We start from the raw sequence: 62381 nt of genomic DNA, 5'->3' as shown, positions 1-62381 counted from the left end.
TGCTTCTGGGAAAGTCTCTATTTAAATGCACTAACTTTGCTTTTTGGCTTCTGTAGTTCTGCCTCTGGCTTCTTGTTAACTGAAGTGTGTCAATCCAGAACATGGCTTTTGTGCTTAAAAGCCCATCCCGAGAAAGACACAGGCTACCCTGGAATCCTGAACCCCCAGTGTAGTCATCAGGTTATTGGCTTAAACCATCTTCAAGCAGTCTTCCCGGGTGGATACACCACGACATTTCCTGAGGTCCCACAGAGATTCCCAGGGACCAGACCAAGAAACATTGGGGGTCTCAGATCCCCTCAGAGCCGAAAAGAGTGCAGTGACCAAGGAGCTCCTACAGGATGGGAAACCTGAGATGTCCCAGGTCCCTGGGACTCCCTTTGATCAGTCCCTGCCTAACGCTGTCACTGGTCTGTCACCTCTGGGGTAAGACTGGTTAAGAAGCTTCTGTTTGGACATATAGGAAAGGTCGGACATGGCTGTACCCAGGATGCATGTGAGACATCACTGGATTCCTCCTGGCTGTTCAAGCGTATGAATGTGTGGTGGCCACTCCTGGTTGTCTTTACTGTGTGTCTGTGTGTGTGTGTGTTTGTCTGCCTTTCCATTGCTTCTGACAGTTCTGTTTCCCCACGTTGACCAGTGGCTTTCTCTGGTGTAAGACACACACACACACCTTAAGAACTGTGCCTCTTGTCGGGGACCCAATCCTTTTGGTTCTGCCAGGTTGCCCAGAGAAACCAAAACAAAACAAGAAAACAAAAACCAAACCCTCCGTCTGTCCCACTTCCAGAGCACTGGCTGGTTTGTTTCATCCTTGAGTCCTGCTCAGGATATCCCTGCAGAGGTAGGGAGCCTCCCGCCCCCCCCCCATCCAGGGCCCCCTGCCGTCAAAGCAGCAAGCACATAGGGAGGGGGAGATAGTTTCCCTGAGATACTTTCCCTCTGCTCCCCAACCTCTTCTTCTTGGGTTTTTTTTTTTTTTTTTGATTTTGAGACAGGGTTTCTCCATAGCTTTTTGGTTCCTGTCCTGGAACTAGCTCTTGTAGACCAGGCTGGCCTCAAACTCACAGAGATCCGTCCGCCTCTGCCTCCCGAGTGCTGGGATTAAAGGCATGCGCCACCATGCCCGGTTTCCCCAAACTCTTCTAAGCAGCCCACAGAAAAGGTAAAAAACGAAGCTCCACTCCTTCCTCTTTCATGATTTAAGTCTCCATTTCAACCAAAAATCATCATTCTCTGGAGAAAAAAAAAAAAGACTGTTTCCAGGCTGGGAGCAATGGTTGGGGGCCAGTGACTGCTGGACAATGCAGCCTGGTAAAGCAGATTTTTCCCTTCTGTTCAACACTGATCAAGGAGATTTTAAACACTGTTCACCAGGTCCTTTTGTTTTGGTTTTTGTTTTGTTTTTCGCAAGAGGCTTTCTCTGTGTAACAATCCTGGCTGTCCTGGAACTTGCTTTGTGGACTAGGCTGGCCTCGAACTCACAGAGATTTCCTGCCTTTGCCTCCTGAGTTCTGGGATTAAAGGTGTGCACCACCACCACTAGGCATCCAGGTCCTCTTTAGGAGGAGTAAAAACAGTTGCTGAAAATATTTCCTTTGTCATCTAGTCAGCCCCAGATATTAGATAATATAGTATTATATATTAGTTAATATATAAGTTGAGAAATTTAGCCATGGGTGGTGGCCTATGCCTTTAATCCCAGCACTCAGGAGGCAGAGGTAGGTAGATCTCTGTGAGTTCGAGGCCAGCCTGGTCTACAGAGTGAGTTCCAGGACAGGCTCCATTGCTACTGAGAAACCCTGTCTCGAAACAACCCCCCCCACACACAAACAATTTAAAAATTTAAAGGTATAAATAGGTCCCAATTGTTGGAGGAAGCTCAAAGGTGTTTAACAACAGAGAACTGATTGAGAGACGAGACCTTTGTGTGAACTGAAAGCCACTGTCACCTTCTCGGATGATGAGACACAGACTTACAGATTCTGCCAGAAGAATATCTCCTAGCGGAAAGTCCTATCCCCAGACAAAGGATACAGCTCTCAGATTTACAATTCCTGGGGATATGGGCAGAAACCAACCCACCAGGACTGGCCCAACACCAAGTTCCTTATAATTGCTCAATTAATCAGTTTAGCTACTCTCTGCAATACCCCATGACCCTGGAAACAAAAAGGGAAGCTGTGGTCCACATTGCCAGGCTTAGAGGCAGGCCCTGCCAGTCACCCTGAAATACACCTCTCATGTCTGTCAAGAAACCTGGGACCTCTGGTTCTCACGAGTCTGATTCTTCCAGAGACAGGTCTTGGATCTAAAAGATGATGCATTTTTCAGTCTCCCATGGGCATAGGTGAGTCAACCTGTTTTTGCTCTTACATAGTCAGATCCAGAGAGAGATTGTAGTGGGCAACTTCCCTGGACCAGGTTGTCCCGAAGATCTGAAAATTCTCTAGCCAGCCCTGTTTGATGAGACACTAAATGCTGATCTCCTGCCCTTCATCAGAGCTTTCCTGGGACCACACTCTAACAACGTATGCTCTAACCAAACCTCCTCCTAGCCTCTAAAACTGAAATAAATTCTAAAAGCGCCACTGAGGGACTGCAGCAAGAGTGACCTTGGTCTCCAGAGCACTGGCTAAGAAGGACCGACTTTGTACATCAGAGGTTACATCTTGGCTACCAGCTGAGGGGAGGCAAAAGGAGCCAGTCTCAGAGTAGGATTGCTGCCATCCTTCAGATCCCAGCTCCAAAGCATAAGAGGCAGGTTCAAGAGTCCCTACATGTGGCTGGGTATGGCTGCCTCTGGGTACCAGAGTTTGCTGAAATAGCAAGGCCTCTAAACAGCAGCACAAAAGGTGGGGGCACTGAGCCCCTAATCTGGACTGAGACTAAACAAAACAGCATTCGAGGCCTTAAAAGTAGCTCTGACTGACTCCTGCCCAGCATTTCCAGATGTCTCAAAACCTTTTCATGTGTTTGTCCATGAAACAAAGACATTACAAAGAGGGGTTTTAACCCAAAATCTGGGATCATGGGAGTGCCCTGTGGCATACCTGTCCAAAGGATTAGACCCTGTAACCATAGGATGGCCTACCTGTCTAAGTGCGGTGGTGACTACCGCTGGTCTAAGGAAACAAGTGAACTCTGGTCAGGATCTTATACACACAGCGCCCCACACTGTTGAGGCTCAGGTGTCTGAGGAACACCAGAACACTGGCTGTCTAATACCTATGTGGCCAGGTCCCAGGCTGTACTTCTGGTTCACCCTTGTCTTAATTAGACCAAGGCGATTTTTATAAAGGAAAACATTTAATTAGGGCTGGCTTGCAATTTCAGAGATTTAGTCCATTACTGTCTTGGTGGGAAACATGGACATATGCCGGTAGACATGGTGCTGGAGCCCCGCAGGCAGGAGAAGCAACTGTATGCCACACTGAGCTTAGCTTGAACATAGGAGAGCTCAGAGCCCGCTCCAGAGTGAAGCACTTGATGTAGGTGGGTCTTCTGTTTTGTATTGATTTCATTGGTTAAATAAAGAAACTGCCTTGTCTCTTTGATAGGACAGAAAATTAGGTAGGCGGAGTAAACAGAACTGAATGCTGGTAGGAAGAAGGCCATGATTCTCCAACCCAAGACGGACATAGGCTAGAATCCTTCCTGGTGAGCCACCACCTCATGGTGCTACAAAGATTATTAGAAATGGGTTAAGCAAGATATGAGAGTTAGCCAAGAAGAGGCTAGATATAATGGGCCAAGCAGTGTTTAAAAGAATACAATTTGTGTATTGTTATTTCGGGTGTAAAGCTAACCATGCAGGAGCTGGGCAGGATGAAAAGCAGGCCCTCCTGCGCCTGCCTGCCCCATCACGACAAGCACTCCTTCCAACAAGGCCACACCTGCTCTAACAAGGTCACACCTCCTAATAGTGCTGCTCCCTGTGGGGGCCATTTTCTTTCAGACCACCACAACCCTCAAGTCCGGCTTGAGAAGCCCACTGCCATCCTGCCTGCTAGTGACCCACGGGTGCTCATCCATGAATGTCTCAGAGAGGAGAAAGATGAAACCAGGTACGTGGGGGCTGCCATAGTACTTTAACTGAAACGATTTTGTCACAAGCCAGGCACTTCAACCTGGAGAGCAGAATGGATCGATCAGACCCAGGCTCTCAGACTGGGAGAAGGAAAGTCCACCACCGTACACACAGGCAGTCGTTACGCTTTTACTACTGCGCATGTCCATAGTGCGATCTATAGAAAGAGGGGGCTTCTCACCACTTGGGAGAAGGACATTAAAAACAGGGATTCTCTGTAGCATAGTCGTCTGTCCTGGAACTCCCTCTGTAGATCAGGCTGGCCTTGAACTCACAGAGATCCACCTGCCTCTGCCTCCCAAGTGCTGGGATTAAAGCTGTGTGCCAGCACAACCCAGCTAGATTTTTAAAAATCTAATTATTATATATACAGTGTCCTATCTGCATCCATGCCTGTGTTGTGCCCTTATTGCGAGATCCCAAATAAGACCACCACAGAGCAGGTATCCAATGCAAACACATAGGGGTTTATTGAAACAAATCTTGATTTGGGCAGCAACTCAGTACTCGAGAGACTGAGAGCAGCCTTGAGCATTTACAGGCTAGGATTTATAAAGGGAAAACCACAAGTGGGTCACAAGCCCTGTAGGAAGGTCTTGGAGTAGTTGACTTTTAACCTGATTGGTTGTGGTAAGGGGAAGTACAGAACTGAAGAGTAAAGTAGTTAAAAATACATCAGGCGTGGTTGTGGCATGTGGTTAGTGGCTGCCATCAACCATACCCTCATCATTCAAACCCAGGGTGGAGTTCTTCTCCTTTAGGGAACTTGGAAGAACTTGGGATCATGGAGAGGGCATAAGAGGGGTGGTCTTAGTTTCGTTCAAATTTAACCTTCACACCTGCAGGCCAGAAAAGGCAACAAATCACATTACAGATGGTTGTGAGCTCCCATGTGGGTGCTGGGAATTGAACTCATACCTCTGGAAGAACAGCCAGTGCTCTTAACTTCTGAGCCATCTCTTCAGTCCGTTTTTACAGTTTTTTTAAAACCATATCCAGTAAACTTACAAATTTCAAGGCACAGAAAGTTTATATAATAGTCTTTTAAATTGAGATAAATTTATATTTTAGCAGAAGTTTGAGAGTTAAATAAGACCAAGAAAAGGAGCGTGAGAGAAGCAGCAGTCATTCCTATTGCAGCAGTCTCTCTTCAGCTGTTTTAAAGCACCCAGTGTACTACTCCTCCTGGGCTGCTGGCTTTCCTTTCCTTGTCAGAGGCAGGAGACCTGTCTGCTCCAAGATAGAGATTTAGGAGAAAACTTTTAAACAGGTATGCTTGGGTCAGGAGAGAAGGGCCATAACCCAACTCCAGAGCCAGCTTTTAATAAAGCAGAACGGCATAAAACAATACTTCAATATTATCCATTCCCAAGATGCCTTGTTGTGAGATATTTGTTTACACTATTCAAAGGTGTGTATTCGTGATTGGTTTAACAAAGAGCTGAATGGCCAATAGCTATGCAGGAGAGAATAGGCGGGACTTCCTGGGAAAGAGAAGAACTCAGGAAGAATCTAGGTGCGTGAGAGATGCCAGCAAGATGTGGAGTCAGACATACAGAACGGAAGAGAGGTAAAAAGTCAAGTGGCAGAATATAGATTAATAGAAACAGGTAAATTTAAGTTAGAAAAGTTAGTTGGAAAAAAGTTAGTTAGAGTTGACCTCAGGTAAAGGTCAAACTTTCATAATAATAAATCTCTGTGCATATTGTTTGGGAGCTGGCAGCCTGACAAAGTCTAATTACACACCCGAATCCCTGAAAACTGAATCCACTGACCAGAGTAAGCAGAAAATAAAGCTCAGAGATAACAATTCATGGGAAGCCCACAGGACTTAACAGCAGGCTCAGAGATAACAATTTGTGGAAAGCCCACAGGACTTAACAGCAGGTTCAATGAACCAGTGACAGGGGCAGAGACAGAACTGAACAAGACGGCAGTGGTGTTGGTAGAGGGGCAGTGGGAGGCACCAGGAGCAGTCAGCCTTGTGGGAATCCTGAAAAAACAGTGCTGCATGCAATCCATAAGGGTCTTAGCCATGCTTGGTCCAGCTCCCATGTCTGAAACAAAACTTAAGCACACCAGAAAACATAAATCCATCAGACAAAAGCAAACAATGTTCACACGGAGACTAGACAGACATGTGGTGGCCACCTTCACTCATCTGTACCAGAACCAGGGAAACAGGAAGGCGTCTCCCATTCTGTCCCTGCAGACTGGGTCTATGATCACATCTCATCTCCTGTGTTTCCCCACATGTCAGGACTTTCAGACCACAACTCACGAATTGGCCTGCGTTTTAAAACACATTGACCAGCAAGTTTTACTTTTTTGTTTGTTTCCAAGACAGGGTTTCTCTATGTAGCCCAGGCTGGCCTCAAACTCACAAAGATCCACCTGCCTCTGCCTCCAGAGTGCTGGGAATTCAAATTTGCAGTAGTCACAGTCTGGGAGTCCTGGGGCCTCCAGGTCCACAATGTGCTTGCCCCCATTTAGGGCTTGTTCACCCTAGGGTCTCCGCATGGCGGTTCTTTCCCGATTAGGGTTTGTCTCCGAGTAGTGACTCCTTAATTTGGGGCAGCCACCATCTTGGGCTTCCCCAAGCTTCCAAGTCCACCTTGGACTTGCCCCCACTTAGGGACTATCCCAAGACTCCTATCCCTGAGTCTGGGGTATCCCAGGGAGCCTGGATGAGTTCCCAAAATGTCATGGAGCTTGAGACCTTCAGGAAAAGACCACGGACTCAATCTGGATCATAATTCAATTTATTGATACTGCTAGCAGGACAGCAGTCTCTGAGCCAGACTAGAGACTGCTGGGTGAAAGGGGTGAGGGGAGGATTCTTTTGTTTTTTTAATATTTATTTATTTATTATGTATACAATATTCTGTCTGTATGCCTGAAGGCCAGAAGAGGGTGCCAGACCTCTTTACAGATGGTTGTGAGCCACCATGTGGTTGCTGGGAATTGAACTCAGGACCTTTGGAAGAGCAGGCAATGCTCTTAACTACTGAGCCATCTCTCCAGCCCCAAGGGGAGGATTCTTAAGGCAAAACCCACAAGACAACCTTGAGTATCTGCACACGCACTCCAGGAGCCGTTCTGCTCTGCCAAAATTAGGTAGCCAAGGAGAACTCAAATAGTCCTCGCATGTCTGCATAAGCAGGTCACAGAAGCCAAAGAGCAGTTAGTCATATCATGACGCGTAGATGTCACAGCTGTGCACTTTTGGGTGGAGGTCACTGCGTCAGGGTTACTGGGAACTTATCTTCAGGGACCGGAGTCAGAGACAGATGGCTGGTGGGTACCAAGATGGATGCCTAGCATAAAAAGGAGTTTTTTTAGCCATCAAACTATCAGTGCCGCCTGGGCCTTTAATTCTCGTTCTGATTGGATTAATGGTGGACTCCTGTACCTTAAACTGGCCAATTATGTATAATTAGGTAAAATTAATGGTCCTTAGGACCAACTATACTTCTTACAGCGGGATAAGTCCATGATTTGACTCATTCACTAAGACCAGTGGGGAATGTAACATGACTCCAGACCTTAGTGGGCCCCCAAACCTTAGCACAGCTGACTCCATGATGGAAGTACCACTCAGGCCGCACAACTCAGCACATAGACATCACTGGTTGACAAAAACAAAAACAAAGACATAATCCATCAAAGGCTATAGTTCTGGGAAAGCTTCTAAATGCACTCACCGTGTTTTTTTACTTCTGTGGGTCCGCTTCTAGGTAACCATTCTTGTTAACTGAAGCATGTCCACTCAGGATATGGTTTTTGTGCTGAAAAGCTCACCCTGAGAAATTCTTGGTGCTAAACCGGGATCCTGAACACACGATGTAGGTGCCAGCCAGCTAACAAAGACTTTCTTTTGGCTTAAACTCATGTCCTAGTCTTCTCTGGTGGACACCCCACAAGTGGAGGCCTGATGTCCAAGATAACCTAAGGAGGTGCTATCAAAGGAGGGAGAGGTGATAGGTTCAAAAGAAGTAGTGGGTGCCAAGGTCTTGAGATATGGGAAGAGTGTTGCCAGTTACCTGGACCTGAGAAAGCAGGCAGGCAGGAGTGTGGTAAGCAAGGGTCAGACAGTCCTAAAGCCACTCCAGAACTCGGATTCATTCTAACTGTACTGGGAGGCACTGAAACTCTTGAAGGGGAGGGATATATTTTAATTTACACACACACACACACACACACACACACACACACACACACACACACACACACACACTGTTTTGCCTGTTTGTATACCACTTGCATGCCTGGGCCTACGGAATGCAGGAAAGGGGGACAGATGCTCTGGAACTGGAGGTACAGTTGGTTGTGAGCTGCCATGTAGGTGCTGAGAATCAAACCATCTCTCCAGCCTGCCTTCCTTTTTTTGAAAATGCTGGGGATGGGACCTGAAACCTGGGTCTCAAGTCTGCTGTGTGTGTTTCATTATTGGGCTAAACCTCCAGATCCATTCCCACCCCATCCCATTTTTGAAATGGGGGTCTCACTATTCTTAGCTATTCTAGATCTTGAAAGCTCAAATGACCCTTTATCCTTCATTTTAAGGTTAGTCTTGGGGCTGCAGGAAAACTCATCAGAAAAGGGAAGGGTTCCTCCTGTGTTTTTCTTGACTGTGAGCCCAGCTCGGTCCCTAGCTTCTTGAGTGACAACATGGCCCCAGTGCTGCCTGCTGCTGTGGTGGGGTTCACCTGTGTATTATGAGGCCTCTACCCATTAGATCCTCCACACAAACTGTCCCAGGCACTGTTACGTGTCCCTTGTTGAGAACAACTGCCATGAATGGAGAATGCACGGACGATTCCCAGGGTCCCTACTACAGACACTCAACAACTAACCAAACCCTAACCTGGCATCCTAGTAGCTGGGTCAAAAAGGAAGGCGATGTCATGCTGCTGTAGAGGCTCTACCCTCACCCCACCGTACAGCAGGGACGACTTTTCTCAATTACATATTGTACTCTCATGAGCTTGGTCACTGGAGCTTCCTAGGCACTCCCGAGAAACAGTGACCAGCCAGAACCCTGGTCTCATAGCTCTGTCCCCAGTGGAGGAAGATGGCAGCTTCTTGGAGGGCATCCCTCCACTGTGGGAACCTGACAGAGCACAGTAAGCAGGTTGGAAACACATTTACTTTTATGAGAAAATAGACATCCAGTAGCAGCAGCAACAGCATCTGCTCACAAAACCATGGCAGCTCCTGCAAGGCAATGTGGAGATCAGTGCAGGTGTCCATGGAGCAGGGGGGTCACTCATGAAGGAAGCCACCGAGTGCACAGCAAAATGAAACGTCTAGTCCAATGTGCACAACACAGACACAGCACCAAGTATGGTTTACATGAAAAGAGTTAACAACTGCGACACAAACACCAGACTGGGAAGAGCATCTGCTACAACACAACGGGCTGTGGCTGCAGCCCTCAGAGAGGATTCCACACTCACTGCAGTTTAGCAGAGCAGGGCGGGATATACCCCGCAGGGAGTGTATAGGGCATGAGGACACACAGGTGTCTCTGCACCAGCCAGATAGAAGATGAGGCTCCAGCAGATCGCTGATGTGGCCAAGGTGAGGTGTGGACAGGCCAGCTGGGTGCTAACAGTGCCAAGAATCCTCTGCAGGTCCAGAGCCAAATGACTGCAGGCCCAGCTGCAGAGCAATGCCTCACCTAGGTGTTGGCTGGGAGCTGCCCCATGAAAGCATCAGTCCTAGGGGATTTGAGTCAGGAGAGAGCAATCTACTTGTCTTCCTTGAGAAGGAACCAGGAAAAAGCAAACATTCAACTCCACTGGCACCATGTTCAGAAGGGGTAAGCTGACAGGGAGAGCCATCTCTTAGCCTAAGGGGAAATGTGGCACACAGGCTAGTCTCCTTGTCTGCACTGTGCCTGAGGTCCACACAAGAGGGGACCCCCGCCCAAATCTTCCCTAGAAGCCACAGCGCATCTGTCCCTTGAGTCAGGGTACACAGCCTTTCTTCCTTGGCCCCAGTCCTTCCTTCCTCCTCTTCAGGGCATCTTGGTGTCCTAACTCATTGGCACAGGAAATGCTTCTGTCTTGATGTCAAACTGGAATGGATCCAAAGGTGAAGGAGTGGAGCCCAAGTGTGCCCTGGAGCTACAGACTTCCAGGAGCTGAAGTTGCCAGCTAGAGTCAAGGCTGACCAATGGTCCTGGGCCCAGTCCAGGGCTACTTCTGACTTACAGGGTGGCTCCTAAATTCTCACCGGGTTGGGAGGGACTGAGGGAACGGATGCCAGTGGAGCTCAGAGCTCTTGGTTTGTTTGTTGTCAGACCCTGGCAGTGCTTCTGCTCCAAGAGAGGCTGAGCAGCAGCCACACTGTCAGAATCTTCCCGCAGGACAAGGCCCACGGCGTGTGGCTGCCTTGCATGTCTCAGAAGTTTCTGGCTGCGGTTGAGGATGCTTCTGTAATTAGAATACCAATACAATGCCGGAGTGCTCATCATTGCCCAGGACACAGCTCAGGACATCTAGAAGGTTCTGAACATTTAGTCTGACCCAGGTGAAGGAAAGAGCTGGTGCTGGGGACTCTCCAGCAGGCTGACAGTGGGCCAGAGCTAATGGTTGCTCGTGAACGATGTGATGTGGCCATCTTAACTTCAGGGTAGGAACAAGTCCAAGTGTCCTGGAGTCACCCCATGGCATCCAAAAGGCCTCCCTGAGCTCATCTTCCTACAGATTTCCAGTTGCCAGTGGATTCTGTGATGACAGCCTCCGGTGCCTGACCCCAGTGGGCATCTGCAGAGCCCTGTGGTGGAGGTAACACTGACTCTCTTGACTTCTCTAAGCTTCTAGCACTAGCAGCCTGGAAAAAAAAAAAAAAGAACAGTCTGGGTAAATAAGAAGAGGGCAGTTCCTCATTCACTAGGAGATAGCTAACTGACAGAAATGGGGGGGGGGTGCAAGCTGGTTCTGCCAGCTACCCAAAGAAAGCAAAGGGTGCTGAGGGATGTGGGGCTCCAGCCGTGGACCAATACCTAGAGACACACAAGTGCACTCAGCACAAGCAGCAGGTCTGACACCTTCCCACTTCGGCTGGGGCTGCACCCTGACCTCCTCCTGATGGTTTGGTTGTGTGACTTTTCTCATAATTGCATTTGGGAAAAAAAGAAAAGAATGCCAACAAGGGTTGGAGAGATGGCTCAGCAGTTAAGTGGTGTGGGAGGTCCTTCTGTCTGTGTGTTGATTTTATTGGTTAATGAATAAAGAAACTGCCTTGGCCTGTTGATAGGGCAGAACTTAGGAAGGTGGGGAAAATGGGACTGAATGCTGGAAGAAGGAAGGCGGAGGGAGAGAGAGACGCCATGGATCTGACATCAGAGACAGATGTGCTGAAACCTGGTAGGCTACAACCTCGTGGTGATGCATAGATTAATAGAGATGGGTTAAATTAAGATGTAAGAGTCAGCCAATAAGAAGCTAGAGCTAAAGGGCCAGGCAGTGATTTAATTAATATAGTTTCTGTGTGATTATTTCAGTTTTGGGTGTCCAGGACAAACAAGTAGCCTTCTCCTAAAGTTAAGAGCACTGGCTGCTCTTCCAGAGGTCCTGAGTTCAATTCCCAGCACCTACAAGGTGACTAACTATAACTCCAGTTCCAGAGGATCCAACACCCTCTTCTGGCCTCTGTGAATACTGCATGCATGTGGTACACAGGCAAACATGCCTGGAAACACCCAAACACAAAGATAAAGGAAATGATAAAACAATGTAAAAGTATGCCAATACACAGGAAGACGTGTGCAATAAAACCACAGGCACGAGCCAACGCCACACCTACGCTGTCTGTCTTTTTTCACTGAGACAGGGTCTCACTATGTAGCCCTGGCTATCCTGGAACTCTTTCTGTACACCAAGCTGGCCTTGAACTCACAGAGATCTGCCTGCCTCTTCCTTCAGAGTGTTGAAATTAAAGGCATGTGTTAAATGTGGGTTTCTCTGTGTAACAAGCCTGGATGTCCTGGATCTAGCTGTTGTAGATCAGGCTGGCCTCAAACTCAGAGATCCGCCTGCCTCTGCCTCCTGAGTGTTGGGGTTAAACTCATGTGCCACCACTGCCTGGCTTTAGCTGATTCTTTAGAGTTGAGCACTGTCAGTCCCATTGCATGGGAGAAACTGAGGCACAAGGTTCAGCAATATATCCAACATCGCAACATCGAGGCAAGGAGACTTCAGCTGAAGGACTCTACCACCTGTTTCCCCTCGGAGATCAAGACACTGGCTTTTAACATGGTTCTTTGGCTATGTTTGGACTTGGCAGCTGAGGCTGGCCTACTCTACCAAAAAACAAAAATAAAACAAAAAGCATATAAACAACTTGATTCTTCCCAAGAACCCTGGGCTGAGGTACAGCTAAGTGGCAGAGCACTGGCCTAGCACTCTGGACTCTGTGCTCCATCCCCAGGACCACAAAAGCAAAACAATGATGGTGAACCCACCTGTCTGCTGGAGGGATGGCTGGACTCTGCCACCTAGACACTGCTGCAGGTGTCTTCCAGGGCCAATCTGGGGCGAATATGTGACTACATGGCATTCTGTGTCTGGGCCCTGTTCTATGCATCCTAAAATGTGGGAAAGACATTAAAGAATTATTTGTAACCTGATCCAGAAGCAGTCCATGTGGCCAGGCTAGGGAGCAGCTCCGTTGGAGTCAGCTCTGTTTCTCTAAGTCAATGGCTCCTTAAGCGTCCACTCAAAGCAACACTTCACACTGCCAATGACAGGGTTATCAGAGTTCTGCACAATCAAATTGAATCGACTCAGACAAGTCAGGCACCCCTTGGGCTGTGTTCGACTGATCTGGGCTATTGTAGATTCTGTGTCCACACCGTCGCTCTCCTGGAACATCAAACTGCAGAAGGCACATTGACTAGCTCCCTGCCACTCATGGTTCCAGACCAGTTCCTGCACCCGGGGATCCCAACATTCTTAGCTGGTCTTTCCTTAGCTCTGAAGGACTAAGCCTATATATGGAAAGCGCGAAGGCACCGCCTGCAAGTTCCCTGTGGCTCAAACTCTTCATTTTGCTCATTAAGAATATGGATCAGAAACCAGGTATGGGGTGCAAGCCTACAAATCCCAGAGTTTTGAAGGCTGAAAGAGGAGGTTCATGGTGAGTTCAAGGTCAGCCTGGGCTATAGTTAGTTCTCAGCAGCCTGAGCAACGTATCAAGACACTGTCACAAACAAAAAGTACAAACAAACCCCAAGGGAGCACTGTGCCAGCTACCTTAACCAATGTTTGATGGCTTACACCTGTCACTCCAGCATTCCAGAGGCGTATAGGCAGGGGCATCAAGAGTTTGAGGTCAGTCCAGGCTACACAGTGAGAGCCAAGACAACCTGGGTTAGAGTGAGATCCTGTCTCAACCAAACAAAACAAACGGTTGGCAAACAAACCATAGCGGCATGTCACTGTCAAGTTTGGCTAGCACATGGCCACCACCTCATTCTGTGCCATCTATGTAAGGGCTGTGGCAATATGTGGCATAGTTACTATGTGGCTGCAAAGACAAGAACAAGCTGGATAGTGGTGGCACACGCCTTTAATCCCAGCACTCAGTAGTCAGAGGAAGGCAGATCTCTGTGAGTTTGAGGCCAGCCTGGTCTACAGAGTGAGTTCCAGGATAAGAACAAAATTTGGCCTTTACATAAACTGTTACTAACCCCTGACCTGGACTCATGAGGAACGACACTATGTCACCTGCCTGGTGGCCCTCTCGGTGTGGATGAACACACACTATTTTTGGTTCCCCGTCAATACTGAGGAAACTGTGACTCTGCACCCTCAAACCTTCACACACATCCTTAAGGACAGAGTTAGAAGCTGTGACAAGGAAGCTGTCTTACCACCTGCTAACACCCCAGGTTTCCAATGTCCCAGCAGCATGCGGGAAACTCCTCTAACCCAGAACATGCTGCCTGGGTGTGCTATGTATACGTCTATGTATATATCTATATCTGATACCCATTTTCTCAGTTTTGCCTTACTGGATTTCCATATTAGATTAAGGCATCCTCTCCCATGGGGATCAAGTCTGGTACAATACTCCTGGGGTTGCCTGCACGAGGAGAGTGCAGTGTGGGAAGACTCTGCTTCAGCTTGCACTTCCAGACAGTGTGCACATCATCAGCAAACCCGGCTAGGCCAGGACAGGAGGCACCAGAGACGCTAGTTTCAGCTTGCAGAAGGACAGTTAACCTGGTATAGTTGTTATTTTTCTCATCGTTGTGGCAACTGTCTGAAAAAAGCAACCTGAGGGTTTCCTTGGCTCCTGGTGTGAAGGGATACAGGCCACGGTGGTGCGGAGTACGACATGGTTGGTCACAGGGCCTGTAACTGGGAAGCACACAGATGAACCCTCAAGTTTTTAAGTCTCTTAAAGTTAGTTTCTTAAGGCTCTGTGTGTATCTCTATTGCTGCTGTGTGCATGCGGGTCAGAGGACAATTCTGAGGAGTTGGCCCTCTGCTGCCACTTTTACATGGGTTCCAGGATTGAACTCAAACCGTCAGGCTTCTGAAGCAAGTGCCTTTACCTGCTGAGCCGTCTCTCTTCAGTTAACTATCCTAGACACACGTCTCCTGAGTGATTCTCTATCCAGTCAGGCTAGTAGTCAGATTAAATACAACACCTGGGAAAATATTCCTACCAGGGACCACAACTACCCTGCACCGTTTATCTTCATGGTTTCTTTATCTGTTGACAAACCTATCTCTAGTTTTTGGCTGGGGACCCTTCTTTCAGGACAGAGTCCTCAAAGACTACAGCTATTATTATTATTTTTTAAATGTCTGAATCCCTGCTAGCTTTCCCCCAACTTACCTTCTGGTCAGCAGTCACTTTGCTGTCCTCAAAACACAGACTTCATAAAGCACCTGGGACAGAGGGCAGGCACAACCACATCACCTTGTCCTGGTGACAGGCAGGACATGGAACTGACCTGAATGGCAGGCTGCCATGGGGCAGGGTCAGTTGTTTCTGAGGGTACAGTGGTGAGGAGCCACAAGACCTAATCTACACAATCTGCCACCACGGTAGGGTGCAGGGGTCCACTGCAGCCACTCTGGGTGGGCCCAGGCTCCTTGTCTACGATGGTGGCTGGGACAAGGGTACACGGTGCAGTACAGGATCAGGCACTGGGGCTGAGCTCAGAGACTGTTGGCTCAGCCAGAAGAGAGCAATTTCAGGACCACTTCAGTCAGCTGCACAGAGATGAGCAAGCTCTGGTGTAGTCCAAGGGGACCTGGGTCCTCAGAGCTAGTCAGAGTGCTGCCTGCCATCCACTTTAGCGTCCCTCGCCCCCAGCAGACTGCATGGGCCGGGCATCCAGAGCCAGGCTCCTTCAAGTGGACTGACAGGTGTAGTGGATGGAGCCAGCAGAGGCCGCAGAGGGAGGCAGTGGCCCTAGCCAATACGAGTGTCACTTTAGCTATAAGTTCTCCGTGACCCAAAGCTGTTCCAAAGATGCCCCTGAGTAGGATGAAGTAGTCTGGAAAATGGCTGGAGCTGCAGTAAGCCCCCAGGGAGCACCGTGTTACCACCAAGTGCAGACTCACAGGGCGGAAAGCCTCTGTGGGTTCTCACGTCTGACAGGTGAAATTTCCTCCTGATGACAGAGACACGGCAGCCAGACGAGCCATCAGTAGCATACTGCATGAGAAACCTAGACCAACATCTGATGTTTGACAAAGATCCACAGTTGCAGGCTGCCCTGCTCAGTGCTTCTTCCTCAGATGACGCTTCCGATGCCGGATGAGGCAGGAGCTGTAGGCGAAGGTTTTTCCACATTCCTCGCAGCCATAAGGCTTCTCTCCAGTGTGTGTTTTCTGGTGTTTCAGAAGATTGGAGCCACAGTTGAAGGCCTTCCCACACTCCCCACATTTAAAGGGCTTCTCACCAGTATGGATTCTCAGATGTTTGGTGACGTCTGAGCTGTGTCTGAAGGTCTTCCCACACTGGTCACACTTAAAGGGCTTCTCTCCAGTGTGAACTCTCTGGTGGCGGATGTGATCTGTCTTGTGTTTGAAGATTCGTCCGCATTCACCACACTCGTAGGGTTTCTTCCTCTGAAAAGGAATAAACACGGGGACGCCCTCAAAGTCATCTTTAAATGAGGCATCAAAGGCATCAAAGATATGCGCCTCATCTTCGGGACTCAGGACAGGCTGTTTGCGGGGCTTCCGGGGCCTCGCTGACCTCTTGGTTGGTTTTTTTGCCTTGGATGCTTTCTCTCCTTTGACAGTGGCCTTTGGAACCCCTGCTTCCTCCTTTGGGGCCTGGGTCTTCTTTTTCCTGCCTGCAGGCTTTTCCATTGCTGCTCCAGGAAGTGGGAAACACCCTGGAAGCCAGGGAAGGCCGAGGGCTCCCAGACAGCAGCTGCTCTTTCTTTGTGACTTCACTCGGTCAGGGGCAGCTCACCACATCTTGCTTATGAAGCTGCATTTTGGCATCCAGCAGATGGAACCAGAACCGCCGTCCTTTTGCTTCTGGGGACAAAGGCATTGACAACAGGTCAAAGGCAGCTCTCGGGGCTGCAGTCCCTCCACTGGCCTTCCAAATGCTCACTTGATGAGCTGCTCAGACTAACGTGGACTTCCCAGAACCCCAGTCTACTTCACTGGTCCATAGCACGCTCATCTCTTGGAGTGGTGTTCTCACTGACTCAGCCACTGACCAGGAGACACTCCCTGGCCTGAGGACAAGGCTTTCACTCATCCTGCAGAACTCCGATCCACCATGGACCAATGGCCACTACCCACCTCCAAAATGGAACCTTCCCTTCCCTTCCTCATCCTCTCCACCTGCCCACTTTGAGACTGTGCATATACCTTGCAAGAGAAGGAAACTCCACTGCACACAGCCTGCTTCTGTGCCTGAAATCTCAGGGCTGTTCTCATAAACCTCAGCAGCCAGCAAACCCCATCAACACCCCCAAAGGCTGCCCCTTGTCCTGCTGAGTCTTTCTTTATGTGAGAAAGGCTTTTCATTATCTCTAAACCTGTGCCATCTCTTTTACCCCTGGAGGCCTGAAGGGGTGGGCTATGCTGGGAGTCCCATTGAGCCTCCACGCCTGTCCAAAGACACAGCTGCCACTTTGGGAGCACACTGTGTTTTGTTATAAGTATTCGACCGACGCCTGCATATATAACCCAGCAGATAAAGGTCTTATCTGGATTCAGAGTCTAAGCTCAGCTAGGCATTTGCCTGCAATGTCTGATCGTTAGCATCTGAAAGTGTTCTGTCTTCTGTGGGACAGCTCAGGAGGAGACATCTGAGAGTCCCTGTCGGACAGCCCCCAGACTCAGTACCAATTCAAACACCATCCCTCCGGTGAGAGGAATCACAAGCGGGGCCTAGGTGTCTTGTGTTTGCTCACCAAGGCACATCCTCAATGAAAACTGAAAACAGACATTAAAACCAACTGCCCCCTCCCCTCACAGGCCCGTGCACAGGGGTGGGTGCGAGTGATTCAGGCAACTTAGTTCAATGCAGCGGACCTAACGGCTCAGGTCTATCACAGGGCTGCAAGACCTGGCGGGACTCGGAGCCCAAGTCACCCAGCAGCAAGGGGCTTCGCTAGGAAACCCGCCCCATTTTCCCCGCCTCCGGGACCTCCGCAACAACACCGAGTGGCTAGCGGCCCACGGAGAGACGACCCAGAAGCCAATCTTCGCCGGGCCCGGAACACCGAGCGTGCATGCAAAAGGTACCTTGGTGGGTGTCGCGTGCAGACGCCGTGGGCAAGGAGGCGGGTAGGTGGGCAGGCGGGCGGGCGACGGTTACAATCCCCACTTGAGCCCGCCACTCCCGCCTCTCCCGCGCCTGAAGGCGCCCGCCCCTCTGGTGCCGCTCTACCTTCCCCGGCCTCTCGGTGGTGCTGCGGCGCGCTCCACAGCCCCGCCCACCGTTCTCCGCGGTCTCCGGTGCCTCTCTAGGAGTCCTTGCAGGGCTCTCAGTGGTACCGCTGCAGGCCCCTAGCTCCGCCCTCTCATTCACGCCCTCCTGGCGCCGCTCTAGGAGCCGTCGCCCGGCTTCTCTGTGGTGCTGCGCTCGGCTTCGTAGACCCGCCCACCTCCCCCAGCCCCTTCGGGGCCGCTCTAGGAAACAGGGCCGGACCTCTCGGTGGTGCTGCGGCTGCGGCCTTGCGCAGAGCTTGAGGGGCTGCCAAGGAGATGTCTGCGTCTATGCAGGCTTCTGGACAGCGGGCGGCGCTTTTCTCCCGGCGTTCACCCGTGCGAGCCGCCTCCTCATCTCAGGCTCCAAGCCATCCATGTCTTCGGGTTGTTTCTTAGTCTTCGGGCTTGTCACTTGTTCGGCCCACTGTCCATCCACACCGGGAAGGCGGATCCCCCGTGTGCACGGCATGTGGCCGCCCTGGACCCGACTGGCTCTCCAGTCAAAGCCTGGTTCAGGCCTCCTCCGCTCTGTCCCTGATCCCTAGCTCCTGGCCTTTATCGCCAGATACTAAAATCTAGTCCCTTCCTGCGTTGTTCCCACTTTCTGGATACATTCTCCCTCACTATATTTTGTCAGGTTGGCTTAGAGCTAGCCATCTGCCTCGGCCTTTCTCGAGCCCCAGGATTATAGGTGTGCCCTATGGCGGCGTTTGGAGATGGTTGCAATTCAAATCAGATACAAGAACCGATTGAGAGCAGCTGTGTGCTTGGCTGAGTCTCCCTGGGGACGCCATTTTGCATGATTGCTATACAATGTTAGGGCCTTCTGTCCTGGAGAAGCCGCCCTTTCAGACCTCAAGCGAACCACTGATCTGTCGTCTTCCCCCACCCCTTTCAGATTCAATTGTCAGCATGCTAGACAAATGTGATTGTCCATTGGGAGTTTGCCTATTATCGCTAGGGAGTTGCTGTCTAGATTCACGGGGGTGGCTGTGTATCGAAAGGTGATCCATTGTGCGCCACAGCTTGTTGGATCCTTTGCCCCATGAAGGCTGTGTCACAAAGTTGCTGTGAAGACCCCGTTCTGGTCCCCCTGGGACCAAGCTTAGGAATGCAGTTGCTAGGTCCTAGACCAACTGCGTTTTTCCTTTAGTGAGGATCAGCCCGGCTGCTTTCCGGAGAGCCTGTGCCATTTCTCATTCATTCCTACCAGCAGCACGGGGTTTCCTGCCTCATCAGCATTTGGTGAGGGGGCGGGTAGTAGGCATCTCCTTGTTTGTATTTCCCAGAGGGCTAGTGGTCTGTATGCCTCCTGCCATCTGCATATAGCCCCCAGTGACAAGTCTCTTAGCTATCTTTAATGAGGTGGGTTGAGCTGGTTGTGGGCGGACTGTAGACACAGTCCTTTGGTCCTGCTTTATCTGGTTCTCAAGCAGGTTCCCCCAGTCCCCCACCCCCACTATGCTCTAAGTTCACTCGTGGAACAGTTTCGTTGTGGAGTGGCTACCCTCTGGAGAATTATCCTCTTCTCTTGTTGGTGGGACTCAATTGCTAGGACCATGGCCTGGGCTCGCTCACGTGGTCCAAGCTTTTCTCTAAGACGGCAGTGAGGTGTCTGCAATGAAGTCCTGGTGTCTGGCCACTGCCTTTGAGGCATCTGTACACATGTCCCCTTTGTTTAGTGACCTGAGGAGGTGCCATCTTCGGTGACACAGGACTGGAATGTGTCTGTGATCTGGAGAAGTCCTGATAGTGGCCGTTCCCATGGGAACCTGGATACAGAGGATGTGGGTCACGTTGGCCCTCTCTACAGCATCTGCCTCCCCCATCCCCTGGGTTTTCCAGCCCAGTAAGGAGCAATAAGGCCACCTTAAATGACCACCTTCGGTCCTGAGAGGCAAGGAGGCTCCAGGGAACCCAGAGGAATCAATTCCCTGGGCTCTGTCCCTGTCAGTGGATCTCAACTCTTGTCCAGCACCAGACAAGGGCAGGAGCAAGTCACCCCAGAGTGGGTATTTGTCACAACGTCAGAAACATTTGTGTCTTTTTTGCAATTCTAGAATTTATTGAATAGCAAATTCACAGGCTACAATGGTTTCTTTGTTAATTGTCAAGGGGTCCTGATTTGCCTTGATAGCGACTGCAACAATCACAGCTTCTTTTGTTCCCATTGTAACTACTGACATTCATACCTTATTCTCTGTGAGCATACCTTAAACAGCACACAGTAGTTCTGTCTGGAACTGTAGCCATCATCCCTATCAACTCTTCATTTGTCTATAGGGTAGGTTTCAAAAAGGCTGTAACAGAGTTAAAGAGGCTGCTGCAGACTCCAAAAGGGCCTTAGTGGAGGTGGAGGCAGGAAGCTGCCGGAGATGCAGCATCCCTGATGCATGCAATAACAAGTCCTGTCGGCCAGCTGCTGCTAGAGATCCCAGCAGAGCCAGGTTCCAGAGTTAGAGTTCAGCTGAGCTGCAGGCTGGAATGGATCTGAGGAAGTGAGATGAGACCAAGACGATGGAGACAGTAGAGGCAAAGTGCAGAAGTGTGTCCAGATGGGCAAATGGATGGACAGATGGATTTGACAGTCTCAGCAGTGAGGACCACACTGAGTCAAGGTCCTTGGGGGCAGTTGGGTGTTCTTTGCTTGTTGGTTTCTCAACTCAAGTCTATATACAGGGTGGTAAAGCGACAGGTTTGTGAGGGCTGTCTCCATCATATTATTGGATATCCTATCTTTCCTTTCTTTGTGTTTGTGTGAGTATGGGCACATGTGCACCTTGGCATACACACGGAGGTCAAAGGATCACTTTGAGTGTTGGACTCCCCTTCTATCTTGTTTGAGACAGGCTTTCTTTATTGTTTGTTGCTACATATGTAAGACTAGTTGGCTCATAAGCCTTTTGGGGGGGGGTCTCCTGTCATTTCTCCAATCTTGCCATAGAAACAATGGTATTATAGATATTTGGCTGGCCACAGCTCCGGCCCTCATGCGTGTACAACAAAAGCTGTACCCACTAAACCATCTCCCCAGCCCTGGTTTTGTTTTTTATTTTATTGTTTTCATTTTCCGGGATGGTTTCTCTGTGTATCCCTGGCTGTCCTGGAACTCACTCCGTAGACCAGGCTGGCCTTGAACTCAGAGATCCACCTGCCTCTGCCTCCCTGAGTGCTGGATGAAAGGTGTGTGCCACCAAGCCCAGCTTTGTTTCTTAACTTAAAAAAAAAAGGTGTGTGTGCATGCGTGTGTGGTATATGAGCATGCGTGTATGCCCTGTGCACATGTGCAGGTCAGAGGAAGATGACATCAGGCACCCTATCCTGCCATGTTCTACCTATGCCCTCGAGACGGGGTTTCTCACTGAACCTGGAGCTAGCTGGCAGGAAGCTCGAGTGATTCCCTTGTCCTCCTCTTCATACAGTTCTGGGGTTATGTGCAGCCTTGCCTGGCTTTTTGCTTTTGTCCTGTGGGTTTGAGCTCAGATCCTCATGTTTGCATAGCAAGCAAGCACTTTAACCCTGGACTGTGTCCGCAATCCCAAGAGGGGCTAATTTTGTAGAATTATTTACATATTTTTATTTAATTCTTTTATACCTGGGTTATTAATAAGAATTTTAGTCAAAAGAATAGAGGCTCTGAATCATTTATTCTGCCCCTGGTGGAGATGTGACATTCTATACAGCTCCAAAGAGCACAGCATCGCTCTCTAGCAGGGGCTTTGTGGTAAGAGCTATTGTCCTCTCCCTTCAGCGTTAATCCAAATGGCTCTGCCACTCACCTGGGCAGAAAAATGCTCTCAAGAAAGCCAGCTGTTTCAGAAATGTTAAGAAAATCATCTAGACCCAGCAAGAGGGCTCAGCAAGTGAAGGTGCTTGCCACGGAGCCTGGTGCTCTGAGTCCAGCCATAGGATCTACATGGCAACGGGTCATGCTGAAACAGCACAGGTTTTATTGGAAAGAGCCCTGTGGAGGGCAGAGCTTCAGTGCAGGAAAGCAGAGAGCCCAGCTTCTGCTCCCAAGCTGAGGTAACTACAGGGTAGGAAAGGGAAAGGAGGAAGAAGAATAAAATGTTCCTTTTTAAGCCCACGGTGGGCTGTTGCTAGGGGTTGCTAAGGAAATAAGGCACGTGGTGAGTAACAGAAGATCAGGTGATTAATAAACGTCCCTCATGGCCACCGTCACCCTGGTTGATAGGCTGGGGGCACCACGAATCAAGAGAAACAAGTCAGTGGGAAGAAAATTACTTTAATTTCAGGAATTGCTGCTGTTTAACCAAAATGGAGGAGCTTTACAAAATGACATGGCCGTGGCTGGCAGGTCCCACTATCAGAGTCTCTGCTGTGGAAGAAATCTCTGGGGTGGGAGCCACCAAGGGCTCTGAGGGGGGTGACTAAGAGTTCCTACAAGTGAGGTGCTTAGGGTGACTGGGGGCTCCATGTTGAAGTTGAATCCTAATAGCAAACATTCGAGCTCTAATGGGTGCTGGGTCTGAATGTGCTTTGATTTGTGGGAACCTCCCTGAACACTGAGAGGCAATGGCAGTTAGATAAGGAGGTAGGACAACATGTGAAAGACATCGAGCTTGTCCCAGGGTTAGGCAGCCAACCCCTCCAGAGTATATTTTCATACACTAGGAGCAGACATGTTGCTGGAGTCCACTTGCTGTAGCTTAGCTATTTGCTGTGGATAGCTATTTCCTCTGAATTGGAACTTCCCTTCCCAAAAAGGGGAGGAAGGCTTTTAAGACTCAGGCAGGAAACAAAATATGTAAGATTTACAAGGCCCTGCTCGAGGTTACAAAAGCAGTAAATAATTGCCGTGAGAGGAGACTTTTCACCAGGCCAAGCTACCTGCCAGTTGGGCAGAGAGCTCTAGAGACGCAGTGTTTGTTTGTGACCCGTCTCTATGCAGTGTTCGTGACCCATCTCTATGCAGTGTTCGTGAGCCTGCGCTGTCTCTATGCAGCGTTTGTGAGCCTGAGCCGTCTCTATGCAGTGTTCGTGACCCATCTCTATGCAGTGTTCGTGAGCCATCTCTTGTGTCAGAGTGGAATTTTTGGTGACGCAACTCCCTTTGAATTACCCATGTGTTTCCACAAGTAACCCCAGACAGCTGACTGGTTCACTAATTAGATGTGGAGGGCTTCTTTCTTTGGTCTGTCATTGGTGTCCTGTCTGGAGGGAAGATGTGTGTCCCTATCTCCCCAGGGGAGTCACACAATACTGGGGGGAAGGTTCTCCCGATAGTGTGAACTGCAAAGTCAAAGTGGAGCCTGAATCACAGCTGCCATCAGGGAACTGGGAAAGTGGAGCCTGAATCACAGCTGCCATCAGGGAACTGGGAATGGTATTTGCTCCTCCAAAGTTCTTACGGCAGTAACAAAGCCAGACAGGACTCTGGAGAGATGGCTCGGTGGTTAGGAGCCTTGGCTGCTCTCTCAGAGGACCTGTGCTCAGTTTCCAGCACCCACATGACAGCTCACAATCGGCTGTACGTCCACTTTCAAGGAACCTAACGTCCTCTTCCAACCGCCGCAGGCACAAGCATGTATGTGGTGCATGTACAGGCAAATATTCGTACATGCAAGAAAAACTAAGAAAATAAGCAAGCGAACAAGCAAGGAAGAAGAGGCCAGAGAGTTGATGGCGAAGATTAGATAATAGAGATTCAAGTAAGACAGTGACCCCATCCCTGCCATTGTACTCACCATTGCTCTTTGACAGGACAACTGATACAACTGACTGGATCTTTCTCCGTTGTATTGCACCATCCTTGCTAACACTTTTGTTTGTTTGTTTGTTTGTTTGAGACAGGGCTTCTCTGTGTAGCTGTGACTGACCTGGAACTCTCTCTGTCTAGACTAGGCTGGCCTCGAACTCAGAGATCCTCTTGCCTCTGCCTCCCGAGTGCTAGGATTAAAGGTGTGTGCCAATGTCATCCGGACCTCCTGGCCTTGCTGACAAGGTCTAGGGTCTGGAGATGGCTCAAGAAGGGAGTACTGCTCTTGTAGAGGATCTCAGTTCGGCTCCTAGCACCCGTGTAGGGTGGCTCCCAACCTCCTATAACTCCAGCTCTAGGGGATCTGATGTCCTTTTCTGGTGTCTTTGGGCACCAACTATGTAAGTGGTGCACAGACATGCATATCGACAAAACACCCATGCACATTAAATTAAGAAAAGGCATTTTAAAAGTCTTTTTAAAAAAGATTTATTATATAAAAATATACTGTGTTCTGTCTGCATATATGCCTATAGACCAGAAGAGGGCGCCAGATTTCATTACAGATGGTTGTGAATCACCATGTGGCTGCTGGAAATTGAACTCAGGACCTCTGGAAGAGCAGTCAGTGCTCTTAAACCACTGAGCCATCTCTCCAGCCCACATTTTTAATGCTCTTTAAAAGAAGGTTTCACTATATAGATGATAGAGTGAAGATCTGAACACCATGAAGTCATAGTAAATACATTCAAATTTAAGACCAAGAATGGGAAACCAGTCCACTCCAGGTGCCAGGCCCAGGCCCAGGCCCAGGTGTGAGATTTTGGGGTGTCTTATGGTAGGGTAAGGTGTGAATGGTACTTAGCATAGTTATTCAGAGCTATTATCATATTATCCCTGAGCAGACTGTACCTGCAGGTATGCAGCTATACACAGCTGCAGGTATCAGACTGTACCTGCGGGTATGCAGCTATACACAGCTGCAGGTGTCAGGCTGTACCTGCGGGTATGCAGCTATACACAGCTGCAGGTGTCAGGCTGTACCTGCGGGTATGCAGCTATACACAGCTGCAGGTGTCAGGCTGTACCTGCAGATATGCAGTTATTCATGGCTGCAGATGTCAGACTGTACCTGCGGGTATGCAGCTATACATAGCTGCAGGTGTCAGGCTGTACCTGCAGGTATGCAGCTATACTTAGCTGCAGATGTCAGACTGTACCTGCGGGTATGCAGCTATACACAGCTGCAGATGTCAGACTGTACCTGCAGGTATGCAGCTATGCACAGCTGCAGGTGTCAGGCTGTACCTGCGGGTATGCAGCTATACACAGCTGCAGGTGTCAGACTGTACCTGTAGGTATGCAGCTATGCACAGCTGCAGGTATCAGACTGTACCTGTAGGTATGCAGCTATGCACAGCTGCAGGTGTCAGGCTGTACCTGCGGGTATGCAGCTGTACACAGCTGCAGGTGTCAGGCTGTACCTGCAGATATGCAGTTATTCATGGCTGCAGATGTCAGACTGTACCTGCAGGTATGCAGCTATACTTAGCTGCAGGTGTCAGGCTGTACCTGCGGGTATGCAGCTATGCACAGCTGCAGGTGTCAGACTGTACCTGCAGGTATGCAGCTATACACAGCTGCAGGTGTCAGACTGTACCTGCAGGTATGCAGCTATACTTAGCTGCAGGTGTCAGGCTGTACCTGCGGGTATGCAGCTATACACAGCTGCAGGTGTCAGACTGTACCTGCAGGTATGCAGCTATGCACAGCTACAGATGTTCCTGGGGCTTCTGGAACACTGGAATGTCTTCATGCTGCACCTTGCCTGAGGGCTCATCCTTGGTTTTACCTTGACAACAAGGTGTCATGTGGGGTTGGGACAGAAAGGCCCAGGAAGGCTTTAAGATTTTTATAGGACAAACTGAACAAATCTCTTTCAGACCTCCAGTGTTTCTTCATATTAGAAGTCACCAGCAGCTCAGAGGACTGCATAAGAAATAGTTTGAGGAAAAATAGTCCTAATAGGGTTTTGGTTTCAGTCTTGGAAAAGATAGGAGCTTGGTACACTGTGCTGGGCAGTGACTGCAGGCTGTGTATAACATGACAGACAGAGTCCATTGCTGGTTCCACCTTGGTGTCAGTGAAGACAGCTTATTGGATAAAAGGCTAGCATAAAGGAAGGCCAAGGTCAGGCCTCTTTCTGGGGTGGCACAGAATGTAACCCTGCAAAGGTGACACAAGGTTACAATACCTTGGTGTGGGGTTTGCAAGCCCTCTCACCAGAACCATCCAAGCTGCACTTGGGTCAGTGTCTTTTCAAGCCACTGAGCGCTGCCTGGTGATTGACCCAACAGCCCCACCGGACAACAGTGATGACACTTCTCATCCTTGTAGGTGCCTGCCCCATGGATGGTGCGAGCAAGGTCACCAGCCAGGAATGATGTTTGCAGCCATATGGTGAAATGTTTTCACCATGTGGCTGGAGAGAAGGGAGGGAAGGGTAGTCTACATCTCAGTTAAGAGCGATGTGAAGGGTGCCAGCTCTGAGACTTGACCCATGACATCACCTGCTGACGACTGGGCTGTATGCAGTGGTCAGTGGGGAAGAGAGCTGGCAGGCTCTGGGTTGGCAGCTGTGAGGGCAGCAGATGTGAAATGGACATATAACAGAGCTCAGCAGAAACCAGAGCCCTCAGTGGTTCCTCACAAGGCAGCACGCAGCCCATTGAGCCTTCCTGGAAACTAGAGATCAGATGTCTTTACCAAAATACAAAACCCAGGCCATCTGCCTTGGGTACCACAAAAAGCTCTTCAGTTGGTTCCAATAGAGTTTGATGACTGGAGAGCCAACAAAGGCTGGAGAAGAGCAGACAGCTCCCGGAATGTTCTCGTGCTGTTTCAACATCTGAGGTCTTCCAGTTAGAACCTTGGCAAATATATGCTACGATGGGTCAAATATACAATCTACCTCCCCCCTATGGGACTGGGAAGTAGACATCAGAGAGTTTATGCCTGTCAGAGGGGCAAGCACATATCCGCTCATCTGCACACGGCATGGGCCTCTTACGAGCATCACCATGTCACTAGCAAGGGTCTCACCCAACTCAGAGTTACCCATGGACACCTCAGAAGACCAGCAGTCATGAATGCTGCTGTGCACAGCCAGGCTGAGGAAGTTCAACGGCACATCTACCTGTCCCCATAACCCTACAGGGGCTGGGTGTCTGAAATAGTGGACTACTATAACTACCCAGTTATAGTTAAAGACCCAGTGCAGAATGCACCCTAGAGGTCTGGGGAGAAGCATCCCTATAATCAAGAAGGTTATTGATAACAAATCCCAGGGGCAGGGTTGATTCACTTCCCTGTGAGTTGTTGGCCTGGGAGGCTCTTGGCGTTCTCCCTACCATACGGGGTATTGCGATTATGTCTGGTCCTTACACTAGGACTAGATGGTAAGTTGCTGCTGCACTGCTTTGCTGCAGGGCCTAGGGAACGTAACCTATGATTGAGCAGGAAGCATCCTCCCTATTGGCTTGCTTTCCCAGCGTCAGAAAGTGCTATGAAGGCTGCTAGAGAACTGTCTCCAAGAGTCCTGCATGGTTTTAGACCCAACCTGCTGCAATCTCAGCATCCCAGGCAGATGTGCTCACTGACACAAAGAGGCAGGGCTGTTAGAGGTACAAACAACTGGTTTTGGGTTGAACTGAAGTTCCATTCTACAGTATGTTTGATACTATAAGCCAGGACAAAAGCCTGTGCCTGGTGATGCCATAGGCCCCAGCATGAGGGTTCTTGCTGGTTAGATGGATGTGATGTGTCCATCAAATTGCCTTCTAGACGCTGTGCTTACACCATAGACAACAGCTGCTATCAGACTGTCCAGTGGAAAAGCTTCTTACAGATGTGGAGGTGACCACAGAGATCCATTAGTGGTCGGACTGCTTGCTTTGTGGACAGCTGGCCCTCTCAAGTCAAGCATGCATAGCAGGACTGTATTTTCCTTGTCCCCATGAATTGGACTGATTTTTTGGAACCCCTTGAAGTATGGTGGTGTCTTCCAGTAAATAACATGGGCACTGAAAAACAATTCTCTGGTGGGGTCAGTTCAGAGGAGACTCTGATAACTGTTGTCTACCAAAACAGGGAAAAAAGGACATGGGCCATTTGGATGTCTATAACTTAAAAACAACGACAACTGGGGATTAGACCTAGGATGTTATATATGCTAGGTAAGAACTCTGCCACTGAGACATATGCCCAGGTCTTTCTACTGTGTGTGTGTGTGTGGGGTGCACACGCACATGAGCATATGCCCATGAGTATAAAGCCCAGAGATTGTCAGGTGCCCCCTCTACTACTTTCCACCTTATTTATTCTTAGAAAGATTTATTTATTTTTATTTTATGTGTAGGTATTTTGCCTACATATATGTCTGTAGAATGCGCATGGTGCCCTCACGGTAGGAAGAGAATGTTGGATCTCTTGGAATTGGAGCTACAGAGGGTTGTGATCTGCTATGTGGTCCTAGGAATCAAATATAGGTTTCTGCAGGAGTAGAAAATGCTCTTAACTGTTGAGCCATCTCAGAACCCCCATCCACACTACTACTTTATTTTTATTTTATTTGAGACAGGGTTTCTCTGCGTAGCCCTGGCTGTGATGGAACTCACTCTGTAGACCAGGCTGGCCTGGAACTCAGAGATCCACCTGCCGCTGCCTCCTGAGTGCTGGGATTAAAGGTGTGTGCTCTCAGGCCCAGCTTTACTTATTTCTGAGCAGTTTAAACTTTCCCGCTTCTGTAACTAAAAGGTTTTCATTCTCTAAGAAGGGGAAACAGATGTCTCTCCCAACAAAAGGCCATTTATCAACAAATTGCATTCAGAGACAAGGGAGAAAACAGGAACAAGGGCTGAGTCAGCCCCACAATGTCTCAAGGACAGCTCCTGCAACCCCCTTGAAACATAGCCAAAGGATGTCCAAAGATAAAGCCTTAAAATACACTAGTATAACTGTTGCTTGCTTAACCAATTATGTTTGAGATGACATAACTGTTCCTGAAATTCCCCTAACTGTGCTTAAAGGGCGCCTGCACGCTTCTCTCAGGGTTGCCGCCATTTTGTACAGGTGAACGACCTTGCTTGCATGCTGGAATGTTTGGTAAATGTCTTTGCTCTTATGTACTGTTTGAGGCTGCGATCTTCCTTCAGCATTTTCTCAGACCCGACATTTCTTGAGGTATGGTCTCCTACTGAGCATGGAGCTTACTAATTCGGCAAGACCAGCTGCCAGAGAAGCCTCAGAGAGCCTCCTGTGTTAGTCCCCCCCCCCGCCCCACCCAGAGCTGGGATTATAGGCCTCTGCTGCCAGGCCCAGCTTTCTTTGTGGCTCTGGGGATTGGAACTTGGCTTCAAGGATGCATGGAAAGCATTTTGTCAACTGAGCCGTCTCTTCAGTCTTCTTTCTAGATTTTAATTTTGAGGCAGGTCTTACCAAGTTACCCAGGCTGGCCCTGAATTTATCTTCCTGCTCCATCCTTCAGATTTAGTTGGGATTATAGACCCGTGCCACCGTGATAGCTAGTGTCAGCTGTCCACATGACAGACTGGCATCCCCTAGGTGACAATCTGTTGGCTGTGTCCGTGGGGAGATTACTTTGATTACATTGGTTAATTACATCCTGACTGTGGGTGACACGATTCCTCGGGCAGGAGGGAGAACAGAGAAAGTGAACCGAGCTCCAGCTCAGATTCATTGCTCTCTGCCTCTTGAGTGAGGATGTGATCGTGACCGGTTGCCTCAAGTTCCTCCTGTCCTGTCTTCCCTGTCATGATGATCTGTACGTTGGAGTTTGAGCCAAAAGGAACCCTTCCTCCCTAAGTTGCTTGCTTTAGGGTATTTCATGACAGCAACAGGAAAAGGAACTAAGACACTGGCTACACCTAGCTTGTCTATGAGACCTTGCTCACTGGCTTGGATTACTCCATTCTTATTCTAGGAATGAGGATGTAGTGGTTTCATTAAAAATGGCCCCCATTGGCCCATAGGGCGGGACACTATCAGGAGGTATGGTCTTGCTTGTTGGAGTAGGTGTGGCCCTGGAGGGTGGACTTGGAGGTTTCAGAAGCTCAAGCCAAGCCTAGCGGTTCACTGTCTCTTCCTGCTGCCTGCCTATACTTAGAACTCTCAGCTGTCTCCCCAGCCCCATGTCTGCTTGTGTGCCACCACACTTCCCACCATGATGACAATGGACTGTAAGCAAGCTCCAATTAAATGCTCTCTTTTGTAAGAGTTGCCATGATGTATATCTCTTCAGAGAGATGGGAACCCTAAGACAGAGGGCCTGTTGCTGTTACATACAGAAGTGCTGAGGTGCGCAGTGCCCAGCCTGAGTAGAAGAGAATATACGATTCCCCTCCTCCTGAGGTTCAGAGAGCATGGTGGAAGAGGACAGAGGAGCACTGTAAGAGCCGGAGGAAGGAGGGAGCACAGCTACTTCTTTTGAACTTCTTGTGACCTTTACCATCATGGTAGAACAACTTTGGTGACCAACAGGGGATCTCTGGCCAAAATCATATGTGCTGGTTCATTCAACAAGTCATTCGACAAGGAGAAACTCAATTGAGAAGGTGTCTATATTAGATCGATCTATAGAGGAGTCTATGGGGCATTTTCTTGATTGATGATGATGTGGGAGGGCCCAGGTTATGATGGGCAGTGCCACCCTTGGGCAAGTGGTCCTGAGTTGTATAAAAAAGCAGACTGAGCTCTTTGGAAATCAATATGCTGGTTTCTCAGAAAACTGGGAATCAATCTACATGAAGACCCAGCTATACCAATCTTGGGCATATATATACCCAAAGGATGTTTAATCATACCACAAGGACACTTGCTCACCTATGTTCATAGCAGTATTATTCATAATAGCCAGAAGCTGGAAACAATCTAGATGCCCCTCAACCAAAGAATGGATAAGGAAAATGTGGTTCATTTATGCAATGGAGTATTATTCAACTGTAAAAAAAAACAATGACTTCATGAAATTTGCAGGCAAATGGATGGAACTAAAAAAACAAATCATTGAGTGTGGTAACCTAGACCCAGAAAGACAAACATGGTATGTACACCCTTATAAGTGGATATCAAGAGTAAAATGTGGGGTTACTAACCTACAATCCACAGTCTCAGAAAAGATAACGAGGGCCCTCAGCTAGATAATGAGGGCCCAAAGAGGGAGGCATAGATTTCCCCGGGAAGGGGAAACTGGGGCTGGGGAGGGGGAGAAATGAGGGATGGGAACTTGAGGGAGTGGGTTGGACAGATTGGGTGTGGGAGGTGGGTTGGAGGTGGTAGGGATGGGGGAGAGTAACAAAAGAGATGTCTTGATGGGGTGGGAGCATTTTGGGGTTGGGGACAAACTTGGTGCCAGGGAAACCCTCAGGAATCCACAGGATAACACCAACTAAGACTCCTAGCAATAGTGGAGAGGGTGCTTGAACAGGCCATCTACTGTAGATTGGTGACTACCCTAATTGTTACCAGAGATACTCCATCCAGTAACTGAAGGAAGCAGATGCAGAGATCCACACACAGCCACGCACTGGGCTGAGCTCCGGGAGTCTTGCTGAAGAAAGGGAGAATTGTATGAGTTAGGGGGATCAAGGCCATGATGGGGGAACCCACAGAGACAGCTGACCTAAGCACATGGGGGTTCATGGACTCTGGACCAACAGTTAGGGAGCCTCCATGGGACCAATCTAGGACCTCTGCATGTGTGTGACAGTTGGTCTTTGTAAGGCTCCTAGCAGTGAGGTCAGGACCTGTCCCTGGTGCTTAGCTGGCTTTTGGGAACCTGTTTCCCCATGCTGGATTACTTTACCCAGTCTTGGGCAAGGGGAAGAACTTGGTTCTGCCTCAACTTGACGTCCCACGCTTTGTTCAGTCCCACGGGAGGCCTGCCCCTTTCCGAATGGAGGCAGAGGAGGGGTGGAAGGAGAGGAGGAGTGGAAGGAGAGGAGGGTAGATGGGAAGTAGGGGTGGGGGGGTGAATGGTGGTGAGTCGGAGGTGGATGACCAGGAGGAAAGGAGGAAGGGGAAACTGCGGCCAGTATGTAAAATAAACAAAAAAATGTTATTAAAAAAATAAATAAAAGCGGGCTGAGAAAACTGCAGGGAGCAAGCCAGTAATTAACACTCCTCCTGTCCTAAACTTCTGGCTCCTGGTTCCTGTTTTGAGTTCATGCCATGACTTCCCTTCATGTAAGCCGAGAAAACCCTTCCTTCGCCAGGCTGGTTTTGGCTGTGGTGTTTTATCACAGCCAAGTAGGACAGTGAAGGAAGCTGAACTGCAAAGCAAGTCTACAATACTAGACTATTACCACGTCCTCTTAGGCTGCGGGGGTGGGGTGGGGGTCACCAGATCCCTGTCCAGAGAGAGTCCAACTGCCATTCCTCCTGCCCAAGCCGCAGGACATCTTAGAAATGCTAGTGTATAGAAGAGGTTAAGAAAATTAGGTTTTGTAGTGGCGCAGCTGCCTGTGAGTCACTCACGTCCCTGGTGCAACCCAACGGACTCATTTATAAATGTTGCCAAGCTAAACTCGGTGGGACCTTTATTTGGTCTGTTGGCTCCCTCCCTATTTGGAGCAAACAGTTGTTTCTTTTATGCGGAGAGTCATAAGACAGGGTACAAACACACAGCACACAACCTAGGGGGATGTCCTCAGGGTCTATATGGAGGGGAGACCCGCTGAATCTGCCAATGAACCCCAAGGAGATTCTGTAATATTGGGCCAACCTAGGCCTGGGCCTAGGCCAAGGGCACCCTCCACCTTGCTCCAGGTGGCAGGTCACCATGGACCCACACAAATAAGGAACTAAGGGTCTTGAGCTCCAGGACCTTCTCAAGACAAACCCAGAGGCTGTTGTGCTACCTTGGGCTTGCTTCTCGTGGGAACTATTGGCCAGGGAACTAATGCCGTCCTTTTTGTTTCTTTGTTTTTCCTTTCCCTTCTTCTTCAGTCGCAACATCCGCAGCGACTGAGTTCTACTGCATGCATCTCTCAGCCTAGGTGCCAGGAATGAGCTCGGGAGGGTCATGTGAGAACGGAGCCAACTCAAGGCAGCCCACAGCAGCCCACCCGACCCCTTAGGCCAAGGGTGTACCCATTTCCAGCCTGGGGTTGTGCATCTGGATCAGTCTGCTGAGGTTCGAGACTCCCAGACCACCAACCATCTCTATGGTCACCCCGCTAGACATGTGTGTGTGTGTGTGTTTGGGCACATGTGTGATGGCTGAGCGTGGTTTACAGCCTCAATACTAGGACTTCCCAGAAACCAATTCTTCTACCTGACAATACTTCTGTCTCCCTCTTGCTGGCAGACCAGGTAGGCCTCTAACCAAATACTGAGAGTTCTGTCATGTTCTGAATGGCATCCCTGAATGTCACACTGAACTCCCACCTGTCCCGTCCCATAGTGTGACTGTGTTTGGAGAAAGGGTCTTTACAGAGGCCATTAAGGTAAGACCTGGTCATTAGAGTTGGCCCTGATCCAAAACAACTGAATGAGAAGAGATCAGGACACAGGCATACCCAGACTGACAAGGGCACTTTGGGGTTGTTAGGCCACGGTGTCAGCTAGCAGACACCCAGAACGCTTGTTTGGAAGCACAGCAAAGCTTCCATTTTGTTTATTTATTGTTTTTTCATTTGGGATGATGTCTCACTATGTTGCCCACATCAACTGCCCAAATTGGGAGAATGAACAAAAGCCACTGCGACCAACTGGTGAAAGCATCCTTTTTTTTTTTTTTTTTTTGGTTTTTCAAGACAGGGTTTTTCTGTAGCTTTGGTGCCTGTCCCGAACTAGCTCTTGTAGACCAGGCTGGCCTCGAACTCCCAGAGATCCGCCTGCCTCTGCCTCTGCCTCCCGAGTGCTGGGATTAAGGGCTTGCGCCACCACCGCCCAGCTTTTTTTTTTTTAATTGCAGTTGGTTTTCTGTTCCTGGCATCTGCAAGCAAGTCGATGTTCTGGGCTCGAGCAAGTGAGCTGAGACTTCAGCTGAGCAGAGCGCAGCATCTGTGCTGAGGGCTCCGAGTCTTCCCGGGAGCCCAGCACCTAGGAAGAGCTCACGGTGGGCTCGGAGTGTGACGGCATCTGGCAGGTGTTCTGCTGCGTAGGCAGTTCAGGAGCCAGCTGTCATCAGTTCCCTTTACCTGCTATGGCTGTCAGCCAAGCAGAGAGGCTTAGAATCTAGGAGAGAGGAGAGAGAGGTCTGAGGGAGGGTTGCAGGAGGGGCATCCATGCTTGGCGCTACAAAGAGCTGAGCATGGTGCCCAGGGGCTGAGGCTGGGCAGACATTGCTCCGAGGGAACGAGGACTTCAGTTTTGCTGAGAGAGCTACCTGGATCATTTCAGGGTCCTCTGGAGATGCGTCTGAGCCCTGGCCTTTTGGGCTGAGGGGCATACAGGAGCAGAGACAAGGACAGTTGACAGCTCGAAGACCGCTTGCTGATTTGCTCACACAGGCAAAGACATCACAGGGAAACCTGAAACTTGACAGAAATCTGGGGTCCCCAGAAAATGACCACATGGGCAAAATGTTTTACTCCTGGGGCCTGGAAAGATGGCTCAGCCATTAAGAGCTGCTCTTCCAGAGGACCTAGGTTGGATTCCCAGCACCACACCATGGTTTTCAACCTCCTGTTACTCCCCGCCTATAACTTCTGACCTCTTAGGGCACCAGGCACTCATGTGATGCATAGATGCATATGCAGACAAGACACACCTACACATATAATAATAAAATTAAGAATGTTTGACTTCTACAGAGGGGTGTGTGTTCATGTCAAATAAAGCAGACAAGCACACCCAACAGAGGTCCCTCTGGGATTTTTTTTCCTTGTGCAAAGTGGTCTGGTGCTTCACTCTGAGTGGTCAGAGGCTGACCTTGAACTCTTATGCTATTGGCTGACTTAGAGCAGTGCAGTTGATTAGCATAGTGTAAATTTTGAAAAGAGGACACAAACCTGGGTACATATCTGATTGAAGAAACGCTGACCCTGGGGGAACTTGAATTTCTGCCAAGTGGCTGGGAATGGCTCTGTACCTACTCTGAGGCGTGGGACCAAGGTTGCCCTGGTAAATGAACAGGCATCCTGGAGTTAAAAGGTTTCTTCCTTAGTATATTCAGCTTTTATTTTTAAATTATTTTTATTGATTATTTGGAAATCTCACATCACGCATCCCAGTCATGTTCACCTCCCAGTCTTCCCATGTTCACTCTCCTTCCCTCATGACCCCCTCTCCCTGCCACCAAAAGAAAGGGCAAGTCCATTTTGTGTTATTCACATATTCCCTGGAGCATGGTCAAATTTCTAGTGGCCATCCTAAGGGAGGATGAATCTTCTCTGCCTGCATCCAAGCCAGAAGCCATCAGTTGAGTAAAACCATGCAGAGGTCAGAATGGGGTGGGACTAGCTCTCCCCCATGTCCACACTACTACCAGAATTCCAGTGCTGTGGGCTGGTGAGGGGCAGGACCAGCTCTCCTGCACCCACAAACATCAGCATGGCTTCAGGCATCAGCCCCGACCACTGAACATCCATATGGGCTTCGGTGGTTACACTGGCCAGACATCAACACAGATCTTGGCTATATCAAGGCAATTGACCCACTCCTGTCCCTCAGCCACTGCACAGACCAGGAGCCTCAACACGACTTCAGGTCCACACGCCGCTCACATCAGGATGCCGCTCCCTGAGGCAGCAGACCCTGAGGACTTCCCCGAGCATTGGGCAGCAAGCAGCAGCATGGACCACTGACACCAACTTGGCTTCCTGTGGTATCTCAGGCCACAGTGGTCCTTCGAGGGTCCAGTCCAGAAAGTGAGCCTTTCCCCATCTCAAGACTCTGTTGTTGCCCACAGCCAGGGGGATGCTGCCACCTTTGGGGGCGGGGGCCACATCTGCATAAGCTCTAGGCTGTTATATACCATCCCACCAACCCTGCTGGGCAATGACGACATGGCTTCAATCTCAGCCTCTTTCTCATCTGTCACAGCCATCACGTCTCCAGTTCCGCCTCTCTCCATTACACACGCACGGCTCCATTTTTCTGTCTTTCCCACAGCGCCGTCACACATTTGTCCCTGCCTCAAACTCACACAGATCACTTTGCCTCCTATGCCTCCTGAGTGCTGGGATTAAGTTAAAAGTGTGCACCACCATGCCCGGCTGTGCCCAGCTTGTTTTTTAATCTCTTAATTATGTGGGAAATGTAAAGAAAATGCACTATCTTTTCTAGCAAAAGGTTATTAAATAAGACAAAATTTTATTTTAAAGAGTTTGTACCATCTTCAGTCTGTCTGCACTCAGGTCCTCCCTCCAGTCTTGGGATTTCTATTTACTACTGTGCCTGTGACTATAAGTGGAGATTGTGCGTTGGTTTCCCGGCTTTCCAGACCTGAATAATCACACAGAAACTATATTAATTCCAATATTAATGTTTGGCTAATGGTTCATGCATATTTCTAGCTTGCTTTTATATCTTAAAGTAACTCATTTCTAGTAATCTGTGCATCACTACAAGGCTGTGACCTACTGGTAAAGTTCAGGCATCTATCTCCTTTGGTAGCTACATGGCATCTTCCTGACTCCGCCTTCTTTCCTCCTCAATCTCTGCCCTGCTATAGATGCAAGCAGCTTCTTTATTAACCAATGGTAATAAAACATATTCATAGGATACAGAAGAGAATCCCACAGGCTGAGACTGTGTATGTGTATTAGATGCCCTTTGACCCTGTTGTTATTCTGTGTGTGGGTGTCATGGCTGACAGGCTAGGGAGCTGCAGCGGAGATTGTTAAAAAGCAGAATGGTCCCCATAGGCTCATGCGTTTGAATACTTGGTCCCCAGTTGGTGGAACTCTTTAGGAAGGATTAGGAAGTGTGGCCTTGCTGGAGGAGGTGTATCACTGGGGGCCAGCTTTGAGATTTTAAAAGCCCACTCCATCCCTAGTCATTTTGTATATGTGTTACTTTTATTTGTTAATAAATAAAGAAGCTGCTTTCGGCCAATGGCTTACCAGAATATAGCCAGGCTAAAAGAGATATATATATAGAGAGAGTAGGCGGAGTCAAGGAGAAGCCATGTAGCCCCGTCCGGAGACAGATGCCAGACAGGACTTTACCAAGTAAACCACAGCCACGTGGCAGATTAATAAAAATGGGTTAAACAAAAATATAAGAGCTAGCTAACAATACGCTTAAGTGATTGGCCAATCAGTGATTTAAATAATATAGTTTCTGAGAGGTTATTTTGAGTCTGGACAACCAAAAACAAACAAACAGCTTCCTACAACATACACTCTCCCCTTCAAAGTTCCACCCCTTCCCTTGGCCATGTGTTCATGCCCAAGCCTTCACCACCAGCCTCTGGAGGACATTCAGGATCCAAGCCATGCTTTGGAGACCAGCATGCAGGAGTACTAGCAGAAGTACTGCTAGTCTAGGCCACACCCTCCTCCAGTTCTGCAGCAGAAGCTTGGATTTGTGGGGAAGTTACTGAGTCTGTGACCTTCTGCAGCAGCCTTAGGAAACTGGCCCAGATGGGAACCTTATTAGGACCCAGCAACCCTTTTCCCCTCCTCACTTCCCCATCTGGCCAGAGGATTAGGCACGGCCCTTCCTTCACATCCTGTTGTTCTTTGTTGGGATGAAGTCCTGCACTGGGCTCTGGACAGGATCTAGGATGTCTTGGCTTTGACTGACACCTCTGACCCACATGGTTTCTGTGGGAAGTCAGCAGGTTTCAGCACAGTTTGGCCTCTTTAGCCTCTGGGGCAGCAAGCAGCCTTTTGTTGACTTCACCTCACTTGACAGCTTGTGACATCCTTCAGATGGCAAAAATCCCTGGGAAGCCACCACCATGTGACCTTGAGCCAGATTCTCTAGTCTGAGTGTCTAGTCTTCTTTGTGAGAAAGGTCCTGAGTACACCCATCTTCACCAGCACACCCCTCTGCCTTAGCTCTCCAGTGGCTCATGACAATGCTGTGTGTGTGTGTGTGTGTGTGTGTGTGTGTGTGTGGTGCAGAAGGAGGGCTGTGATAGGTAGGAGTGGGCACTAGAAGAAAGGCTTCTCTGTCCCAAGTTGTTCCTTGCTCCTTTCAGAAGCCACTAGATGTGCTCAGTACAACCTGCATAGTCCCCAGCTTGAACTCAGCTGTGTTTCCTGCTTCCCTAGGAGGGAGAGGACCCAGGGGACCCTGGAAGATGATAGTGAGGCTGGAGCCCAAGGCATGGGAGGCCCCACAGCAGTGACTTCAGACTGAAGTTCTTCCAGTGTTTCTAAATTGGGAGTGGTTAATGAGGGTTGTTTTGGCATAGAGAGATGGGAGCTGGCAGTGTTAAAGCATTTGCAATAAACACATGCCCTTGTAACAGAAAGGGCCCGCTTGTTTGTCCCGGCTGCCCGGCTAGCTTACCTCAGAAATAACCACACAGAAAACTGTATTAATTAAAAACACTGCTTGACCCATTAGCGCTAACTTCTTATTGGCTGACTTTTACATCTTAATTTAACCCATTTCTATTAATCTGTGTATCACCACTTGGCAGTGGCTTACCAGCTAAAGTTTCAGCATGTCTGATGCTGGCGGCTGCTCCATAGCGTCTCCCCCTGACTCTGCCTCCTTTCTCCCAGCATGCCACTTAGTTTTCCCTGCCTAAGTTCTGCCCTATCAACAGGCCCAAAGCAGTTTCTTTATTAACCAATGACAGCAACACAAAGACAGAAGGACCTCCTACACCATGCCCTGGTTGGTCTGATGGAGCTGATGGGGCCTGAGTCCTAAGTGCGCTATGGATAGTCAGGTTTGGGCTACCTCAGCGAGTCTACACTGCAGTCCTGCTTCACAGAGGAGATGAGTTGCATGTGGGTCCCAGAGGTTGTAGAGCTGGTAGGGTGGGTTGAAGATTTGAACTCAGGCAGCCTGACTCCTCAGCTGTGAAGCAGTCAAGGCTGTGTCTGTGTGGATAATGAAGCCTATGTGTAGGGATGTGTGTGAAAATGGCAGCAAGAGCAAACCAAGACAGGTAGCTTCAACAAGGGAGTTTACTTCCGTCCCAGAAAAGGGTATCTTGAGGTAGGTGCCACGCCTTGAGGTGCAAAGTCAGTGTAATGACTTCTGTTTATTGTTCCAGAACTGTCTTCCATGTTGCCCTGCCCTTCCTCATGGTGCTTCCTCATTGTAGAAATGACTGCTGAGTCGGCAGGAAGGAGGAAGGGGAGAGAGAAAGAGGTGCTGCTTCCACCCAAGATCTCTGTCCTTGGACAGCCCAGCTAGGCTCTAATGTCTTACCAATAAGGAAATGGAGAGATGGTGGATAGTGGAGGTTTCTCTCCTTTCTTTCTTTCTTTCTTTCTTTCTTTCTTTCTTTCTTTCTTTCTTTCTTTCTTTCTTTCTTTCCTTCTCCCTCTCTTTCTTTCTTTTTTCTTTCTTCTTCCCTTCCTTTATCCCTTTCTCCCTCTCTCCCTCTCTCCTTCCCTTCATCTCTCCCTCCCTCCCTCTTTCCTTCCCTCCCTATCTCCTTCCCTCCATCTCTCCCTCCCTCCCTCCCTCTTTCTTTCCCTCCCTCTCCCCTTCCCTCCCTCTCTCCCTCCCTCCCGGTCTCTCTCTATATATTTCTTTTCTTTTCCTTCTTTTTCTTTCCTTTTTCTTTGAAATGGGGTTTCTCTGTATAGTTTTGGAGCCTGTCCTGGAGTTTGCTCTGGAGACCAGGTTGGCCTCGAACTCACCTGCCTCTGTCTCCCTAGTTCTGGGATCAAAGACGTGTGTCACCACTGAAGGCCAGTAGAGGTTTCTTACTGCATACTAATGAATAAACTTGACCCTTAAGAAAGGACTCTAGACTTCTAGTTCCTGCAACATCAAACTACAGGGACCTAGGAGTCCCTTAATCCTCATTCTTTGCTGCCCAAGTGGGAAGACTGAGGCCCAAGTCAGCAGTGGCCCAGGCTTAGCCTTCTCTCTTATCCCAGGCATCTGCCCTGGCACCAACTGCTGGTGGAAGAATAGCTTGGTACTGTCAAGGAAGCTAACTGCTCAGCTGATAGTGGCCATACTCAGTCAAGGATTGTTCACCAGCCAAGCAGCCAGGTTCCCTATCAAGGAGACGCTCACCTGTCCAACAGCCTCTCCCCAGCCAGAAAAGGTACCTGTCCACCCAGGCAGGGATTTCTCAGCCTCTGAAGCCCACTTTTTGTTCCCAGACCTGCCGCCCATCTTGGGCTCCCTGAGGCCTGGGCAAGAAGAGAGGGCCTGGAATGCATCAAAGGATGGATTTCTCAGCCAGGTTGCAGTTAGTAAATCCCCATATTCAGCAGCCAGGCCTTCCTCCCTGCTTCCTGCCTCCTCCCTTCCTTGGCTCTAGTCACTCTATCTCAGCCCTGCAACTTTCCCTGGTCTCCCTCCAAGACCCCCCTCCGTGCAGGTCGCTGGAGGCTCACCCTGTGCCTCATGCCTATGAAAGGCCTGGGTTTATGTAGGTGGTAGCTCTGGAGAAGAATTCCAGGCTGGCAAATTCAGGAAGAGAAGGAGCCTTCCAGGCTTGTTATTATCTCTGTGCAGCTGGGCAGGTGGGGGTTCCTGGAGGCTGAGCATCCCCAGAGCATAGGTGACAGGTGTCTGGACCTGCGGCTGTCATATTACCCACACTGCTGCCCATGGGCAGAGGAGAGAAGAAGGTAAGGAGGCCTGAGGATGAAACTGAGAGCAGTTACAACTCGCTGGATTGCCAAAGAAATTGAAGTTTATTCTCTGAAGCTGGTTGTGGGGAAGGGGCCAGGGTATCCTGGTAGGAGAAGGGTAGGTCTTCAGGCCCCTCATGCCCATAGACTAGTGAGAAGGCTGAGCAGGAAGACTGTATTGCCAAATTTGGGCCAGCCTGGAGGGCATCCTGCCCCACTGTCCCGGGGATGGCCATCCCTGCTATCCTTGGGCAAGCTAGCCCCACCACTCTGAGGAGGGACAACCTTGACAACCGGGGGAAGGTCAACCCTGCTACCTTGAGGACCTCTGGTTCCACGATCCATGGGGGGACGTGCAATGCCACCTTGAGTATCTCTGATTCCACTATCCACAGGGCTGCCTGCCCAGCCACCTGGAGAGTCCCGGACTTGGGGGCTCTGCCAGGGTGGAATATTGCACAGTTTGGACTGGCAACAGGTCTTGATCATCTGGGTGCCTGACACCGTCTTGGTGAAGGGTCTGCAGGTATCGGTACACCACATGGAATAGGTGGTCAGGAGACCCTTGTCTAGGAGGTGTAGAGAATAGGTGGTAAGGGCAGGGCATGGGTGTCAGGGTGGGCTTCTTCTCTGATCCCCCACCCTGGGTGTGCCTCTCCAAATGCTCACCAGTGTTGCCATGGGAGACTAACGTGGTGCAGAAGTCGTGGCTGTGGTAGCAGCTCTGTGTCTGGTTGCAGCTCTCTCCACTATGTAGCGACTGGCACATGTAGCACTGTAGGGATTCTGTGGACAACACGGCAGCTCAGGTTGAGAGTGGGACTCCGGGGCCATCCCCAAGTACCTGCCCCCACCACCAGTCACCCAGTAGCCCTCTCAAAGGAGCCTGTGCCTCGATCTCTGAAGAAGAAGGACAGAACATGGGGGTCCGATGAGGTAAAGCCCAGGGCTGAGGAAGCAGGCAGGGAGGGGAGGAGGGCGCTGACTGAGACCGGGCAGACCTGAGTGTCAGCTCAGGGTGGAGAAAACTGCCGCCCGCCGAGGAGAGAGCCAGTGTGTGGGCTCCCGGCTTGGTCGCCAGTCGCTTGCTCTGCTTTGCCCTCGGGACAGGAGGTAAGTGTTGGAGGAATACTCTGTGCAGAGCAGGAAGCTGGGCGCTCAGCTGGGTCAGGTACCTCTGTCCCTGCTTTCCGGGGTCTCGTTGGTCTCCTCTTCTTCCTCCTCTTCGTAGTCGTCATCGTAGCCGTAGCTCTCTGACCCCAAGTCCGTGTCGCCATCTTCTTCTTGTGCCCACCTGCTCCCTGCTGGTGCAGGGACAGCTGTGAGCCTTGGCTGTCCAGATGCAGAGGACACACTCGGGGTTGAGCACTAAGTCCCGACCCTAACATGCCATCTTTTCTGTGCCCCTTCCATTTTAGACAAGGAGGCAGAATTCTCCCCAACCCCACCCCTGCAGTGCTGAAGCAGCCAAGCCTGCAGCTGGCAGGAGAAAGGAACCCAGGCCTTCCATCTTCCTCCCCAAGCCTATTTCTTGTCCCTAAGATAAGGGGTTCCTGGAGGCACTCATGGGTCAGGCCTGGGCCACCCCTTCTTGAGGTGATCCGCACCTGACTGTCCACTTATCAGCAAGACCAGGAGGACAGCCCTGAGTGCCTCCATTCTGGCGCGGGCCGTTCTGTCCACTGGCACTATCCTCACTCGGGGTTCTGGGTCTGCATTAAGTGGGACATAGGGCATTACTGGGGGCTTCCCATGGCCCCCACCAGCTCTGACCTCAAACAATGGGTCTCACATTGGTCGTCAGCTGCAGATGGCACCAGGCCAGGAACATCACTTCCCTCAAGGACCTCCGGGGATAGAAAGGAAGGGGAAGTTATTATATTGGCCTTGGGTCTCCTGTGCCACCTGAGCGCTCCCATTGCCCGGTGGGGACTGCAAAATGCGAGAGCTGGCCTCAGGAACCACCTGGTTCTGTCCTGGCTCCTGAGCCTCCCGGCCTCAGCGTTGTCAGGCTTGCTGTGAGTTTGATGTGACAAGCACTTGTCACAAACCTCGGGGGACCCTGGTTGCATAGCTACAAGAGCTTAGGACTCTGTCTGAGGGTCTCAGGCCAGGCACCTTCCACCAGTGGGGTCTTAGGGCAGAGTATCCAGATGACAGCGTGGTCTGTCCAGCTGCAGCTCTGGCAACCACTCCTCCTCTCACTTCCTGTCCTTGATCCTGCTGGCCTCGTGTCTCTCGCTGCTCTGACTGCCTCTTCCTTAGACAGGCTGTTCCCTCAGTAACTCCCTTCCCCTTCAGTCTCTTCATGAGTTACCTCCCCTGAAGCCTCCGTACTGCTCCATATCACTTTGCTGGATGTCTGTCCTCTGATATTGCAGCCTCTAACCCCCCAGGGATACTGCAGCCACTGATGAGGCCACAGAAGGTAGGTGTTGTCCCTGGGCCTCTGCACGTAGGTAGCAGAGAGCCTTCTGGGACTGGCTACAGTCTACCTGGCCTGGCTTCTGCCTGGCAAAGCCATTAGCTCCAGCCACTGTCTCCTCCAGCATACTCTGTGTGAGCTTTTGACGGCTTCAGATTTCTCCCTGGGGTGCAGCAGATCCCCAAGCTCCAGGGGAGTTTGCGGATAGGAGAGCTGGGTACTGGAGTCATGCTCCCTCCCTCACCTGAGGTAGGGAGGGAGGCAATGGGTGCTGGACAGGAGTCTGAGTCTATGCCAAGCCCTGGGAAGTTTGCCTGTCTTGAGGCTTGGGCCAGCTCCTGAACTTGTATAAGTCTCAGGTTCCTGGATCATCCCCAGGGCGTGGGAGAAATGGCCAATCTTCGGGAGTCATTCGGAGCAAACATTTGAGTCCCAGCTCCCAGTCCCATAAAATTGTCTGATCTCAGTTTTCTCCTCAGGTGAGATGACCATTAGGGGCCAGGACTCACAAAAGCAAAGGACAGTGCACGGCACAGGTGGTCCCTTCTGGACTGGAAGACTCCTCTCTGTTGACTCAGTCATGAGTGTGCTGTGCCTCGTTGCCTTCTCTTGAACTATCTCCCTTCCCAGTATTTGCAAACTGGCCCAGCCTCCTGTTGACCTATACCTCTATCCCTGCCCCCCGTTTCTAAACCTCACAGGCATAGCCTTTCCCCAAGCTGGGATCATCATCTCCCTTGGTCTTCCTTCTGACCCCACCCTCTGCAGGCCATGTGCTTACCTCCAGGCGCCAGCTGCTTCCTCCAGGGGCCCTCTGACCTAGTGAGGGCCCGGGCCTTCCAGGACCCTGTAAGGAGAAGTAGGCTTGAAACTACGCCCTCCTCCCATGGGCCTTGGATCTGTCGAGCAGTCTCCTTGTGAGCCTAGTTCCTCCTCTTTTGGGGACACATACTCGGGTCTGGGTTGGTGAGAATTTCAGAAGAATGACAGCTACGTTTAGGAAATGTGAGGAGGGGTGTGGCGGTGTGGCCACTCTGACTTCCCTTGACAGCACTAATAGTGGGAGGTGCACACTGTTCCCAGCACTATATACACCCCTCCCAGACCAAGCACATACCGTTCCCAGCCCTCCAGGAAAGACTGTTTGAGTCTGGTCCAGCTAAGCCAGGGTTGATGGCCCTTGGGTAGAGATGAGATTGTTTACCTGATACCTTGATGGCAGATACCTGCTCCCCCCAGCTCTGATCCCAGTGTGGGTGGCAATCACTGTGTTCAGTAGGCATGGATGCTCATCCCCTTTCTGTCCCCCCATCACCCACCCCACATTGCCTCTTAAGCAGACCCAAGGGAGCCCATACCTCCTCCAGTGTGAGGACATGTCCCCTAAGAGCTCAAGAGCCCAGTCTAGTGGTCCTGAGATGCCCAGAGCCATCTTGAAGCCTGGGTCCAGGGCCTCTGTTCCAGGGTTGTATCTCCCTTCTAGCAGAGGCTTCTTATCTAACTGGGTTCCCTAGAAAGCAGCCAGTCACCTGACTTTTGGCTTGCAGACCTTTCTACCTGAGAGTTCTGGTTTTGCTTTGCTGTCTGACTCCTTGGACTCTGAGGATGTTCCTGGACTCTGGGCCCCTCCCCACTTTGCTCTTTTTGGCAACAGCAGTCTTGGACTCAGACTTGGGTGCTGGCTGCAGACAGGGAATTCCTGGCTACTCATGCTCCCTCTAGTGAGGCCATCAGGTAGCTAAGCTGATAAAGCTGGACAGGCAGGTGCAGTACTGAGGGCTGCAATCTACTGTCTTTGGAGGTATGTATGGCAGCATCCTGGCCTCTGGGTGGCACACCGTGGTGCCAAATCTAGAGCCATGCCACCCCCAAGGATTCTATTGAGAGAATTAGGGGCACACTCAGGAGCCTGGCACATTGGAGCGGCAACAGCAGACAGAGGCAGCTTTTGGGGTAAGCATCCACCGTCTGGGTTGAGACCAGGCTTTTGGGTAGACGTGGTCTGTAGACATGCTGGCTCACATGGTCATCACCCAGCTGGGTTCCCTCCAGTCTCCATAGCTGACCCTCTCCTTCTTAGGGGTAGGGCTCCTGGAGGCAAAGGCCAGATCCTCTTCCCCTAGGGTAGGTGGGGGAATGAGATGAGATGTAGGCTCTCCTGGGCTAGGCAGACACACGTTTCTTCTTCTTGAGAACTTGCACTCAGAGGCAGCCATGGTGGCTGGGTCATGGGCTCACCTCTTCTTTTCTATGGGCTCATGAGGGAGACCCACCATAGCCTCAGAAGACCCTTCATGGAGCACTTCCTCACAGCTGTCCCACATCCCAGGGACATGCTGTGTCGCTTCTCGGGCCCCTAAGTCCCTTCAGCCACACATATCAACCTGGAGAGTCCCCTTTCCTTGGGCCCTCTAGGGGACAGCAGAAGATGCTGAGGCCTCACCGCGTTTCCTTGGTCTTCCGGCCTCCACGTGACTCCCAAGGCTGGATACACAGCTGCTGCTCTCCCAGCAGAGAGCTCGGTCCCCGCTTCTCTGAGGAGGCCAGTCAAGGCCCATCTCTAATGTCCCTCACTGCTGTGTAGGCTACTGGCATTCCTCTTGGAATCTATTCAGGCAAGGGATGCCATGTGTCGTTTATGGCATCTGGTCAGGCATCTATCTGCCTCCCCTGATTGGTCAGAATCTAAAAGTGGAGAGCAAGGACAGAGACGCTCTTCATGCCCCAAGCTGGGAAAGGAGGAAGTGGACAATGAAGCTGCTTCCTGCTTAAAAGGAAGGCTGGAGCTCTGTTGTGTGACTTCACACATGGTACCACATTCCTGGGCTGTCCCCTGTCTCCCCTCACTGTCTCAGGTCTGCAGGCAGCATTTTCCTCCCGTGCCTGTACCACACACCTGTCCCCCAAGGCAGGGACCGCAGAAGCCTGTAAAGAAGTGGCCTGGCCCACAGGTCCAGGAAGGCAAGCTTGGCTGTGGAGGGGACAGGTAACTAAGCTGGGACAGGACTCTATGCGGGGAGCACCTTATGCACAGGAGGCTGTGCGCTGTGGGGACTGGACAACAGCTATTGGGGAAGTCAAAGCAGCCGGCCACAGGCACACAGGGCCTCGTGTGTGCCATCTTGCTGTAGGCAGGAGGCAGAGATGTGGGGGCATCTTACAAGGACTCTGTCAGGTGTGATGATGAAGTTTCAGATAAGGTGCTTTGGGTCACAGTCCCACTAGAGGGAGTGAAGGGGTCCTATTGGGGCCCAGCACCTCCTATCCAAGCACCGTACTGTTGTAGCTCTGATCACCTTGGGGAAGGAAGGCAGGCCCTGCTGGACTGTGGAGAAAGTCATCTTGGTGGCTTATCCTTGTTCCTCCTTTGGGATCCTCTGTGAGAAGTGGGAGAGAAGGCAAGGCCTGCTCAGGCCTCAAGCTGGGAGCCAGGATATAGCCAATGACTCCTGAGGTCAGGAAGGCCATCTCACAGAGAGCTCAGAGTGGTACAGCAGCAGGGGCTGTCTGTACCTCATGGAGGTGATCCTCACCTTGCGACCTTGGGCTTCCAAGGGGCCTCAGTGGGTTTTGAGGATATCACGCTGGTCCCTCAGACTAGGAATGAGGCAGAGATGTGCAGTTTGGCCTCTGATGTCCCCAGCTGGGGCAGAGCCCCCTGTGCTCTGGGGTGGTGTGTACTGCTCCCCCTGCCGGCTGCCTCAGGTTCAGCTGGGGCTCTAAGGACTCAGAGGTCTACCTTTCAGACACTGGCTACTATGTATCGAGGCTCAAAATCCCTAAAGAACATTTTAGGAAGAGAAACAAGAAGACAGGCTGTCTGAAGATGGCCTTGGGGGGTGGGCAAGGAGGCAGGCCCCAGCTCCTGCTCTTCCCTCCTCCTGGGAGCAGCCATGGGCACTGGTAACTTCCTGTCCGTCCCCATGTCTTGGGAGTCCAACTAGACCATGCTGACTTTTTCTCTGTATAGCAGTGAGTTATCTTGGCCGGGGCCCATCCCTGGCTGGAAGCAGCCTCAGCTCTTGGCCTGGTGGGCTCTGCATGCTGCTGCAAGCCATGTTCTTTTAAATGAATTGCTGTGTAAGAATGGTTATTCTTTGTAGCAGGTTTTGCGTACTTCTAAAAGGAAAATCCTTGGGTGAGTTAAATCTAGCAGCTAAAGGCAGAAATAATGATTCAAAACTGGGAGGTCCTCACAGTGGGGAGTGGGTCCTGAACTTGACTGGTGCAGCCTGGGGCGGTGTCTCTGATACGACACACTAAAAGGCCACCTGCTGGTTTGGGGAAGCCTGTTCTTGAGAGAGGCTTCAACTGGGCTCTGAGTCAAAGTAACCTGAGGACTTGAGTGTTGGGGACATCTTAAGGCCACATTCAGTTTAGTCGAACCTCACAGCTAGGTGTCAGGTTCAGCAAGACACCCAGTCCAGGTAATCTTCAGCGGGGACTGCATAGTGGGGATTAGCCTCCAACCATGGCTGTGCCTCCTGACTTCACTCTCTTGCCTACAGAGTACACTCAAGAGGGTCTTCCTCCTAGGATTTGAGGAACAAAGTTGCACTATGGAAGGCTTGGGTCCTGTCTCAGTTAGGGTTTCTATTGCCATGATGAAATGCTATGGCCAAAAAGCAAGTTGGGGAGGAAAAGGTTTATTTGGCTTATACTTCCACATTGCTGTTCATCACTGAAGGAAGTTAGGACAGAGACTCAAACAGGGCAGGATTTTGGAATCGGGAGCTGATGCCGATGCCCGGGGAGGGGTACTGTTTATTGGCTTGCTTCCCTTGGCTGCTCAGCCTACTTTCTTAAAGGGCCACGAGTCAAGGGATGGCATCACCCACAATGGGCTGGGCCCTCCCCCATCAATCACTAATTAAGAAAATGCCTTACAGCGCGATCTTAATGGAGGCATTTTCTCAGTTGAGGTTCCCGCCTTTCAGATAACTCCAGATTGCGTGCCAAGTTGACCTAAGACTAGCCAGCGCAGGCCCATAGCAATCAGGCACAATGAGAAGGAGGAGGAGGACCGAACCCGGGAGAAATTACAAACAAGATCCCCAAGTGCCCCCTGAGGTGGCGGCTCCTAGGTTCTTACAAGGGCTTCCATTCTACCTGGGAAAGCAAGGCTAGTGTGTGGGCATCTGCAACGTTTCCAGAACCTTCAAGTGGGATCAGTTGAGCAGGGCCATGGAAAACTGGCAAGGACCTTCAGTCTAAAGTGGGATGCAGAGCTGGCAGGAAAACCCTGGCGTAAGAGATAAGTGGGCTGATGCGATTACTACTTCCTGCTTCAGAGAACACATTTCCAGATACCTAGCCACATGCTCCAGGAGCAACACTGCAACCAGAACAGAGCATTCGAGTTGTGACCACCCAGACTATCTCATGGCTACCCTGTGCCTGTCTGCCCCTCTGCCTTCCTTCCTTAACTCTCTTTTAGTTTTCGGTTTTTTGAGACAGGGTCTCTCTATATAGTTCCAACTTTCTTGGAACTCACTATGTAGACTAGGCTGGCCTCGGACTCACAGAGATCTACTTTCCTTGCCTCCTGCATGCTGGGATTAAATTAAAGGTATGTACCACCATGCCCTGTTCACCCTTGTCTTTCAGTTGACAGGTGGTGTGGTGAATTAGAAGTATTCCCAGCAGCTGTGACTCTGGCCATGGTGCTGACTGCCGAGGCCTTGGGGGTGCAAGCTGGTTGGGGTCATATCTTGTCTACCCTTATCCTGAGGATCAGATTACTTGTGAGGGGTCCTGGAAATTGTGGGTATACTTATTCACCCCAAGAATAGGGCACATTGCTAAAGGAACTAGAGAGGAGAATTAGGTCACTTCTCTGTCCCCGCCCCCTCCTCCGTTCCACTGTCACCCTGTGGGCAATCAGAAAGCACAAAGCCAAGCAGTGATGGCCTGGAGCCTGTCCCAAACTCCCCAAGAAATGTAGACACCTCTTTGTTCACATTGCTTGGTTTCTCTGAGAGATGGCAACAGGCTCCAAGCAAGGCTGCTCACAGCAAGCACAGCCAGGTTTGTTTTGAGATCTTTCCTGGAAAGAGATGAAGAAGCATCCATTCACCTCAGTCGGGTCACTGATGACAGACCACAGACACCACTCCACCAAGTTTAGCTTAGTGAACCAATGAGTTTATTACTTACACAACCATGGGAGACTCAAAGGTAACTATGTCACCCCGATACCCACTTCAGCATGGGTGACCACTCATCAAAGCTGTATCTTTTGAGCTCCCAGCCTGCTCAGCTGACAGCTCAGCTGGTCGGAGAGTTTCCTCTCCCTAGCAACTGTTTTTGTTTCAAAAATGTGGGCGGAGTCTTTTGACTTTCAAGGGGACCCTGAGACTGGTAAGTTTATTTCTTGCATCCTTCCTGCCAAGTCTATGAACAGATCTGCTGGAGGGGAGGTGGCAGGGCCCAGTCCCTAACTGCAGGGCTTGGCCAGGTGTTTCCCTACTTCTGGGGTTCCTTATCAGCTGAACGTTTCAGGGCTACGAGCTGCTTAGGGCCACTGTCAAGTTTCGGTTTCCTTTGGTGGAGCAGTGAGTGTCCCAGCAGCTGCTGGAACTGTCCTTTTGAGCTCAGAACCTCCACGGAGAGACTCCAATGCAACAAGCACATTTAACTCAACCTCCAACGGAGTCCTCCCTATTCCTGAAGGTGCTCACTAGACTTTTGCTAATGTAAAATTGCTTCTTGTGGATCTTCCCTGCATAACATCACTTCCAGCTTGAATATATCACAATTGGGCTGGAGTCCAAAGTCATTCGGAGGCATCTAGTGGTAGGTAAGTGGGGGTGCTCCTGGCTTCTCTGGTCCTTCACTGGGAGAAGAATCTTCTGGGGATTATGGTGAGAAGGGAGGAAAACTGGGTGCTCAGGAAACTGCCCTGCCACCTGCTGGCCTGCTGAGGACCTGGCCTGTTTGCTAACACTGCTGAAGGTGGAACAGCTTGCTGCACACTTACACCCCTGCAGGTGGATTCAGCCAGGACTGTGGTGCCTGGGCATAGCCATAGCAAGAACAAGATCATTTTGGTAGGTGGGGGAAACTCCTGGGCCATGCTTTCTAGTACCTTGCTCTAACCCCCAAGATGGTGGCTTCCCACGACAAGTGACCCAGGAGACCTTCCTGCTGTTCTTTCAGTACCGTGAGAAATGTGGGCTGTCACGAGCTCTTTCATCGCTGCTGGCTGTGTTTTGTCTGCTGTCAGCTCATCCTGTCCAAATCACCAGTCTGGCAACCCTCCATTCCCCATTATGGTGCTTTGTCTGTCTGCCAGGACTCCTAGATACCCACAGCAGGGATGGTCCCCAGCTTCATCGAGTAGAAATGGTGTTTACTGGAAGGCTACTGAGCAGCTGTGGCTTCTTCAGGGAAGGCAGGATGATGGGCAGCCAGGAACCATCCCCACAGATCCAGGTGCTAGAGTCCGGCTTCTCAGCCTGCTACCACCCTGCTCCCTACCACGGCCCCCACCTTCAGTTCCATAGGACAGGTGCACTGATTCCTCTAGAAAGGGAGACTGCAACTGTGGGGGCATGGAGCCCTTTCTGTCCTGGCACCCGTGATGAGTCTGGTGGGCACCCCACCCACAAATGTTCCTCTTTCTGCTTGTTGGCATGTGTGCCATGGATTAGGCAGTTTAAGTAACTGGTGCTTTATTCTGAATTCCAGAGTCTGGAGTCCAGGATAACGGTGTTAGCCAGGCTGTTTCCTTGTGTGTAGATAACATCTTGTTCATGATGAGCTGTCTTAACCACAACCACCTCTTCTTCTTCTTCTTTTTTTTTCAAGTCAGGGTTTCTCTGTAGCTTTAGAGCCTGTCCTAGAACTAGCTCTGTAGTCCAGGCTGACCTCGAACTCACAGAGATCCGCCTGCCTCTGCCTCCTGAGTGTTGGGATTAAAGGCATGCACTACCACCACCTGACTTTAAAGGATCTGTTCCCAAACACAGCTGCACTCCGAGGCTCAGGGTCCAGGGCTTCGGGATAGAACTTAGAAAACACAATTCTGTGACTCCCTCGGTCCTTCCAGCCTCGGTGCGGCTGTCACAGGAAAACCAGCGGTTAGGATCGAATGGAATCAAAATTGGAATGTTAGGATTAAAATGGTGAGGTTGGGAGCAGAGAAGCTTGTAGCTGAGCAAGAGACAGGGAACTAAACCGACCAGAGACGAGGAACAGCAAGGCTCTGGTACAGCATTGCTGGCTCTGCTGAAGCTCCTTCCCTCGAAGAGTGTTGGAGAGGCACCCCTCAATTCTAATACATCTGATTGCAGCAAACTAAATTGTGAGTAAGTTTGCTTTCTAAACTGCTGCAGCTTGTTTTAGGAAAGAGAGCATCCCTGAGCACCCTGTAGACAAGGGGCTGGATAGGGGGTAACTAGGAACAGCCATAGCTCCATTTTGACAGCCGTGCTGGGGTTAGCACTATGGTAAAGATACAAGCTGGCCGTGTAAACATGGAACAAAGCTTAGTGTAATTCACACCAGCAGACCATGCCGAGGACTAACCAGCAATACCTGCGAGGTGGGCGCGTTAGCAGTGTCAGTCCGAGCTACTGACCACCAGGCAGACAAGGTCACTAGTTAACAAAGCAAGTTAAAGGTGAATAGGGGTCTTCCCAATGTGGCTACTCCCCTGAATGTTGTCTACCTGGTTCAGTCAGGAGGACAGGCATGAAGCACATGGGCTTTCTGTGATTCAGAGAATTATTTCAGTCTTAAAATAGAAATTGCTTCGGCCTTTGTCCAGTGTCTGCCATAGACCCGTAAAAAGCCCCAGGCAAACAGTTCTATGGGTTTCCTCCTCTCTAGGGCCCCTCTGGAGCTTTGCTTGCTTTCTAGAGCATATTAAAAAAAGAAGAAGAAGATTGACGTTCATCAGCTGTGCATTTGGCTTGGGAAATTAGAGGAACAATGCCATCCAAAGCAGGAGAAAAGATGGAGACAGAAGACCGCTGCAAAACTTAACAAGGGGGGGCAGCTGTATGTGGGGAGAGCCCAAAACTGGTTCTTTGTACTAGGCAGGACCCCTGGTTGGGGGCCTAAGCACTCAGGGCTTGGGAGAGAGTTTGGCCCATCAGCTGGGCACCAGGGACCTGGCATCTTTCCGTTTCTCTGCTCCACATCTGTTCATGTTGTCTGCATCTGCAATCGCGCTTTTGTAGGCTGCCGCTAAGCTGTCAGGGGTGGCTATGTGTGTGTTTGGGGGGAGGGGCACATACTTTCCAAGGGTTGCAGAAGGTCCCACACGAGAGCTCCTCACACCTCAGTGGGTCAGTAGAATCGGGAACCCACTGAATCCCCAGCTGAGGACAGAGAAGTGCCCCCGATGGCTCTAGACAGAACCCTCCCTCTGCCAGTGCCCAGGCTCCGTATGTAAGGGGCCCCAAGAGGGTCAACAAGTTTGCTGTTCACTAGATCTGGCTGTTGCTCAATAATTAAGCCTAGAGTTCAGTCAGCTCCTTTGTTCTGGGTGGCAAGGCAATTCCCAGGGTTCTTGTTCAGCTCTGAGAGGCTCAGGTGGCACCAGGCACCAGACGGCTTTTCAAGGTCTGAGGAGGCACTAACTCATTAGCCCAAGTCCCAGGGAGGTTAAACGGCTCTGCCTATGGGTGAGGTCTCCTGTGATCACAGCTACCAGACCCTCTGCCCTGGAAAGACGGTTGGCTGGGCGCTGTTCTCCAAGGTCCCGAGAGTGGAGCTGGAGCAGTTGCCTGGATAGAGAGAAGGAACCTGCCGTGGCCAGGGAATGGATAGGGATAGCACTTCCAGGACAGCCAAGTGTATCCCCTTCACATGGCACTTCCCAGTAAGGCTCTGAATCTATGGCTCCCAGATAAGGAAGGACAGGGACCCTTAGCCTTGGGGTGCATGTTCTCAGGCTGTGCTGGAAAATCGAGGCCTGGGCAGTGTCTTTCTCCCCGGTGCAGGCTATGGAGCTTGCTCTGGCAGGGAAATGCTGGTTTTTTCTGGAGACACCCAGAGGTAAGGCGGGCAAGTCCAGACTGGGGATGGGAGCAGAAGGCTGTTCTTCTTCAGAATGTCTATCTGGTCCCATTTGGGGGAGGGAGTTATTGGGAGCTCCCTAAGCCTGAAGATGGCCCAAGCTCTGTTCTCTGGGTCCAGAGCCTCTAGGGACATCCCACATATGCTGTTAAGAATACTTATGCTTGGGTTCTGCCTGGGCGTCAGCTCAGGAGGAACACTGCCTGTTCCCCGGGGAGTCCTTGATGTCCTCCTCTGCTACCCAGTTTGTGCCAAGCCCCGACATAAGGAGACACAGAGTCTCAGTGTGCGTAGCCAGTGAGGGACAGGGTGCTGCCAGCCCCTGGTCTTGCTACATGGATGCTAGCACAGAAACACCGGCCTGCTGGGGTTCTCCTGCAGCATCCCCATCTGTCCACCATCCCTGCCCTCCTGATGGAGGCATCCTGATGCTCAGGATGGCACTCAGCTGGTGGGACGATGTTTAGGTCATTTCTGCAAGACACTGAGTGTGGCCATCAGCCTGAGCCTTGCCCCGAGAGGCCGACTCTGACCCCGAGGCTTGACTTCAGGGCCTCCATCGTGATTTGTTATCTAATTCATGCGGAGTTTCCCTTGGCATCTAGTTTCTACCTGCCTCTGCTCACCTCTGCTAGACTCCTGTTAGGCCCCTTTAGAGCCCATTGAACTTACTGCAACCTCATTAATTTTTTTTTGTAACTGACATTCATACATGCGTGGAGGTGTGTTTACTGTGTGACACGTAATGTGTGGTCTGAGAGTGATTATTAAGGTAGCATTAGTAATTAAGACTGAAACAGGGCTGGAGAGATGGCTCAGAAGTTAAGAGCATTGCCTGCTCTTCCAAAGGTCCTGAGTTCAATTCCCAGCAACCACATGGTGGCTCACAACCATCTGTAATGGGGTCTGGTGGCCTCTTCTGGCCTGCAGGCATATACACAGACAGAATATTGTATACATAATAAATAAATAAATATTTAAAAAAAAAGACTGAAACAAATGAATCTGTGTTAGTCCCAGCCAGCTTGGTAAGTTGAAGGCAACAAAGCATGACTCAGCAGAAGACCTGGGTTGGGTTCCCAGTACCCACAGTGGGAAACTCGCAATTGCTATAACTCCAGTTCCAGGGGATCTGATGTCTACATCTGGCCTATGAGGGCTCTGGCACCCACACAGTGCACATAAACTCATGCAGACCCATGCACAAAGATGTGCACACACACACACACACTAATTGAAAAGCTAACAGAACTTGTGAATTTGTTTTTATTCAATGTATTCTGGCATAAACATCATCAGATAAAGTGAAGATGGAATCACACTTCGGAAGAATTCAATAGGGAACATCACAACCTGAAGGAGGAGAATGAGCCACAGGTCCAAGGTGGAGCTCCCCCAGGAAAACCATGACAGCAGTCCCGAAGGGAAAGAGCCTCTGTTCTCTGCAGTTCCCAGCACCCAAGGAACGTTAGTATCAAAGACCAGTCAGCATGACAGCTGCTGAAAAGAGAGAGAAACCTTCCAGTTCCCTTCGCTCCTTTCGGATCCCGGAAACAAAAGGGGTTTCTTCCTTTTATAGCTTTCCAGAGGAATGGGGTGCTCCACACCATGAGACCCAGCCTGTGTGCTGGAAGCCGGGTGGGCAGTGATAAGAGTCTAGCTATAACTCAAGGCTGTCAGGTCTGAGGAGTGGGGAGGAGTTCTCTGAGAGCTGCAAGGCCACACTCACACAGCACCGCACTTGCTTATCAACTCTGCAGAGGGAGAGGGGCTGCAGGGGATGGCAGCTAAAGGGTCTGTGACCTAGCAATCTCCATCTATGTTTCTAATAGTGCTTTCCTGGAACGGAGGCCCCAGCTCTTTCTAGGCCTTACCGAGTACTCAGGTGTGTGGAACTGCTTGGAGAGGCTGGAGGGGCCCAAGGATCTAAGTACAAAACCCTGAGGGTGAGGTAGGAGAGATAGGATGGAGATCCAGGCAGCCTGGAAAGAAATTGTAGGCTGAGCCTTCAGCCCTAGGCCAAGCCCCCCAGGCTCCCAGGCTCCCAAGCAAGGAACTAGAGAGAAATGGGTAGGAGGAGGCACAGAGAAACTGGTGAGTCCCAGGGCAACCTCTGGCAGCAAGCCAGCCAGTCTTAGAGCACAGCAAAGGAGCCTCTGGCTGGGGGTCTGCAGACCACAGGCCCTGCTTGTCAGCAGGAGCACTAAGAAGCCACAGAAGGAAGAGCTTCTGACAGCACCTCCCACCCCATTGCGGAAGAAGGGACTCTTTGCCCTGGGGTGTGGGAGGGCAAGGAGGGAAGCTAGTAGCTAGTAAAAGGAACAACAGGGGGATGACAACAGGGGAGGAAGAGGTGAGAAGGGGACAGAGAAAGAGCAGCAAAAGGACAAAATGATGTGGGTGTAACTTACATGCTAATTCCCTGAACACTGAGGAGCTCCTAGATATATAGAAGGAGAAGATAGGAAAAAAATCAGAAATCATGAATGGACAGTTCCCAGATTCACCATGCTTGTAGCTCCTAACTCCATGGATAGAAGCTCAGTATCTTCTTGATCAGGAAGCACGTCTCCCCAAGACTGGCAGCTCTGGGTGATCAGCAGGTCGCCTTTGGGTTCAGAGGACTGACTGCCTACAGGTGACACAGATACTTGCAAATGGACCGTCTTTCTGCCCACTTGAGGAACCCATTCCAGAGGCTACACCCGCACGCACCAAGTTCTCAGTGTAGTGACAGTTGTACCAGCTAAGGTGGGGAACCTCCCAAGGGCCACTGCTACACGGCTGTCTGTGCACTGGTGCACAACCCTTCCCCCAGCATCACATGGCCCAAGAAAAAAGCACACAGGTCCTTCTTCGGGCTGTGCTGTTGCATAAAAATGCCACTGTGCTGCTGGCCTAAAGAGGGCGATGCCAACACAATCAACTGTTTCTCATGTAGTTAACAAAAGAATGAGCCACATCCCAGGCGAAGGGAGACCTCAGAAGAGGAGACAGGGTGGAGCAATAGGGGTGGAACCACAGGGATGGTGCATCTGCCAAGGCACCTTGCCCTGGAGTTCTGGCTTTGTAATAATATGAGCATTTTTACCCACATAGTAAAAATGGTAGGTTAAAAAACAAAACCTTTTGAGCTGGGCAAAATGGTGCATGCCTACGATTCCGGCTCTCAGGAGGTGATGGCAGGGAAGCAGGAGTTCATAGTTTTAAAGGGTGTCTGTGCCTATCCATGGACCAGCTCCCCCCACCCCTGCCTCTCAAACAGCAGCAGTAACAAAACCCTTTGAATGGGAAAACAGCCAAGATAAGAGTGCCCAGCCGTAAGTCAAGTCGGCAGGAACTTCGCAGGAAGGATAAGGAGAGAAAGGTAGCAGCCTCCGAATGTTGTTCTCTGAAGGCCTGGAGAACAAAGACGGTGTGGCAGCATCGGGGCAAGATGACCTGCAAAGCTACGCTCATTCTCGTTAACTCGCAGCCGTCTTGTTTGTAATAACGGCAGTGTATTTTTGAAGCCTCACAAAGCAAGCAAACAAGCGGATGTTGTGGATGATGTCTTCCCCCGCAGCAGCGTTTTAAGGGAAGAGACACAGGTTAAAAGGATGACGAATAAAACTGTTGAAGCCTTGAATTTGAAGTGATGAGCGAGCAAGTGTTTCTGGGAACAAATTGTTCATGCTTTCTGATTGTTTCTCCTTTAGGAGAGGGTGCCTCTCTCCTGTTCCTTGTTCCTTGTGCTGCAGTTCTGGCGTGGTTTGTCCCCCAAAGGTTTATAACGCTCAGAGCTTTATCCAAATCTGGTGGTACGAGGAGTGGGACCTTTAAAAGGTGGGGCCTCATGAAAGTTCTTGGGGCTCACCCTCGAGGGGGGAATGGATTCATGCTGTCTGGGGAGTGGGTGGATTCTCATGGGATAGTATTAATTCATGGTAGTGAGAGGGTCTGGAAGAAAATTCAGCTTTCTTAGCTGACTGCCTTGCTTCCTCTCTTACTATGCAACCTCCACGATGTTTGTTTGTGTGTGTGTGTGTGTGTGTGTGTGTGTGTGTGTGTGTGTATACACACATTTGCCACAACATATAGAGGTCAAGTGTCTGTCCCTACCTTCCACCTTGTTTGAAATGGGGTCTCTTGTTCACCGCCACACACACCAGAAACTTCTCCCTCTCCACTCCCCAGTTCCCACAAGAGTGCTGAGATCACAGCGCCACTGGGCCCAGCTGTGTGTGGGCTCTAGGGATCCAAACTCACTTAGGTCCTCAGTCTTGCATGACAGACACTTTACCCACCGAACACTTTGCCCCATCTTTTCTTTACATGTGACCCGAGTGTCAGGGCATGTGGCACTGAGCACCCTCAGTGTGGTCTTCAGATGCTCATGTGAGAGGCAAAAAACTGTGGGAAAACATAAGATTCCAGGGCAGGAAGTAGAGGGACCATGAGGGAGTTCCCAGAGCTGAACAACATCACAGAAAGTGCCAGGGTCCTGTGCAGCACCGCACACACCCACATGGCTGCAGTATAGAGCTTGCGCTCTCTCTCTCTCTCTCTCTCTCTCTCTCTCTCTCTCTCTCTCTCTCTCTCTCTCTCCAAGCCCAGCAATTGCTTAGAACATCACCTGACCTTCAAATTTGACAATCTACACCCATCTGTTGACTGGAAAGCCTGGGAAGTTCGTGTCCACACCAAGGCCTGGGGTGTAAAAGCCACAGCTGGTGTCCAGCATCTAACGACAGGCCCTACTTGTGGACATTCATTTGAGCAATTGTTCCTCAGTGAGGTAAAGGAACATTGCTAGCCTGCAGTGACACACGTCAAGAATGACACAAAATAACATACCATGTGTGGTGCCTAGGCTTTTTTTTTCTTTTCTATTCTGTTCTTTTTTTTTTTTTTTTTTTGGTTTGTTAACAAACACAAGCTAAGGCCATCTGGAAAGAAGGAATTTTAACTGAGAAACTGTCTGTCTTTATCAAGTTGGCCTGCAGGCATGTCTGCGGGGGCATTTTCTTGATTAATGATGGATGTGGGAGGGCCCAGTCCACTGGGGACAACTTATCCTTGAGGCAGATTGTCCTGTTTTATATAAGAAAGCAGGCTGAGCAAGTGATGGGAGCAAGCCAGTAAACATCACCCCTCCTTGAGTTCCTGCCCTGACTCCACTCCATGTCGGACTGTGACCGAGCAGCTGTAAGCTGAAACAAACCCTTTCCTCCCCAAGTTGGATTTGGTCGGTATTTAATCACAGAAAAGGATAGCAGACCAAGACAGCCCTGATTTCCACTCCCACCAGGGCCAGGGCAGACAACACTTAGCTACAACCCCTTCTCTTACATTTTTGCTTGTAAGCCTCGCTTTTCATAGCTGAGCCATTTTTCTCCAACCCCAATAAAGACTTTTCAAATTTCCTAATTGTTGCCTTGGGAAATGAGGAGAACTGTGAGTGGGCAGGAGGGAATTTGGGGTGTGTGTATGACGGAAATGTCTGGTTTGCAGAGGACTTTGGGTGTCATGTGACTGATAGAATTTGCTGTGGAATGGCTCACCCATTTCACTAAGTCAGATTTTTACCTCTGATATCACAGTGCACTGTTGACTAGCCAATGGTACACATGCTGGGGTCTCAGGGGGACGATACAGATGTCCACAGCTCCTTTGGAAGCCCTTCAAGAAGGCAAGATGGGAGGGAGGGCTGGAGAGAAGGGAGATACCTGGTAGGCTGCGGTGCTGGGCTTGTGGGGGCTGCTTGTTCAATTCTTCCAACTTCTTCTGAGCCTAAAGTCTTCCATAATAAAACACTTAGGTTGGAGGATGGACCGCTCAACGAGAGGAGGCTCCACTGGTCATGGGCACACTTATAATCCCAGCACAGGGGAGGTGGAGACAGGAGGATCCCTGAAGCCCATTGGCTACCAGGCTAGCCTGTTTGGTGAGCTGAAGAGGCAGCAAGGCAGCTTGGCTGCCGTGAGAAAGTCCTACATGGTAGGCATTTAGGCCAGCAGAGATTTATTCTCATTCTCTCATGCAGTTCAAAGCTAGAGGGTAGGTTTTGTTGTTCTAGAAGGGTCTTGTAAAGAGCAAGCAAGAGCCATACTCCTGAGCCATGCTGAGGCAAGAACAGAAGGTTTCTGAATTTGTTTGTTTTCGAGCTAAGCTCTTGCTCCGTAACCCAGGCTGGCCTGGAACTCATGATGTAGCCCAGGCTGGTCTTAACCTTATGGCAATCCTCCTGCTGTAGCCAGCCTTTCAAGTACTGGGATTACAGGTGTGTGGTATCATACTCAGTCAAGGCTTGAAGTTTTAAATCAAGGTGTCAGCAAGTCTCTGAGGGTCAAGAGAGGGTCTTCCCACCATCCGGGCCTAGCCGTAGGCTTGACTCGTGGTCACATGACATCCTCACTATGTATCTTCTTCTTCTGGTTCCTGTCGGGGGCATGTCACTGGGAAGTTTTAGGAAACAATGATTTCTTTATGTCATGGGTATGAGCCACTGCAATAGGACCAGCTTCTGTGACTCCTCCAAGCTCAGTCTCAGGAATCCTGGCAGCACTGACCAAAGCAGCAAACTCCGCAGCACGCATGCCTCAGCATCCCCTCGCACCTCATCCCTGATATCTGCTCTCTTCTCTCTGGTTCTGGGACTCTTGGGTTCTGGGCTGCTAAATGGATCCTTGGCGCTGTCCTTGGTACTGACTGGCAACTCCACCTTAACAGTCCTTTACATAAGAAAAGAGATCTAGGCCAGGCGGTGGTGGCACAGGCCTTTAATCCCAGCACTCGGGAGGCAGAGGCAGGCAGATCTCTGGGAGTTCGAGACCCAGCCTGGTCTACAAGAGCTAGTTCCAGGACAGCCTCCAAAACCACAGAGAAACCCTGTCTCGAAAAACCAATAAATAAATAAATAACAAAATAAATAAATAAATAAATAAAATAAAACAAAAAAAAAAGAAAAGAGATCTAGAAGTAGGAGAGTTGGCTCAACAGTTGAGAGCACTTGTTGATTTTGTAGGGAACTGGGGTTCGGGTTCCATCACTCACTTGGTGTCCCACAATCATCGGTAACTCCAGTTTCAGGGACTCTGATGTCCTCTTCTTACCTCCATGGGCATATTTATTATCCCAGCTCAGGGGAAGAGGAGACAGGACAATCTCTGAGGTGCACTGATTACCAGGCCAGGCTCTTTGGTGAGCTCCAGAGAGGTCTCAAAAATCAGTGTACTCTCTCTCCCTCCCTCTCTCTCTTTCCTTGGCTGGCTTGGAACTTTCTATGCAGACCCAGCTGGCTTGGAGCTCACAGAGATCCGCCCACATCTGCCTCCTGGGTGCTGGGATTAAAGGTGTGTCTCACCATGCCCAGCCAAGATGGACAGTTTCTGATGAACCACACCCAGGTTGACAGCTGACCTCCACGAACATGAACACACACGTGCACCCCACACACGAACATATACATACAACTACAGATACACACCAAAAGTAAATAAGTAACTAAACAAACACTGGGCTGTGAACACACAATCCTTTGTATGGTACTTAGCAGAGTGTCCTTGGCAGGGTCAAGACCCACTGTCCTTGCTAATCCATAGCCCTAGGGACAGCAGTATGGGCCAGGTTAGGTTGGAAGAGGGTAGTCAAAGCCCACTCCCTGAGGGAGGCTGTCCAGGCCACAGGGGCCAGGTCACACCTTGGCAATTCATTTTTCATTTTTTTTTCCAAAAAAAACCCTCCCCCCTTTTTCCACTGCTAATCATGGCTACCATTGTTATTGCCTGCAAAAATCCTGATAGGGAAAACCAACAGACCGCAAGCATCAGGAGGAAGTCAAAGCAGCCTAGAAACCAGGTTGGGAATCTCGTCTCCCTGGCAACCAAGTCCAGCCTGGGGAGAGCAGGTCTCAGGCTCTCCATTTTCCGTGCTCCCGAGGGGCCACCCCTCCCCTCCTCACACATTATTCTTTCTCCCTTCTAGCTTCCTCCTGTACCCTGCCCCCACCCCAGCTCCTGCATAAGCTAGTCCTTACCCACCTGTGTTTCCCTGCGTGGCAGGCAGATTGCCTTCAAATGCAGGGGCTTAAAACAGCAAATTCGTTTCCTCTTGCTGCCTCTGCAGGAATCCAGGTGCTTTGCTGGGGACTCTAAACTGGGATCTCACGACAGGCTGGGGCTTCTGGCCCACCTGAAAGCTTGGATGGGGGGGTCTACTCTCAAACCCACTCGTGGGGTGGGGTATTGACAGGCTCCACCCTTGTCACTTATGCTTCTTTATGAGGTGGCTATACCAGGACTGGGGCCATATAAATGCTGAGAGAACCAAGACAGAAGCCATAGTCTTTGTGATTCATTCTTGAAGGTGCTGTCTTTGTTAAAAAGCAAGTTCATTTAGCTTGGGCCTAGGGAAGGGGTGAGTGACATCACAGGATGCCTGAGGGTTGGTGCCTGGTGGGGGGCTGGCTTCCCTGCAAGCCCATTTCACCACCTCTCCTTGATACTGATATTTGGGGCCACAGGGACTTCCTACATGTCTGAACAGAAAGAAGTCTGTCAGAAGGTTTCATCTTGGGAATGGACCACCCATGCCATGGTGGACCCCTCACAGCCTGTATGGAACTCCAGGGTCAACAGAAGCCAGCTTTATGCTAGGACATGCAGAAATACTGTCCTGTCCCCTGCCTCATGAAGGCTAGCATGGGGTAAGAAATGGATGAGCCAAAAGTGGTTGAAGATGGCCAGATTTGGGCGCTGTCCTGCCTTAACCCGTCCTTTGACCTCGTGGCTTTCTGCAGTGCACAGCCTGAGCCACCTTCTGCTTCTTCCCATCTCTTTGTTTCCCCTCAGGGAACTTTGCCCACATCTTAGCTACATCCTTGGTGTTCTCTACCATACACACAACAGCCCAGGCTGCCTTCTTCCCCAGCACAGGAGCCCCACAGACATGAAGCATCATGCTGGCAGAGAGGTCCTGAATGAGGACCAGCTGATGGAAGGTACTGAGGGCAAGGCTATACTTGCTGGGTGCTCCTATATCTTAAAGCAGCCCTTAGCAATCCCATCCCTGCCAGTTGCTTTTTGTGACCTGGGAAGGCCAGAATGGATTGCAGGGGTCCCTGATCATCATCTGTCACCGGTGTCCTACACTGCTCAGGATTCTCCAGAGACTGAATGGGTGTGTGAATATGCAGGGTTATTTTAAGGAGGGGGTTCACATGATTACGGGGATTGACAGTTCTAGCCCCTGCAGGTGGGTCAACAGGCAAGAGCCCAGAGCAACCATGCCCAAAGTTGGAACTGGCAGGATTCCTACCTGTTTGGGCACCCTGAAGCTTCCCTTCTATTCAGACCTCTAGCTGATTAGAAGTGACCTACCCACACTATGGAGTACTGTTTACTTAATCAAGATTCTTTTTAAACATTGTTTTTATTGAGCTATATGTTTTTCTCCC

At 50.3% G+C, this 62381-nt stretch overlaps 2 protein-coding genes across 4 annotated transcripts; both read right to left on the bottom strand.

Moving 5' to 3' along the window:
- Window positions 1-6839: 6839 nt before the first annotated feature.
- On the bottom strand, window positions 6840-18105 carry Zfp41 (ZFP41 zinc finger protein). Of its 3 annotated transcripts, XM_075959535.1 has the most exons (4): window positions 17839-18105; window positions 14951-16614; window positions 12567-12689; window positions 6840-10933 (listed from the first exon to the last, which is right to left on the bottom strand). In XM_075959535.1, the coding sequence occupies exon 2, from the start codon at window positions 16438-16440 to the stop codon at window positions 15844-15846; it is 597 nt and encodes a 198-aa protein (XP_075815650.1). In that variant the 5' UTR covers window positions 16441-16614; window positions 17839-18105; the 3' UTR covers window positions 6840-10933; window positions 12567-12689; window positions 14951-15843. The 3 variants fall into 3 exon arrangements, with proteins under 3 accessions (XP_075815650.1, XP_075815651.1, XP_075815652.1); XM_075959536.1 differs by lacking the exon at window positions 12567-12689; XM_075959537.1 differs by lacking the exon at window positions 12567-12689 and having other exon boundaries at window positions 15069-16614.
- Window positions 18106-40534: 22429 nt separating this feature from the next.
- Gpihbp1 (glycosylphosphatidylinositol anchored high density lipoprotein binding protein 1) lies at window positions 40535-43893 on the bottom strand. Its single transcript, XM_075959525.1, has 6 exons — window positions 43701-43893; window positions 42287-42341; window positions 42102-42206; window positions 41670-41798; window positions 41164-41280; window positions 40535-41063 (listed from the first exon to the last, which is right to left on the bottom strand). The coding sequence occupies exons 3-6, from the start codon at window positions 42151-42153 to the stop codon at window positions 40630-40632; spliced, it is 732 nt and encodes a 243-aa protein (XP_075815640.1). The 5' UTR covers window positions 42154-42206; window positions 42287-42341; window positions 43701-43893; the 3' UTR covers window positions 40535-40629.
- Between the last annotated feature and the right edge of the window lie 18488 nt (window positions 43894-62381).

Source organism: Microtus pennsylvanicus, chromosome 2 (genome assembly GCF_037038515.1).
Source record: "Microtus pennsylvanicus isolate mMicPen1 chromosome 2, mMicPen1.hap1, whole genome shotgun sequence".
NCBI lineage: Eukaryota > Metazoa > Chordata > Mammalia > Rodentia > Cricetidae > Microtus > Microtus pennsylvanicus.
This window is presented reverse-complemented; position numbering and strand designations above follow the sequence as displayed.

Excerpts from the sequence above, each read along its gene's own strand:
- Zfp41 (XM_075959535.1), bottom strand. The coding sequence starts at position 16,440 with ATGGAAAAGCCTGCAGGCAGGAAAAAGAAGACCCAGGCCCCAAAGGAG.
- Gpihbp1 (XM_075959525.1), bottom strand. The coding sequence starts at position 42,153 with ATGGAGGCACTCAGGGCTGTCCTCCTGGTCTTGCTGATAAGTGGACAG. Across the intron at positions 41,799-42,101 it reads GCTGATAAGTGGACAGTCAG|CAGGGAGCAGGTGGGCACAA; the intron begins GTGCGGATCACC and ends TCCCTGCACCAG. Across the intron at positions 41,281-41,669 it reads CCCGGAAAGCAGGGACAGAG|AATCCCTACAGTGCTACATG; the intron begins GTACCTGACCCA and ends TGTTGTCCACAG.